Source organism: Nesoenas mayeri, assembly GCF_963082525.1.
Source record: "Nesoenas mayeri genome assembly, chromosome: 2".
Lineage (NCBI taxonomy): Eukaryota > Metazoa > Chordata > Aves > Columbiformes > Columbidae > Nesoenas > Nesoenas mayeri.
Window position 1 is genome coordinate 24,858,127 of NC_137543.1, and position 72,089 is coordinate 24,930,215.

A 72,089-nucleotide genomic window follows, 5' to 3' on the forward strand; every position below is an offset into this window, starting at 1 on the left:
ATCTACCACTTCCCTGGGGAGATTATTCCGACGGTTGATTGTTTTCATTGTGAAAAATTGTCCTGAAATCTCCTCAAGAGTAACTTGTACTCATTACTGCTCGTCTTTTCTGTGTGACTCCATCTTCTTTGTAGCCACCCTTTAAATGGTGATAAGGTCTCCGTAAACCTTCTTTTCTCAAGGCTGAACAAGCCCAGTTCTCTCAGCCGTTCCTCATATGGTGGCTTCCCAGCCCTTTGATCATCTTTGTGGCCCTTCTCTTGACACCCCTTCAGCCTGTCCACATCTTTTTTGTATAACAGGGTCCGAAACCAGACACAGTGTTCCAGGTGTGGCCTGACAAGCTCTGAGCAGAGTGGGATGACTTATGTCTCTGCTGTCCCTTGTCGATGCAGCCCAGCATCCTATTGGCTTTCTTTGCTGCAGCAGCACACTGTTCACTCCTATTGATCTTGTTGTCTACCAGGACGCCCAGATTCTTTTTCCACAGAGCTGCTCCCCAGCCAGGTAGATCCCAGCCTGTGCTGCACTCCTGGATTATGTTATCCCATCTGTAAGACCCTACATCTGTCCTTGTTGAAGTGCGTAAGGTTGTTGCTATCCCAGTCTTACAGCCTATCCAGGTCATCCTGCAGGGTGGCTCTCCCTTCCAAAGTGTCAGCTTCCCCACTCAGTTTGGTATTACCAGCAAACTTCATCAGGGTACGCTTGATCCCATCATCCAGATCACTTATGAAGATGTTAAACAGCATTGGGCGCAACATCAATCCCTGGGGGACTCCACTCATGACAGCTTGCCATTTTGAAAAGGAGGCACTTACCACCACCCTCTGGGTGTGGCCTGTCAGCCAGTTCCACAGCCACTGCAGAGACCACTTATCTAGACCATAATGCATCTTTAGGAGGAACACGTGGAAAACCATATCTAAAGCACTGGAGAAAGAGGTGAACAAGGTCCACTGCTCACCCCACATCAACTGAGCATGTTCCTTCACCACAGAAGGTGATCAGGTTTGTCAAGCACAACTTGACCCTGGTGGCTCCATGCTGGCTTTTCCTAATCATGCGCTTCATTTGACCTGTGATAGCCCCCAGGAGGATTTTTTCTGTAAGTTTCCCAGGGACTGAAGTAAGACTCATGGGCCTACAATTTCCTGGATTCTCTATTAAGCCCTTCTTCTACTCTTCTGGGACATGCCCAGATTTCCATGACTTCTCAAAGACTATGGAGAGCAGCCTCACAACATCAGCCACCTTTCCTAATGCCATGGAGGGGACAGTGTCGGAGCCCACCCATTTGTAGCAGTCGAGTTCCTGTCATAGTTCCTTTACCAACTCTTCCTTCACTGATGGCGGGTCTGTGCTTGTGTCAGCCTGGATTTCTGTCCCCACAGCCTGGGGCCCAACTGTGCTGGTAGGCAACAGTGACAGAAGACTTAAGAACCTCTGCCTTTTTAGGGTTGTTGGTGACTAATTCACTCGTGCTGTTTAGCAGCAGGCCAGCTTCTGTTTCTGCTTGTTGTCTGTGTACCCGGAAAACCCTTTCTTGTAGTCTTGACATCTATGGCCCATTTCAATTGAAGCTGAGCTTTAGCTTCTCTATCTCTGCAGTCCCTGGCACTGCCCTTGCAGTTCTCAACAGGTATTTGTCTGGTTTTTAATCTGTGGTACACTTCTGTTTTGGTTTTGCAGAGACTCAGAAGCTTGCAGTTAAGCCAAGGGAAGGTCTCTTGCTCTGCCTACTTCCCTTACCTTTAAAGGGGATGAACTGTTTTTGTGCTTCCAGAAGGTTTTTGAAAAGCTCCCAGGACTCAATAGCTCCTTTATCCCCCCTGGAAGCTTCTCACAGAATCCCCCTCCTCTCAAGAAAACTCATTCTGTAGTGATTTCAGACATGGCTGCAGGTATTTTCCACACACAATAGCTACCTCTGTGTATGGGTGTAAAAGCAAGGTTACCAGTCTTTCATAACGCCTTTGTAGACTTCTGAGAGCAGAAGCAAAGCTTGTACATCTCCTTGGATGTACACTCAGCCCTCACAAGCAGAGGGAACATCAGCTGATACAGCTCCTATTCTTTTGGCTAACTGGCTAAGGCCTGGCCCAGTCCAGGGTGCCTCTTCAAAAAACACATGCAGGCCTGGCTGCCCAAGAGTGAATCCAAGCTACAGTGGCACATCAGATAGAAGTTACTTCCAAGCCAGAGCTTCACTTACATGACTTTATTCGTTAGCTCTGTAGGTATGGATTGTCAAGGACATAGCATACCCACGAAGAACAAGCTGTGGAAGCCTTAGAATGACCTCTGAGAACAAAGATCTCAGTAACAAAGTATTTGGTCTATACTTCATCAGATACTTGAAATAAAGAACCACTTAACTCCAGGTCAGAGCAGCTAAGTGGAAACACTCTGCGTGTGAAAGACACAGGGAACCCTCTCAAACTAGTTAGTGTTAGGAGCTCATTGTGGTGATCCAGTTCTGAGTGGTCCATGACATACCCTCTGCCATGGCCTGAACTAAAAATACTGACCCAAGTTAAGAGGTTGCTTGATGCTACAATCATGATAGCAAATGTACTTCCTTCCAGCTGCAGATGTTCCTAAGCATTTTTTTTTTTTAAGAGCACTGTATGAAACCAAGAGTTTCATGTTAAGAATTTCTGGAAAAGAAAATTGCATTTAAATACACCAAAATTAAAGACATCATAATCTCAGAAAAGCAACTGATTTTCAGTGAACCAGAAACCTTCAGCTTAGTACAACCAACCAGACATTTAAAAGAAGTTTGATGGTTTCTCAAACTGAAGGGACCCACTATAGAGACCATTTTAGCAATTCAACTAAGTTTCAATAGGAACAGTGATACAGGAAACAAGAATCCTCTCCTCCCTGACAAAACACAAGTTCTCCCATGTAATTCCCAACTAACAGTAGCTCTGTCAGTCCTGCAGGGAATAAAACCCATGGTGATACTGTACCACTTTAGGTTAGGAACTATTGGCCATGCAACCCCTTCTTCTCCCACCCAAATTCACTCAACTGATGCTCTTAGTTCTTAAAGCAACTCACCCAGCATTTTATCAGTAAAATGATTTTAGCAATGTTTTTTAAGAAGTGTATTTTTTTCCTTCTTCCATTTACAATAGAACAATGAAGGAATCTTTCAGTGCTCACCCACAAGAGCACTCTGTCCTTCATGGGTAGTTGGTGGTTGCCAGAAGAAGACTTGCAGGTACAAGTGGCTGCAAGAGACCTGCAGTTTTTTAACAACCGAAATCTTGGCTGGCAACCAACCCGAGTCACTTAAAGGCAAAGGAACTGTGATTAATAACAGCTGAAAGTCTACTTACACCAGGGACTCTGGTGGCTGCACCTCTCAAAAGCCTTACTCACAGGACAATCCCATGGCTAGGAACTATTAATAAGGCTGTTTCCAATGAGATACAATCCAGTTACAACACAACAGTACTAGAAGTATTTCTATAAAGTTTGAAATGTTTTTAATATGTACATTCTTAGTAAATATTAGAGTAGTGCTTTTCTCTTGCACTTCTTTAGGCTTCTAAAAGGGCATCAGAAATACAGTTTTTACCCCCCAAACCAACGCACAGTTGTTACCTTTGTAACAAGCACATATGAACTCTGTACACCTTCCCCTCCCCACAAAAGAAAAAAATATGCCATGAATATCCAATTATACATCATCACATGTTTAAATTACGCATACAAATAATTCCAGAGTATTTAGAAAAAACCAATATATTTGATTTATGAAACCATTCCATGCATTCAACAACAAAAACAAAACAAAAAAACAAAAAGAAGAAAAAATGATTAACCTTCTTTAAATGGTGTTTTCTCTTTCTATCCAAGTACCAAAGTCTGGATTCAGTGTATCATTAAGACTAACAACTGCTTGAGTCATAGAAACATGATACATAGATAACCAAGTTTCTATTTATAGACAATATGCTATACAGTTACTGCCTCTTCAATGAGTGTCAAATAAAGCAAGTTTTGCTTTCTAGGACATTGAAACTGTACATTAAGAAAACACTAATGGTGCTGCTAAATAAGTTACAACACTTGGAAAGGAAGGCTATGTATTTAGATGGTTCTGCTTAGCAGTAGCAGTTAATTAGGAGGGTTCCTATGTTGTTTAATAGTTTGTTTCCTTTTTTTAATTTTTTTTTTTTCCAGGATGACAAGCCATTTAAAAGCTACAGCTCACTAACCCAGCAATATCACCAATTTTATCTTCAAGAGGAAAAAAAAACAATTATGCAGCAGCAAAAGCTCTTGGGGTCAGGCTCTCATTACCAAAAAATCTTAATATTTTCTACACAAGAGGCTCATAGCACAACATACAGATTGGAAACAGACATTTCAGACACACATTACAAACCTGAATTCAAAGGGTATTCTTTTAAATCTTTACTATGAAGATGACAAATGATAGTATTATTTACATGCAAAGGACTCTGCATGGTTTGGTAATATCTTATTTTTTGTTTGCCTTAAGATACTCCTTGAAAAACTACACTTCAGTTCTAAATTTATTTTACATAAATCTTGGCAGGTATCAGTCTCAGGCATTACTCCCCTCCCAGTAAATAAATCAGTACTGTCAATATGCTCAGTTTATTTTAACAAATCAATTTAGAGTGTCACATGTTCCTGATACACAGGGGTTAATACCTGTGTTTAACATCCATTTATTAGGAAAGCTCTCCATTAGCAAGGTGCATTTTCAGTACAATTAAAACCAGCTTGAGGCATTAACTATTGTTGCCTTGCAATACTGTCAAACTGCAGTCCAGTACAGTAAGAGTACAAGGTTGTTGATCAGTACCATGTGTTACAGCTGTTAACAGTTCTGTTTGTGCCACAAAACCAGAAATCAATCCTTTAAAAAAACAAAAAAACAAAAACCAGAAAATTTGGTTCTTCTTTAACTGAATTTACCAGGTGATGTTAATTACCATCCTTATCAAACAAAGCTTTGTAAAGGCTATTTACAGTGTACATGGCTGAGCATGCACCTTACAGACACAAACACATCTGCCAGTTTGATACCATGTAGTTACACAGTGCCTGAAAATGACAACACATCTGAAACACCAATTAACAGTTTCAAGTGGGAAATGGTCTTTATTTTACAACAGCTATACTTGCATGAATTTTTATTTTTTTTATATAAAAACACTAACTCCTGTCCAGAAGTCTAGACACATTCTACATACTACAGGTTAAGGCAGTAAAAAAATGTGTTCCTGATAACTGGTCTTGACAATGTCAATTAAAGCTGTCTGAAGCCACTCCAGTTCTCCAACAGATCTTTGAAACCCCAAATAACTGGTGAGGGAAAAAAAATCACTTTGCTTTCTTCGGAGTTTTAGTAACAGAGAACAGAACAGAATTGGGTATGGTAAGTTTAAAAGCGTAAATGGAAGGGAACATTTGATTTCAATTCATTCTGTAAGTTTAAAAGTTGAAAGAATACAGTTTTAGATGTGAGTCTGAATCAACCAAGAACTGTAGGGAATTAAGGAGAAAACCGATTTTATGCACATTACTGTATTCTTAAAAATATACTGTTATCTTCAATAATTCAAGTAAGGTAATAGACATTATCAAAAATAACTTCATGAACCATACTCAAGTTTCAAACCACATTCTCAAACTTTTAACCCAAAGCAGTTTTGTTAACTTCATATAATAAACCATGAAGGTCTGACTGTACAAATGGTTAATGATTTGCACTTGTGATTCCTGCAACAGCTAGCAGACTTGCTAACCAAGTTACTGTAAAGATATGGCAGATTATGTATTTAATCAAAGCACTTTGATTTAGGCATGAAACAAATTTGAATGATTGACATTCTGTGCTTCTAATGCATCACTCGTAAGAGAGGCAAGAAACACCCACTATTTGTACAGACAACTGTTTTTACAGAAAATCCTTCCTCGAAATCAATCTTATCCGCAGCTGTAGATGAGAGTATAATCTGTTGTAAACAGGGCACTGTGTTGTAAAACCAGTTCGTTTGTTTAATTAAGATCTCTCTCCAAAAGTTGGAAAAACAGACTCTTCAGAGTGTCTTTCAAATGTAGGATGTTCTGTTTGCTATACAATACTTTCCTTTGATTCCTTTTTAAAGATGGTTGTGTTCACAGCAGTTCTGTTTTTAAAAATTGTTTGAAATTTATATAAAATTCTGTACATGTTCACAAATTATTGCATAAACAGCATAATCTTCATGACAATATTCAGTAACACACGTCCATCTCAGGAAGTTCACGTTTCCCTTCTTGCTTTTTTCTTCTTTTTAACTTGTTTGGGTGATTCCCAGCTTTCTTCAGACTTCGCTAAAAACAAAACATAACTACAGTGTTAGGACTGAGAAAGTTTACACAGAATTGACTTAAAAAATACACCTTATATTATTATAAAGTAATTCAGGACAACCCACTAATGGGATTTTTGAAGCAGAGTCATATTTAGCTGCATCTACCACATAGTCTAATTAGAAGCGCATCTAAAACAACACCTGCTAATTTCAACCTACCTTTTTATACCACAAATACACAGAATGATACACACGAAGGTCATTCATTTTGTAAATTGTATTATTTACAATAGAGTCATTATTTTTTGACTAACTGGAAATCATGCACATGTACAAAACTGACACTAAATATTCACTCTAAGATTACACTGTTTCTAACCACTGAATAAGTTATGATTTATTATTTAAAAAAAACCAAACAAACAACCATGTAAATATGTGGTGACATGGAATTCATAAATAAAGAAGTACTATGTTATTAAAACAGATTGCCTTAAAACATGCTGGCTGCAAAAAGTGGTAAATCGAGTAAAATATTTGATATGCTGAATATAAGAGATGTTCTTTCAATTGCTGAGGCAAGGCATCAATCAGTTACAAAAGTCTTCATATTTTAGAGGCAGAACAAAAAGTTGTAAGTTGATACATAGACTTGAAAGATTCTGCTGTTTATATTCAAAACTAGTTAAGTTAATTAACACAGTTCAGTGAGACTAATACTATGAAATCATATAGTTTCCAGTGCAGTCATTAAAAACTGCTTCAGTACTTCAACACTTAGTCAGGAACTTTTTACATAATGTCAGTATTTATTAAGCTCATTAAAGAGTGTAATTCAGACAACTCTTTTGCCTTCCACATCCCAACTTCCCTTCTAATTTTTCTGTTTTACTGTGTGAATACTTCAATATAAGCACTTTTGATGAGTACAAGAGAAGGTATGTCTGACATCTCTGGGCACAGCATATTTTTAAAAAGCAGCATACCTGGAGCAGTTCAGCCTGAGGTACGTGCTGTCAGGCTACAACAAAAGCACATCACTCAATAGCTTTCTGCTCCTATATTAGCGACTGTTTTCGTCCATGATTACTACAGTTCATGGAAACATATGGGAAAAATATGCTAATGAGCTAAGCTGAAAAGTCAAAAAACCCCAGTAGGTTGAAAACTGTGTTGCTTGGATTTTTTTCCAAATTTCTGGTAGCTAAACATCCTGTCAACTGCTATGTTGGTACCCATCCACTGAAGAATGGCAAGCCAGCCTTTGAAACACTGTTGGCAGAACTACTTAGTCACAGCATAGAGCTCCAGTCCTGATGGTGAAGAGTACATCCAGATGACTGTCAAGGACTGGACAAGGCCAACAGACATTTTCAGTCATTCAAGCATTATAAAGCCAGTTTTTCCTCACAATGAAAACACATTTGCCCTAGTATTTCAATGAAAGCAAAAATATGGCAAGATATATAAATGAAATACATATGTCCGTGATTATGGCACTCTAAGCCTAACCTCAGGGCAAAGCATTCTGACTATATATGCTCTATGGGAAGAAAAAAAGTACACCCTGAATTCAGATGGATGAATTGTACTGAGAGGTACTTACTCTGTGGAGGAGGCACACTGTTTTGCTTAATATTGGAGCTAGATACATCTGTCTCTTGCAGCATCTGTGGCACTTGGGAAGCGATCTTGTCAGACTCGCTCTCTGATACAATTACAGATGGCTCAGTAGAAACAGCAAGCGAAGGAGCCTCCTCAGGCTATTTGAAAAACAGAAAAGAAGTTTCCAAAAGTCAGTAAGTCATACAACAGTAAAACACTCTTACTCAGTGTTATTTTGGGAGTATACTTAGCAGATGCTGGAAAGAGAGCATTGAAAAATTCAGCCAATATTAAAATCCTTCAAAATTTAAAATCAAGGCTACAAGACTATGACTGCCATCTAGTGCCAAAACTGCTAGTTGTGTACAAGCAAATATAAACCACACAAATTAATTATTCTTAAAATACATGCATGGCATGCAAAGAAAGTGATAAGCTAAAAATCACTAAGATCCTAAGAAGATTATAGGATACATATTCAGAAGAGATGCAAGATAGTGACATGTTTGCATTTGGTTGCAAAGCAAATAGATCCAAATATGCAACTCAAACAATAAATTTAACTTTTATAATATTTAGAAAGCACTTGTAGTCATTTGTATCAAGTGCTTAAAACACTCTGTATGCTCATATGAGAATAACAGATACTTGTGAGAGCAGTCAAAGTATTTCAGTGGAAACTACTGTAGGAACAACTGCCAAGTGAAAGATACTGCTAGTATTTTCCAATTATCCAGTCTGTTTTGAATGTTCCCACTACAGAGACAAGAGGTAACTGTAGCTTACTGTGTAGCACTTACTGGAATTAATGTACAGAAGTCAAAATGCAAAAAACATTTTGGCATTCCAATAGGAGAGCCAGAACATAAAAAAACCCCATATGATGCCACAGCAGGTAAACTACTGAAAAAGGCTTCGAATTAGAAAATAGGAAGCTTGGTATGGTTTTAAAAACTAAACAGTTGAGCAAAGTCCACTGAAACTGGGCTGATATTTTGGCAGTGCTGACAAATTGTGAGAAAAAAATAAAATATCTAACTGCAGATCAAAAGAATCATTATATGTAGCTGAAAAGTGTTTCTCAAATAGATTTAGATTTCTAAGCAGCAAAAGGGATGCACCAGTACACCTCTTTCTGGATGTCAAATAAACCACCTTGATGTTACAATCCAAATGTGAGTTTTCTGTCTACACATTTTCAACTATGGCCTCCAACACAAAATAATGTATTTGCTTTAAAGCTTTTTTTTTTTTTTTTTTAAAGTACACACTTCCTGGAATAAAGCCACTCGCATACATGGCTAGATACCTCTTTTTTCAGATACAGCTTAAACAAACCATCCAACCAACCAGCCCACAAACAGACAAAAAAACCTTTGCACTAGTCAGAATAGGTGGCTGTTGCTAACCTTGAATAAAGGTTGAACTGAACCTAAACTGAATAATTATAGTAAAAGCTTTACTTCAATGTAGGATATCCAGAATAAGCTGGAAGTATGTCTTAATGTGCTTTTCAAAGCACATGTTCTCAGTAAACACTTTCTGTACTTTTCCTTTGGTGACCTGCAGCCTCTCATAAAAGATACCACTCTAATATTTTCATTTGAATCTTAAGGCATCATTATCTTTATAAAAAAATGCTTAGCAATTAAAAAGTTCAACTCAATATCCTGACAGATACTCTGTGCTACCAAACTGCTGTCTCACTGGTATTGTTCACTCTTCATGGAACACAAAACCAACAGCACTAGAAACATTAAATACTTCTTCCTACAATGTGACTCTTGTAGGATAACAGTATCTAAAAAGGTTGCTAGTCGGAGAAAGATTTAAGAGAGTTCGTATTCTCTACAATATTTGTTTCAACTGTGAGCTGAAGCAAATGCTCAATTAGTGAATTGGTTGGAATAAAAACTGTACTTATTCAGTCATTAAGCTCAGCACAGCCATTAAAAATCAAATTTTAGACATTTAAGTCAGAATATAATTAGTTAGTAAAACTTTATTCTGTTGCAATGAAACATTAAAAAGTGCTATTAGTTCTCACCAGGGCCTATTAGTTCTTACTTCCAAATTTCAATGTTGTAAACTACTACTTGAGTATTCAAACAATAAAATAACTTGACAGTCATGGAAGTGATTACTGATTTCAAAATACTGCTTTTCAGAGAACACATCCTTTTTAAAACTCCTAAGTGACCCACACCTAAAATTCAGCCTCTCAATCACCTTTTTATTCATAAATGTATAACCTGAAGTAGTATTCTTACTATAAACTTACCTACACAAATTAAAGTTTTAATGGGCTTTAAGCAGTTCTAAATCAAAAATTTGTTAATATAAACCCAACTTTATATCCCTACCTTGGCCGGTTCACTAGTACTCTTGGTCTTCAGAGAAAAAGCTATTTCCTGCTGTGGTTGAACTTTTGAGGTATCCTCCTGAAATTCCTCTCCAGCTTCTCTATCCATTTCTTCAGTGTCCTACAAAAGGCAGTGGGGGAGGGAAAAGGAGGGCGGGGGGGCAGGGGGAGGAAAGAAAAAGCCCATGTTTACAGCAAAGTTCTGACTCTTCTTCCCAGCACATCAGTTTTGCTGCCACAATCAGCTTCCATTACTAATAAAATCTACCAAAAATATTAAAGCAGTGGGCTAATACTATTCTACGCAAACAATCAAATTTATTAACACAAAAATACCCACAGAACCCAATAAAGCCCAAGAAGCAGCACTCTTCATGTATTACTAACAAAAATCCCCATCTCCGAATGAACAGCACTTCACACTCCTGTGAAATTACAAGGCTGTGAAATTAAACTGACATTACTCTGAAATCTTTGCAAAAGTATCATTATGAGACTCGTCTATTCTCAATTCTACACTTTGTTACAAGTAAAATGCTTTTAAATCTAAGCTCTGCATATTAACCTGCACAGTTTTCTATCATATATTAAGCTTTAATAATATTTTTTAAACCCAATTTAGTCTGCCGGGATGCCTGTAAAACAAACCTCTTGGTACAGAAACTGAAAATATATTCAAAGTAACCAATAGTCTTAAGCTTTATTCCTTAAACACTCTAAAGGCAGAAAATTTTCATTTTACAGGAGGAATTAGAGTAGCAACATTTGTTTATAGCAGCAGAAGAATCTCATGGTACTGAACAGTAAATAGAACACAGGCCTCCAGTTTTAAGCTTAAAGTGCCTTCTTGAAACACTGTTTCTTCACTTATTTCCCCTGGAACCTTATGAAAACACAGTCACAGTCTAAGTCTGTTGTTTCTTGACAGGAAAGAATATATAGTGCCTTATATCTATCTCTGAAGGTAGCTTCCATTGCCTTAGCAAACACTGAAGTCAACAAATATGAGTGTGAACACAATGTGAACAATCAATGAGAAAGAGGATGTTGTTTAAATGAACATGTTCAGTTTTCAAGTAGAATTGACAAGTTAAGTTACTAAACTGCTGTAACGAGGATAACTTATCTGTGATGTATCAGCAGCTCTGTCTGCTCCTATCAAGCAACAACCCCCTGAATTTTCCAGAAAAAATAAATACAGAGAAATTCTCATCTTTAAACTGATGATGTCATAGACTGATAGATTGAAAGAAAAAGCAACAAAATCAGAATGGCTGGAGACTGATGCGTAGAATAAATGCATCCGATTATATTAATACAGACAGCAGGATTCCCTTTGATGTATACAGCTTAAAAGGCAGCCCACAGGTAACGGAAAAAAAAAAAATACAGAATGCACTCACTAACCTGAAGATCCATATAAGACATCCATGAACACCTGCTAACCACAACCTACTATTCTTCACTTATACCTAGAGCCATTGCAGACAGCAGAACATAACAGATTTAAGTTACAAAAAACTGCAGTTCTATTACCCTCAATTTGAATTTGTGTTGAAAGAAACACTGCAAATTGACACAAGCACCCATCTCCACAGAGATAAGGTTAAAAGAAATCTATGTGATATCAATTTAATACTTCAAAATTGTTTTAATAAAATCTCAGACTGAAGACATGGTAATCATAAAAGGCAAATCCAAAGCAAGAATGACTGAAGTAATGCTTTCTCTCTCTCCAATTCACCTAGTCAGATTCAAGGGAGCATTTAAGACTTTGTGAAGAACATAAACTAGGAATGGCTGTCACTACATGAGCTAGCATGAGCTATTAAAAGCTGTTTCCTATCAGTAAAGTACTTGTTTTCATCTGTCCAAACATGATTCAATTGCCAAATGAAGTGCAGTCTGCTTTTGCTATTTTTACAACAAATCTGTTTCAATGTAATTCTTCAAAAGCTGTTTAAGTAACACAGAAAACTCCAATCATCCTCGGTTTGCTGGAAGCACCTCTACTGTACAGAATGCTAATTTGATAGAAAATAAATAATTAACGATAAATACTTTCCACATATTTCATGCTTTCCATACATCCCGCAAAACTACATGGTATTCACAAGTCAAACATTCAAATCAAAGGGAATACTAATAAAAGAAGGATTGCTTTAATTCTTGAGAAACAATAGTATACAATCCAATACCATAAGGAAATAAATTTCCCCAAAATAATTTTTGCTTAAGTCACTAATATAGAAAAATAACGTGATTGTGTGAATTCCTCAGACTATCCAGATGTTGTTCCATCTACCTGTGCAGGAGAGTTAGCTTCTTCACCCTGCTTCTTCTTTTTCTTCTTCTTTTTCTTGGATTTTCCACTTGTAGAACTCTGAAGAACTGGCTCTGCTTTTTCTCTTTCATTATCTGAAGCCTTCGTATGGGAATATAAGGTATTTAACGTGAAAAAAGTACAATGAAACATGATTTCTATAGACTAAATAAACAATACAAATTAATAGCTATAAGGAATTTAACTGCATATAAAAGTATCAATGAACACAATCTTATTTATTCAGTACATTTTAGGAAGACCACGTTCTTTAGATGCTATCTGGAAATATATGTACAGGAGTTCGGAATGAAAAAGGCAATGGAGCACCCTGTCCTGTTGGCATGGAAATGTTTTTTATACAGAGAATTAAGTATTTATGAAAAAAGGATCAAAATCCTCTCTTAATCTACAATGATAAGTTAATCCTTGTATTACGGTGAGACAGTAAGATCTGACATGGAGCTAAGTAGCTTCTATTTTCTCAATAACAACATTCAGCATTTTCCTTCTCTGTGTACACATTAAACACAATTGTGCTACTCCTACCAGTGTAGAAGAGATGAGAGATTACGTTTATCATCACCCTTAAGTTACTTTAAGAAGTAGTAGTGGTAAGGGCAAAGTCTTGGAGCTAAAGAGAAAAGATCACCTTCTGAACATCAGGTATGCCTTCAGGTTGAGGAACAGAAGCAACTTTTTCATCTACCCAGTTTCCCCACTCCTCTGCTGGTGCATTCCAATCAGAGCTGGGATCAGCTGATGAAAGTCCATCTACAAAAATTAAAAAGAACTTCAGGAACGTCTCCTCACTTCACAGGTGCTCTTAGTTTAAAAATGAAAAAACAACCAACTTATAAAACCACTTATTGATATGAAGATATAAATACCCATTTCCTGTATTTCTGAAAAAAAAAAATTCATGACAAGGTAGAAGACTTTTGTAAGTAATGTGTAAGACTCAGTTATTTTACAGAGCAGTGAGATTACAAACTAGTCACAGTATCAGCTAGCTAGATGCCACCACTTTGATATACTTTTCTAGACTATGTGAAGAGGAACAAAATGAAGAGTTATTCTCCATCTTAAAACTTCTTCCTAGTTTGTGAAAAAATTAAGATGAACTTAACAGTGATCAATCTTTACTAAGAATCCTTTAAAAGTGATATATCTGAAAGGGCACATCTGAGCCAAAAGTCATCTTGTAACACCGAGATTTTTTTAATAATCTCCTTTCTTCTAAGTCTCTAAGTCCCCACTCCATTTTTCTGTCTTTCATTTACAATGGCACATATTTATGTTGTCACATGGGAATGACAGATTTAAAGGGTAAGTTATAAAAAGAATAAAAATATCTGAATGGAATAACTAAGCCTTAGGCTGTCTGTTTAACAGAAAGTCACAGCAAGTCGATTTTAAAACAGAAGACCTTGTACAATATATTTTATTTTATATTTATATTAACATCACAAGTATATCTCACCCTGAGTCTATGTCAAATTGAAGGAGAGGAGACAAACCTGGTCTGGCAACTACAGCAGAATTTGGTTTAAACATTTGAAAATTAAGTTAGAATGAAAAGCAGTAATAAATTAAATTTACTGATAAACATTATGAAACTGAAATATAATAAAGATCTTAAGATTACTTACTGTACTCTTCTACCTTTCATATAAAAATATTACCTCGATTACATTTACTTTTGACACTGAAGTTTACTGATTTGAAAAAACAATTCCTGCCTAACACAACACAACACTACACTACACTTTATGGTTTATCTATTGCCCTCTCACTAGTTGCTTAAAGTCCATTACTTTTATTAATAATAAAAATTAGTAGTATTTGTACCTATTGTTAATTTCCTTGTCTTGAGCCTGATTAAAGCAGTAAACTGTATCTGTGTATCACACTGGCCTCAACTTCCATTATTTCCACACTTCTATTAGTGTACACTTCAATTTGTTGATAGACGTCTGTGACCAAATTACTCTATTACCAGAAGCTATAGCCATAAACATTCTATGCTCAGAAATGTGACTAAATTATGCTTTTGATGATATATTGAACTGATCACTTTCAAATGATTAACTGAAATGTGGTTTCCCTATCCTTAAATCAGATAAAAGACAGAAGTTTCAAAATGATCCAGTGTCAAAGCAGTCTTGCCAAAACTGGCAGAATCAAGAATTGCATCCATCCACCCTACTCTTGCAGTCATTAAACAAGAGATTGTTTTCACACAGATGGTAACAAGCAACACAGCTTTTCTGGTCAACTTCTTGACCAATTTTTCACTTCAATGACCTAATGAGAGGCACCACACTGTTTTTCTTAAAACATCCTTAGACCTAACTGAATAAATATATTGATTAGAAGGCAATGCCAAAAGTGAATTGAAGGCTAAAAGTTTTCTTCACAGGTACACAGTTTCACTAGGAAATATTTAGGAATGGCTGTAACTTTATTATTTACAGCCCTCTTCAGGGAGAGACTGTGGTAAGAACTACAAATGTATTTTAAAATTGGCAGGTATGGGAAAGAGGCAAGTAAACACCAGTTTCACTATAATTTCCAAGTAATTTCAGGTTTTTCTCCAGACGCTCACAACTGGCTCACAAAAGTCGCTAAACACAAGTAACTACACTTTAACAGTAATTACAAAATTGGTTGATGAACATTTTAGAGGAACATACTTAACCCAGACCATTCGTCATCAACAGGAGGTTGAGCATGACTTAAATCCCACTGAAAATCAGAAGTACCAGCCTGAGAAACTGACTCACTGTTGGATCCTGAAAGGGAATAAATAAAATTGTACTTGTAAGTTAACAAGCTTCCTGAGTTTTCTTAGGTAAATAAATTCCAGTCGAAGTAGGAAAGGGAGACTGTTAGGTCAAGGAAGAATGTCTGATTCTAAGGACTGTCCAGGACAGGAAAACTACAAGGCTCTTGAAAATGAGATATATTCAGAGAACAAGAGAACTGAAGAAGGAAAACAAAACTAAGTCAGGAGGAGAATATGCAATGTATGAAAATAGTCATACCAATCTCCTTCAATAATGGGAGTAAACAAGCAAGAGCAGAAAACCTGACATATGATCCCTTTATTGTATAGTAAATCACGGCAACACTTATAGCCAGTAGCTTAATACAAGACTTGTTATGAGGCCAGAGTTTATATTCCATAGCAATTTCACCCTTCAAAACAAGAAAACTCCAGAGCTCAGCTTCCCCCCTCCATCATACAGATAAAATATTTAAGACTTCAAATTCTTCCTATGGAACATATTTTGTAAGTAGAGCTTCAGTTTTTTGAAGGGAAAAAACCCTACCATCAAATAACAATACTCCCAGAAGATCAGGGTAAACAGACTTTCCTAGAAAGTAATCTTCACATCTCCAACTTGAGACACAACAACAGGGAGCTATCCCTTTTGCCCACTATTTAGACTTAACACACAAACAGGAAGGCTAAATAAGAAATATCACCTTATTGATCTAGCTTTTGATTATCAATTTAAAACTGTTAACAAAAAGAGCATTCTATGCTTTTATAAAACATGTCTTCCACCTGCTTACAGCTACCAGTACTACTTTCAAAGAAGGATGCATATTAGTAACACTTGGCAAATTCTATTTCCACCTGCTGCGGCAGAAAAGAGTTGAAAAACCTTTGGAAGGGCATACATACCAGAAACTCCAGGAGTTAATCCAAATGAAGAGAAAGTAGTAGAATTCTGTTCAGAGGTATTAATCCTTCCATCCACGTTCCAAGCAGCTGTGGGGGGAAGGAAAAAAAAATAAAAAGACAAACAGGACTTCACACTGCTGGCAATGTTGAAAAAGTTACCTATTTAACTATGAACAGCGTCAGAAAAAACAACAGAAGATCCAGACATCTTAATGTTTCACACAGCTGACAGCATTATTTTTCTTATTACATGAGACGATGAGTTCTGATAGAGGTGCAACTGTATGAACATTCAGCTTGACACAACTTTCAAGCCATGATCTTCCCTCTAAAACATTTTCTATACATAAACTTCTTATAAAGGAAAAGTAAATTGTGTTTTGAGACACATACTATTATTCTTCTTCTTACTATTCCAACCATCTAAGTTATTGAAAAGTGTATTTATGGACTCTGTAGATGAAACCTAGCTTGGAAGAAGTTGTATATATGTTAAGGAACAGAATTGACTTCAGAACAATTTGACAAATAGGAGAAACCATTTAAAATTAATGTATGTTTGACTCTGTTAAGTGTGAGGTAGAAAATAAGCAGAAATAATCAGTGGCACTAATGTGATAAAAGAAACATCTGGTTAGAAGTATACTTAATTGGGGGGTGGGGACTCAAAACTGGACAGAGTATTCCAGATGTGGTCCAAGAAGTGGATAATCATTGTCTCCAATCTACTAACTCCTGTTCACACAGCCCAGAATACTCTTGCTGTCCTTTGCTGCTGGGGCCTATGGCTGGTTCATGTTCAGCTTGGTGCTCACCAAGACCCCATATCCACAGAGCTGCTCTCCAGACAGTCAGTCCCCAGCCAAGGATGCATGCTAGCCAGGTACAGCACTTCACATTTGTCCTCAAACTTCCTTGAGTTCCCACAAAACTAGGTGTCTTACCAGAAGCACATCAGCCTGGTCAGGCACAATGTATTCCTCAGAAAAATAACACCAACAAGCTGGTCACAGTAACTAAAGAATACCTTATTAGAATATAAAGCAGAATACAGCTAATGGGAATATGAAAAAGCCCCTTGCCTCTACTTGGCAACAGTAAAGCCTCCAACAGTGTAGCAGTTCTAACCTCAGGCATTGCATTTCAAGATATGTGAGACAAAAGAGGTCTAGACTAAAGCAAGGCTGCTGACTGCAATGGAACACTGCTTTGCAGAAAGAGACTAGGATCACAGACCGAAGGACCATATAGCAGCATCTACTAGTAAGTAAAAAGTTGATGCACAGAGAGAAATGAAGAATTCTTTCCTCTATTATTAGAATGGGCAGTACAAGTGTCAAAGGCTAAAAAAAACGTAGCAGAGAAGACTAAAACAATTTTCTAATGAGAAAACAGTGTAGTGTCACAAGAGTTGAACAATCTTCATGCCTGAAGCCTAAACAAATATCTGCCAACACCAAACACAGTTGATTTGATCATGTTGGATCAATAGAACAGACTTATTACCTAGGTTCTAAGATATTCTTTATAAAGAGAAGTTATATTTCAAAGTTACTTAGTAATCACTTTAAGAACTTTAGAAGAGTGATATAAAAAAGTTGATTCCTTCACAATGATAATTTTGTTTCAGATAAACTCCAAAACCTCAGCTAAACTGTAAACAGAGACATAGATGTTAAGCCAGTAAACAGAAACTGCTTAGTTCACATTTCACTGGACAGTTCCCTGATGTTTTTTTAACATATAAAGCTACTTAAGAGATTCACTACTAAAAATATGTAAAACTGTTTAAGTGAAGAAAGTTTTTCTTGGAATAGCTCACCAATAGGAGTGAACAAAGAACGCTCTTTCCAGGGCCTGCCTACCAGGGATACGCCCCAGTCCTTTCCATTTCCATTAGCATCTCCAGTGTCCTGGCCCCAAGCCGATGTCTCAGGCTTCCTCTTCCCAGCTGCAGCTGAGTGAACAGATGTCCATTTCTCCTCCCCTACACCAATCTGTGAGGAGATTTTTACAGACTTCTCATTCCAGCTTCCTCCATTTACAGTATGGCTTTCACTCAATCCTGGAGAAACTTAAACACAAGGACAATAAAAGCTTTATATAAAATAAGAACTGGATGAAGAATTCAAATATTACTTATGCACACATATACTTAACAACAAAAAAAGAAGTACAAATAAACAGCAGCTTTGCTACACCAGTGTGATACAGAAGAGCGGCTGCTCTGTCTCAGCTCATTTTCCAGTTCAGATGATACTAACCATCTGTCTACTAACTTGAAGAGTGAGGAAAAAACCAGCAAACTGCACTCTCCTTCCTGTGTCCCTTTCTTTATAGGGCTGGTATCTTGGTGAAACAGTGCCTCCAGATTAAAAAAAAAAAAGTGGGCATGCTTCCAACACTGCCAGGTAATTTCTCTTACAGGGTTATGGTGGTGATTTGTGAAAAGCCCAATGCACTAAACGGAGGATAATATATAATATATTTTATGTTACATTGAGGTAAAAGACCACAAGTATATCTGCAACAGTCTACCCTGCTGAGGAATTACTATTCATAGCAAATTTAATTTATACTTTTGAAAGGAGTCAGTAGTATGCTGAAAGACAATTATAGTTTTAATTATTTTTAATTTATGTCTTGATAAAACATAATGGCTAATGGCTACCTGGTGCACCCAGCCTGACTTTCTATATATCACAAATATTTTTCCAAGGGCTCTATATCAAATCCTCTCTCTCTTTATATATGCAATGTGAACAACAGAAAAAAATCTGATTTACAAGTGATTAAGAAATGTCTGCATATTGCAAGTGTAACACTTAAACAGTCAGCCCAAACCTGATGCACAATTAAATCAATATTATCTGCCAACAAAAACTATAGACCAGATATTTCATTCCTCAAATGAACTCACAGCTCAGGCAGCATGAACTTGCCACACTCAAGGCGACCTTGCTGGCAAGGAATCGATTAGGTGAGCTATGCCTACATTTTCTTAGAGAAATCACTTCCAAACACAAATATCTGTAAGGTCATCATTGCGGTGCCTAAAAGCCACCTCTAATACTGTGTTCAGTTTTGGGCCCCTCACTACAAGACACTGAGGTGCTGGAACGAGTTCAGAGAAGGGCAACAAAGCTGGTGAAGGGTCTGGAGCACAGGTCTGATGAGGAGCAGCTGAGGGAACTGGGGCTGTTCAGCCTGGAGAAAAGGAGGGTGAGAGGAGACCTTATTACTGTCTACAACTACCTGAAAGGAGGTTGTAGAATGGAAGGTGTTGGTCTCTTCTCCCAAGTAACAAGTGATAGGGCAAGAGGGAGTGGCCTCAAGTTGCAACAGGTAAGGTTCAGATTGTGTTAGGCTAATGGTTGGACTCAATGATCTTGAGGGTCTTTTCCACCCAAAAGTATTCTGTGATACTACTTGTTGCCTTGCTTAATTGCACCAACTACCTTTCATTAAAGTAACACCACTAATGTCTGCTATGGGTAGGAAAAAGCATCTCGACTTTATAATGCCAGACTAATTCACTTCAAATATTACTACAGCAGTATCTCTTAATTAGAAAACTGCTAAGGTTCACTTGTCAATCACAGTCTAAAAATGGTCAAATATGTTAACAATTATGTGTATGACATATACAGTGTCATACCTATTTATTTAGAAATATACATTTATGTTTACGTATTTTTAAAATGAATGTATTTAAAGTATGTCTTTCAAAGAACCAATTAACTCATGTATACAATCTGAATCAAGTGCAAACTTTACAATTATCGAGACTGGTATCTTTGAGCTCTTTGCCATTATCTATAGTAAGTTTTTCTTTGAGCAAATAATCAATTCCTTAACACAAAATGTTTGAAAAGCTAGCACAAAGAACTTTGAAGTGGAGTGCAAGAATAAGCTTCACTGCTCTGTAAGTAACAAGTTGTATAATAGGTAAACTGGATGAAAATTCTAGATGCCAAATCCTTTTTCTACATATATCAGTGCAGCAGTGTGCTTCCCCTGACCCCTGCTCTGACCTTTTTCTGTAATCTTGCTCAAGTGATAACCACCAATGGTGGTTGCGATGGATGTATCCGCCTCAAAGTGGATTCAGGGGAGACCGATAACACCACAATAGTCAAGGGCTATTTCATGGTAACACACCCACCCAACCACAGCACTGGTCAATGTCCAACTCAAGGCACATTTGGAAGAAGGTAACATCTGCAGTCAGTACCCAAATATGACTGAGTCAATCATCTTACTCCATAAATAGTGGACATCCCAGAGCTCTTTGGACTCTCCTGCACAGCAGTGGCCTGTACGCCATGACTTCCCCTTGAGTAGGGACGCCTCTCAAGGTTACTCAAGGCTGAGAGATTCCTTGCTGCATCAGATCCTTGGTGACCAATGGCACGCTAAACTTTGAAACTGCAGATAAGCAATATAAAGGATTGAGTGCCTATATGTATCCTTTAGATGTAAACTGTTGACTGAATCTAAGTCTGGATCCAGCTGCACCTATACTCCTCTCTGAGGAGTTCAGAAAGCAAGAGGTTACATTCTGAACCCCATGACTCAACAGGAAGGTGTCCTTGACAGTTTTGTTCAGTAAATAACAAGGTATACTTTGCCGTCAAATCTATTAAACCACTGTCGCATTTATCATTGACCTTCATTACCTCACTGTTTTATATCAATAAAGTTTATTGTTGCTTCTCTTTTACGAGTGAAGTGCATCCCTCTCACACCACCCATGACAATCAGACTGTTTACAACCTCTAAGAAGTAACTGCAACTTAGAAATATAACATTTGCATAGCCAAAAAAGCCAGCTGCATAATAAAGTTTCAGATCAGTGATTGCGCAAAATCCTGCAGCAACCATTTCTGTTCTCAGTTCTGTAAAACACTTTTCCAGTTAATTACGATGCCTAATAATTAAAGCGTTTTACCTTGTGAAATTGATGACTCCCCTTTTGCAGGTTTAGAGCTGCTAACTTGAGCATTCAGAAGTGCATCTCCTGATTAAAAAGAAACAGGGAATAGAGCTAGAATAAGTTTTTTTTCAAATAGCAACACCTGTAAAAATCTTGGTATTTAAAAATATCTAATAGTTAAATTAATATTTAAAAATAGAGTATCCATTACTGACATTTTAAGAAAAAAACACCATCAGTACCTCAAAGTAAATTAAGACATTTCCAGAAAACTTAAGAATTTACATGCTCTAGTTTTTATTGCTTGTGTTTGTTTGGTAAACAGTATGAACTCCAAATTTATTTAGGGCCTATAAACCAAGTAACTGCAGATTTCAAAGAACTCTAGCTAGTTTGCCCCCAAATGGCAAGCAGAAATCTAAAGCAGAGGCAGCCCTAAGTATTTCAGAAATGCATAGCTATTTATAATCTCCACCTTACCATGAAAACACTAGATATGGCTGAATTATTTTCAGGTTAGTGTGATACAAGATGATATGCTAGCCACAGAATATACAGACATTTGGGATTACCACTGTTTGAAGCTGTTTGTGTGTAAACAGACAGAAAAAATAAAACAGGAACCAACTGATCTAGTCCTCATGGATAAGAACCATGCACTCAGTCAATATGCAAACAAGTGTCAATAAAGCAAGTGTCAATGTATTGTTACAAGGTACCAGGTAGTTGCTAGGCTCGGTCTTTTTGCCATTTCAGTAGAACATCAAGTGTATCAGTAGGTTAAAAATCTGTCAGAAAGCTAAACTGTTTGTGTCTTCAGATTCTTTGAGCTTCTTAAACTCTTTCTCAGTTGCAGCCAAATATGAATTCCTGTGCCTACACACAGTTTGAACCAGCCCATGCAACCTTTTTCTTAAACAGTAGCAGCCATAGAAGCTGAAGCCTACATTTCCTTATTGAATATTTAGCTATAATAATTGATTACTAAATCTCAGCCAGTTGTGCCCCACCATTATGAAGAGCTTTAGTACAGATACTACTAAATCAATGTTGAAAAAAAAGTCTATGTGTTAAGCAGTGAATGATCTGTAAAGAGAACTCATGGGCATAACCTTCCCATCAAGGAAGTCTTCAAAAAGTTAAGGAGTTGGTGTTGCCTGCAGCAGTACTGAGGGTGCCTTGGAAGTTTCCAGAAACAAAGGGCAGAGTCAGCAGAGCACAAGTTGGAATGGGGACATATACCTATGCAGCTGTGCAGCTATTAACAGAGCACCAGCATGGAGGCCAGCATCTCAGCCATTTACTCCAGAAAATTCTCTGTTGAACTCCTTTGAAAGCATGGCTCAAAAAGAGGGGAGTTTTGCACAATCAAAAGTACCTTTACACAGCTTGAAATATTCTCCTGAAGAATTAAACCTCCAAAGATACCTAGCATACATCCAAAACAGTAACCATTTAAGCACTCAAACAAAGTTATCTTTCTAGAACATGTTCATAGACCCATCTACCATCATACCTTTATTTTTCCTGAGAACAACCGGAAGCGATGGTGTAGGTATCAGTTGTTCAATGGATGCAGTAACTGTATTTTCCACTCCTTGGAGATTTGATTCTCCTGAGCCACTGTCGGTCAGCACCTTGTCTCGCTTACGCTGCTGTCGCTTCTCTCTGTTACTAATTTTCGTTTCCCAGGTTCCTAAAACATCCCCCAAATGAAAACATGACTAAGTAAGTCAGAGAGCTGAAAAGAGTTTTAGCTTGTTTCATATTGAGGTTAAGTCTGACTACAGGTTCAGCTTAAATCACAGACATGGAAGTCAACTTCGACATTAGTTTGAAAACATGAATAACTGGCCAAAGGTAACTTTTTCTGGATTCAATGCGGTAATACTTTCCTTCATAGAACAAAACATGTACAACATGAGAACCTTACTATTCCTGACTTTTCTCGGTTTTTCTAGGTTCAACTTAAAAAAAAAAAAAAATTAATCAGTTGATTTTATTAAAGATCAGACTGTTGTTTCAAAGATCAGATTTCCAGATACAATATGTGACTGTGAAATTATAATAAAATGAGTTTGGTTTTCTCTATGAAGCACAACAAAGTAAATCTTAAACAGCATTTAAGCCAAAATATGTCTATTTGCATCTTTTTTGTGTTTGTTCAGTACCTTCATCAACTTCCTTTCCATCTAGACGTGATGTATCCTGAATCGTTTTAGCATCTCCCTTTGATTTCTTTTTTTTCTTTGACTAGAATAAAAAAAAAAACCACAACAAACTCTTAATAATTAATTAGTGATCACATGCCATAGTGATTTAGAATACCCTCCCATTGAAATACAAGAATAAATTTAAGACAGATTTTCCTGAACAACCTTGTGCATGGGCAGTTCCTTGAAAGGAATACTAAACAATACTAATTCCTAATCATAAGCTCAGACTATTGAGGTAGCATGAAAGACTTATGTAGTACACAAATGGCAGGTGAAGGGAATGATTACTCATGCCACAGAACACAAAGCCTGGTGGAAGCAGCTATGCTGATGGCATCACAGTCACAGAGGAGTATGAACTGTTTGGCAGGCAGACCCCACTCTGGCATAATTTGTTTTGCATAGAAGTATGCATAAAATTATACACGGAGAAATAAAGAATGCCGGTGACTTTAAAAAAAGGTAGGTAAGAAAATTCTACCATTGAAAATGACTTCAAAACAAAGTGTGATTAGAGTCTATACAATAGATACACAGGGAGTTTTTGTTGTTGTCATTTTAGTTTTGTGGGTTTTGGTTGGTTGGTTGGTTGGTTTTGTGTGTGTTTGTTTTTTGTTGATGTTGTTGTTTTTTCTGCCACTCCCGCCCCCCCCCGCCCGCCCAGGTTTCACCAGTTGTGGCTTCTTGACTATACAAGCAGAGATAAATCAAGAGAAACACAGACAACCCCATCTGCAAGCAGTTTTGGTGCACCAGGTAGCAATACAAAGTGCTAAAAATATAGAGAAAAAGATGAAAAATGACCTAAGATACTGGGCAAGTATACTGCAGAAAGCTTTGGAGTGTAATCTTTTGATAAGCTAAAGAGATGGCAAATTGACTCTTTCTTAGAAAGCAAATACAGTACTGAAAAACTTTTTAATCTAGTGAAGAACAGTGTAAGAACTACCAGACAAATCTGAATAAAAAAACCCACAGACTCTTCAAAGAAAGATTGTTATCCACTCAAATGTTATAAGGGGAAACTATTCACTGATTCACTGTCTCTGGAATATTCGAATAAGGATATTCTAATCATGCAGGATGTCTTTCTGGAATACATGCCTCCGCCAGAGTAAGACGAGTAATTGCCAGCTTGATACTTGAGTTCAAACCACATGATTTTCTAGTTTCAGATGTCCAAGAAGAACAACCTCTCTAGAATTCAGAACCGATAACAGCTAAATTATCACCACAGCTGTAGCAGATATCCTATGGAACCACAGTAGCATGCAGTTTGAGTTAGCAAGCCCAAGAATTATCATGTAGCTTCAACAGAGGTACTGAAAGCAGTATAGCCTGTTAGTGTAGCAGCAGAAATAATAAAAATTTCACTTCGCTGTTTATATGTAATGCTGTGTCAATACACCTATTGACACTTAGGGAGCTGACTTCAGTAGTTAACTCATGATTTACTGCATCAGGGGACTCACAATCTGGATGTACCCAAAGTGAATTATCTCACATATTTGCTCAGTAGACTACCTTTACACACACACAGCTATTCAACTTCTGAAAATTATCCAAAAGAGACGGGCCAGTTTCAAAAGCAACCTGAGAAGAATTGGTTCTGAGAATATGAACAAGTCAAATTATTTGCCAAAGCACCTTCTAATGAAAGAATTAAAAAGGAAAGTGGACAGCACGAAAAACAGTTAATGAGTTGCTTCTTGGAATTCAAGCAGAGGAAAATCTGGTATGTTTGTATCTGTATCTCCCATTTTCAGCTAAGTTGAGAATGGAAGTTGAGGTCTTAGCATCTCCCACACACAAAGCCATCACTACCCAACTGTCCTCTGGCACGAGAAGAACACCTGAAATGAGTTCAGAAGTCTCCTAGACAGCAGTTTAAGATGACTGCTCTTCCTTTCTTAAATAACTAGCTCCTACAGAGATATTGACATAAAATTTTACATTTCTCATGAAAACATCAAAGTTTAACAGTTTTAAAATAAGTTTGTGTCTAACAAACACTGTTTCTAAAAAAAAAATCAAGAATTCTTATCTTGAAAATACATTTACTTTCCTAATCTGAGTTACTAGAACCTGATCTGAGAAACCAGAACTATAATTAGTTACACAATTTACTCATCACCTACTACACTTAGTGCTCTAACAGTCACAATCGTGGTAGCAAACTGACTGAAACAGCAAGAGACATCAAAGGTTACTGAACAAGCTAGCCATCATTTTTCAGAAACCTATTCATTCAAAGTATCACCTTCCGCAACACAGAAAGCCTCCAGCTTCCAGTGTTGGCTTTGCCACCAACCAGCGAGCACATGAGGAACTTAGCAGGCCCACCAAAATGTTTGAGTCTTTAAGATGCATTGGTCCCCATGCAAGAACAACAGAAAAACATTTCTTCCTCATCCCTAATATTCTGTTTGTATCTAATATTCAAGACAAGCCAGTAATGTGTTTACAAACAGAATGAGCAATGAAGTTTCAACAATCTGCAATCTCATCCATGGAGTCACTTCCTAGATGCAGTCTTTTACACTAAAAACAAAACCCCTGTACTCTGCAAGTCACTAAAATTGAAAAAAAAAGGGAAGAAACTATGCAAAGCGTCAACAGACTCAAGCCCTACAAACAGCCACAAATCCAGACATTAAGTTGTATCCTCTTGTTCTGCTTTGCGTAAATATCTACCCTGAAAAAACATGCAGGAAATTCACAACCCTGACACAGCTAAGAAACACAAAAATACTCTTCAGGTCATGAATTATATATATTTTCATATATCTACACATGTGCACACAGTACTTAAATCCTACTCATTGACTTATACCATCCATTCCAAGTTATATAAAGACGCATACACAGGACCTACAATCTTTTCAGCAGGTTTATAATGTTACAAATGCAACAGATGCCTTGAGAGGCTTAAACAATTAGATGCCTGTAAAGTTACCTGTAGTTTAAAGAAAGTTCTTGGATATGTTTTTAATATAAGTGTAACAATCAACTTCTAAGACAATCATGCTTTGCCCAGGGTTCCCCAAAGTGATACAAAACCATCATTTGAGTAAGCCTGCATATCCAGGTAGTGGTACTGATTTCCTGGAGCTGCAGCTTCAACTTAGCTTTTCAAAATTCAGATCACTACGTTTGCAATTTTAAGGAAAGCTTGACTTCAGCATTTAAGCACCTTACCTACTAGGAAACTTGCTTGAGACAAAGTGAAAGTTGAGAAGAAAAATACAGCTATTCCTTCAGGATCAAATTTGATTATGTTCTTGAAAAAAAATAAAACAAACCAGCAAGCTAATCTGATAGGCGACACATGGAGATGAGAAAGAAATGCATGGCACAAAATGTTAAGGCAAACCCATTTCGCAAAAAGAGTCTTTCTATTTGCCAATGCTAAAAACATTTAGAGCCCTATAGCCAACTAACAGGACACAGTCCTTTAGCCAACATACCAACTGCAAAAGAAGTTATTATAGAATAGTCAAGTAAGTTAGTTAAAGCTTGAACGAGCTACACAAATTACAACAATCAACTACTGGTTTCTGCCTGTTTATGCATAAGCATTTATTTTTCTTACACTCCTCAGTATAATTAGAACAAATGCATTTAGTTAAAGAAAATAAATCAGAAATCCATGAGAGTAGGAAAATTTCATGCACAATGCTAGCAAAAGAACCAAGCCAAAATTATTGTCAAAGGCCTATCATAAATAATCCATGTTGCCTAGAAGTGATAGCATCTGTGAAAAGGCTAGACGATATTAGTCTTCATAGTGCAAAAACCAGCATTGTCATTAGAATGGTTACCTTTTAGATGAAGCTACAGACTAAGTTTTAAAAATATGTTTTTAATGTAGCCATTCAATTTGCATAACAAAAAACTCACACCAGAATTCAAAGCCCATATTTGTCACCAGAAATTAAGAACTCTAATCACTAATGGATACATCTGACAACAGAAATAAGCAGGCACATGGTCTTAATCCTTTGAATAGCAGTCTCCCAATTGTTAGATCATTTACAAGCCACTTAACAATACTATCATTATGTTGCATCTCCATGGAAGCCAGCAAAGATGAAACACAAACTCAGTTTCTGGAGGCTTAACATTTTTTTTCAGCTGGTGAAGAGAGATATCAGTGTTTAGTGGGGAGGAGGGTTTGCTGGATGTAAACATTCCATGATAAGACATGATCTCAGAAGTTAAGAAAATACTACTTTAGCTCTTTCCAACACCAAATCAGATTAGTACTCTTCATAGTGAGAAATACACCTCTTTACTCATGTAATAGGATTTCAAATCACAAATAGACTTCTTAGATACTGAAATAACATGCACTAAACTTTGACTTTGTCATTTCATATCCGTAACTGACCTTTTCATTCTTCTTTTCTGTGTCCACAGGTGGCTTTATATTTTCTTTCCGGACAGTTTGTATTACTTCATCCTCAGATACATCAAGAAAAGACCGTCCATTAGGCTGTGTAAACAATAAGTGTGAATAACAAAACAATTTGAGAAAGCAGAAGCAGCAAAGCTCAAATTACACTTATATTGAAATGAAACTATTTGTTGACTGATAAATGCTAAGAAAATTATTAAATACAGCAGACAGAATCATGGATTGGTGTTCAAAATATCTACTGCAATTCTACATTTACCAAACATAGAAATAAGAAAGAAAACAGATCTCCTCATTTCATCTCAATTCTACTCAACACAGGAATTGCTTCTCAAAAGGTAAATTTCTGAAAGTCACCAGCTTTCAAAACAGCCACAGTTCTCTGTAGCTGTCCTGAAAACTGGCTTAGAACAGCTACCAGTTGCATGTGCCATAACTTATCTAATTAAATGAACACCTTTACCATTTTGTAGCAGTTACGCAACAGGCCAAAGTTTAAAATAATTTCTACCTTGACCAAATTTCTACCTATGCATAACCCTCACAGCTCATTTCCTTCACAAGTTAAACTTCCTAGTAGAGCAGAAATCAGAAGTCAAACACGAAGCATGACTAAGCATGACATCCCATTGTTCTTTTCAGACAGACTTGATTACAGTTGTTACCTTAGTCTACCATTTTCTGCTCACATAATAAAGGAAATAAAATTAGCATGTATTATTTAACATATAAAGTTAAAACTCCGGACACAGTAATTTAAGTAGTCTTATGATCGCCTTTGGCAGCAAAGGCACACACCTTAGCCTATATATTCCCTATGCAAAAATGTAATTTTAAAAGTCATGTTTATCGTTAACAAAAAGCTATGACTGAAGTTACTGTGCTTAGCTCCAGATGAAAATAAGCAAAGCATTATACTATCATTGCCATTAATTTCACTGAGTGAAAAACAATTATCAATAGTAGTAATTGATACTGAGCCTGCACAAGTTTCATATTGATTCACATTCATAACAATTCAGATAAAGACTGAAAATTAAATTATATTAAGCATAAGTAACTACTTCATACTTGTTTTAATTTCTGCAATTGCTTTTTAAATAAACACTAGATTTATTTTTGTTATTACAAAAGGCTATTTTAACTCTGCATCACATGCACCTGATTGCTTTAAACAAAGGCCATGTTACAACTTAGTGTGACCTGTTCCTTCAGATATCAAATCTGATCCTCAGTTTAACTGGTACAGGTATTTAAGTCTTGCCATGTCATATTATGCTTACAAATCACCCTTGGCATGCTTTCACCAGTGCATAACATAATATTGCTTACTGTAGTTAACCAGCATGCCAACTTATTTTGTAACTATTAATAGAAATTGAAAGATCAGGTCACCTAACCCCTCTTCTCTTGCAACAATCAGCTTCACATCCAAAATGCCGTACAATTCCCTCAGCATTCTGAAAATGAAATATATCTTAAATATCTGTGTCTCAAAACTCCCTAAAGTCCCTCTCAAACCTCATAGTACTCAATTCCACAGACATACCCAAGACCTAATATACAATCTTCAAAATAACCCATTGGCAAAAATCAGTTCCTGAACCTCCCTCTTTTCTCCAGATTTCACACAGCCATGTTATTAGTGGTGTTATGTCTTTGAATTCATGTCAGTACCTATGATGTCCAAGGTCTTAACCTGGAAAAAGAATGACTATTTCTAAGTTATGTAGCAGAAGAGTTAGGCAAAGGATTTGCTACGTGTAGTATTGAACTTGTGTCAAAAATGTTTACTACCAACTAACTTCTTTAATTCTATAACTTGCTTTGCTTCTTTGCTATTACATACATACCTTAAATTGAAAAGCACTTTCTTTACCCCTCTCAAAAATCCAATAGATAAAAGTTTAAATTTTTAATTAAAAAAACCAAATCAGCTATTTCTCTGAAGTAATAAACTAAATCATATCCATTAAGAACCCTCTGGAAAAATTCACCCACATGACTGTTTAAAATGCTGTCTGATCATCTGATCATGTAAAGAACAACCATTAGAAATACATTTCAAAAACTGTTACTTTGATGTATTTCTCCCTCAATGTATCCCTGAATTGTAACAGTCTCCTTTTTACTGGAAGCTTTCCACATTTATTTTCTGCCCACAGATGAATCATAAAATTTTAACCAAAATTCATGTGATCATTTTTGGACATACCAAAGATAGTAACAGAAGCGAGAAAGAAAAAAAGCTTTTCTATAGTATTCAGAAATGTTTATTTTAAAAGACTACAGCGAAAAACATTAAGTTAAATGTTTATGGTAATATATTAAGCATCCACAATATTAATTCACTTGAATTGTGCAATTATATGCCATCTTTTTTTTCCTTACCCTAAAAGCTATAGGGAAGACGTAACAAGGCAGAAATACTCCTGTCAATAACACTACTAACTCCTGAACACATCTTGCTTGCTGACCTTAAAATCTCCATATTTAAATAAACCTTTTTTTCGCGTACATTTAAGAGCATTAAGATAATCCAAAATTAGAATAAAGGTTTTGCTAAGACTGCTAAAATGAAAAATATTGCACTGCATTTAAAAACCAATGGATAACTCAGTTTCACACTTCAAACGGCAGTAATGAAATAGCTACATTATTTGAGTCTTACAAGGCCATATTTGCCAAAGTCCTTAGTTTCATATTATAAAGATATGTCTACTTAGAATATCTTTGGCCAATGAAAGAATCTGTTTACCCACATTATTTTCTGTAAGCTTCTCTTAAGGAAGAAACTAAGTAATTTTCTCTCTGAGCACTGGAGAATCCTACAGCCCTACTTCTGCAATTTAACAATTAACACATACACAAAGCACGTGAGTATCAGTTGAAAGTATGAAGAAGTCTTTATGGAGTCTATTTCTAAGTGTAATAAGCATAAACCAGTCATAGCCTGAAAAGTTATTTCAAACAGATCAAGTAGGAAACTCTCTCAAATGAATGCAAATGCTTTTAATAAATGTGTAGCTTTTACTGTCCAGGTGTACTTCAAATAATAGGAAGTGCACAGTCAATTCGTTATTTTCTGCATCTACAAACAGATGGTATGAACGGCTTTCTACAGCTGTAGCAGAGTACAGTTGATGGTTACTCTCAAGTTTCTAGGGTATTTTGCAGATTGTACAGAAATCATGTGTGAACAGTTTCACCTTCTTCTGCTGAAAGTTTAAAAAGTACAAGAGAAGCACAGCAGTTATTAGAAATGGAAAGGAATTAAAATTAGAGATCAAGGGATTTTTTGAAAGAAAAAAAAAATTTAACAGGGGCCAAAAAATTCTCTGACAGGAGACAAAGAGCTCTGCCCCTGCCAGGAGCTAAAAACCAAACCAATCAAGTAAAAACAGAGAAAGAGGCTTCAGGTTTACTGCAGAGAATCTAAAGTAGGATACCATGATACCACCTTGCTCCAAGCAGCTGGAAAAAGCCAGAATTGGCTCTGTAAACTAGTGTTAATGAATGCAAAACTATTTCAGCTTAATTTTTTCCCCTCAGTCTGCCCACAGCAAGTAAATAAACAGAATCTCATAGTTGCTACTGTATCCAGTCAACACAGTGCTATTCAACAAAAATTATTTTACTGAAAGTTTCAGTTAAGTTGTACCCTACCTATACAAAACCAAATAAAACCACATGCAAGAAAAAAGCAATAATACTATTCTTCAGAAAGGGTAGAGCAAAGAACTTTTCTGATCCTGACTGATGAAGAGTTACTCATCACTGCTATACAATGAGCTTGGTAATTCCATATTAAAGTGATCCTACAGCTTTTAATTAGACATCTGTAGTGTGCTCTTTAATGCTACAGACCAGTTGCTCTAAGCTTTCTGAAATGCCCACAGTGGAAATTTAGACCCTGGCATAGCAAACCCTGTAGTAAATCTACCGATAATAGGCTTACTCTTTTTTCCTTCACAGACCTTAGTATTAACATCACAGCATACAAAAACAGAAGATGGAAATGACTAGGCAGCAGTCAGGAAGATTTTTTTTGTTGCATCTTTACATTATTTTCAGAATTTTTCATGTGAAAGTCAGAAAATATTGTGACATGCTAATACAGGTCTTTATGAACTGATCTTGGAAAGTGAGCACGAGACAGGGCTATTAAACTCTGACATTGGTATAAACATATTTGAACTACAGCTAATGATTCAGTTTGTGCATTTTGTTTTTTTGGAGAAGGTGGGTTTTTGTTTTGTTTTGTTTTTCACCTCTGCATGTAAATAATGAATACCAAGTACTATAAAAATAACTTTAAAAATCTTAAGAATACGGAATGACAACTTGACATACGAAAAACTATTTTATGCTTTTGATTATGAAAATACTTGCTCTTACACAGCCTCAACTTGCATTATTTTGTGTGTGAATAAATGAAACTTGAAACAATACAAGTATTTATATTCACCAATAAATCAGTTAGTTAAGTTTTATATAAAATTAATACAAAGTTTGCTTTTATGGAGCCCTACACTACAGATCACTGACAAGTTAACAGTGTCTCTACTTCTTCACTTTATCTTCTGTTGAGGCATTCATTATTGTCTTCAATGATGACTTGCAAGAGTTTACGCTTTGTTTTTATACTGGAGGTTAAGGAAAATAAAACAAGCAAAACCTAAATTATTTCTAGGTTAGTATTTCTTTTCAAGAAGGCATAACAGATCTACTAACTCTCTAAGTATTTGCTGCTCTAGATGACAAAAAAAAAAAAAAATCATCTTTAACATGCTTTCTCCAAAATGGAGACCTAGCCATACTGGAAAGATTCTAAATCACAATGCTTCCTCTTCTCAGTGCTCAGCCTCTTGCAACTTCCAGAATCAACTTCAGTAGCTCACTGCTCAAAGGCAGGCTGGTGGCGTATGCAGACTTTTTTTTTCTTTTAAGATAGTCTAGCCTTAACTTCTCATTAAAGAAAAAAACCCAAACTTCTCGAGTCTTAATACTGCCACAGACTCAAAGGTACAATCCCATTTTCTTTCCTTTTTCTGGTCATTAGGTAAACATTTCAGATTTTACAGAGCAAGACATAATTAAAAGACACAGTTTTAAGAGGCAGGGGACATCTGCTGCACTTTCATTCCTATAAGCCATTTGGACATAAATAGGATTACAAACATACTAACAATATAAAAACTATAGAAGCAATTCCTTCAAGCCCAAAATTATGATAACTGGAAGCTTAAAAGGGACAGTTGATAATTTCTGCATTCTACTGATTTTCTCATGAAGTGAACACATACTGACAAAGATGGAAGGTTCCCACAGCACATACTGAGGATTAAAAAAACAAACAAAAAAAAGAACAGGAACGAACTCTTTTTAAGGGGCTGCTAAGACAGATTTCCTTATTAAAGGAGATGATCCTTACTGTAACAACTAAGTCATATTCCTACTGAGGCAAGCTCACCACAAGACTGATGTTAACATCTTCTGTCGAAACGACACTGCAAAAAGCCTTACTCAAGTTTGAATCATCACAGCATTTATGGGCCTTACAATGCCGTTTCAAATAGCCCGTACCTGCCTGACTGCAACTCCTGGCTTGAAAACCCAAGCCATACTAAGCTCTCCACTACTGGTTCCTAACCTTGTGAGCATTCGATTAATAATAATTTTAAAAAATAGTGCTTTCATATAGCTGTTTACACTTAAAAGCTTATAAAAAGAAACAAGCGTTTTCATCACCCAGGATTATTAACGTATAACGTCCGCGTGTGCACACTGCTCCTCCAGGTTTTCAAAGCAGCCGAGTAGCCCAGATGCCACGAGAGAGCTCCAGACAGCCAGGACCCCCATCCCTTCCACAGACACACACCGCCCAGGTGAATCGCACGGCGCAGCTCTATGGCCTCCCGACCCTGCGGACGGTCCTCCCCCCTCTCACCGGTGCCTAATCAACCTCCCCGGGCCTTGTCCCCGGTGCCTCCTGCTCGGTAAAAAGCTTGCAACGCTTGCCCCCCGAGCAGCGGTCACCGGGGACAAGGCCCGGAGAGAGACGGCCGCGCTGCGGGCCGCTCGCCACACGCGACCTCCCCCCCCCGGCTCGCCCCTTTCCGCAGGGGACTCGCCGCGCCCGCCCGGGCGCCGCGGCAAACCCGGCCGCCGCCGTCCCCATCCCGCCGCTGTCAATGAGCCTTTCCTCCCCCTCCCCCGCCCCGCCGCGTCCTCACTCCTTTCCCCCTCAGCGGCGCGGCCCTCGCAGCCCCCTCACCCGCGCCGTTTTCTCCGGAAGCTTCTTCTTGTTTCGCTTCTTCTGCTCGTCTCCTTTCAGGTGTAGTTGCCCGGGGCCCGTGCCCGCCGCCTTACCCTGGCCCCCACCGGCTGTCAGGCCCGCGCTGACCGTCTCATCGCCCTTCCGCTCCGCTGCGCTCCGCGTTGGCTTCTTACGGAGGCCGCCTCCGCAGGCCACGGCCAGCAGCAGCCCCAGCAGCGCCAGCCCCAGCGCGGCCGGTACTACCAGGGCGAGCCAGGTGGGCAGGCCCTGCGGGTCGAGGCCCAGCTCGAGGCCCAGCTCGGCACGCAGCAGGCCCAGGCCGCCCGACAGGACGTCCCGCACCCGGGCCGCCGCCTCCTCGGCCTGCTGGGCCGCTGTCTCCTGCCAGCTCCCCGCAGCCATCGCGGCCCCCTGCCCCGCAAAGGCCCAAACCGGGCGGGGCGGCGAGAGAGCGCTCAAGCGGAGCGCATCGCGGCCTCCGGAGAACCGCGCTCGCCTGCCCGAGCGGAGCCGCCGCGGGTGTGTGGGTGAGGACGGGGCACGAGCGAAGCCTCGGCGGGACGCGGCTGCCTCAATCCCGGAGGCGCCCGGGTCTCCTCCTCTTCCTCCTCCCCGCCCTCCGCCTCGCGCGCAACGTCACCGCCCCGCCGAGCGCCCGGCGCTGCCGCAGCGCGCTGCCATCAGCGCCGCGCGCGGGGCGGAGGGTGACGCCTGACAGGCGGGAGCGGAGCTCCCCGCCCCCTCAGCGGCCGCCGGGCTCCCTCCTCCTGCTCCGCCCCGCCCTACCCAGGGTGGTGCCGGCGGCGGGGCGGTGCGGAGAGCAACCTCGACGTGGCAGCCAGCGAGCGCCGTGGGGGCGGGCGGAGGCCGAGGGGCCGCTTGGCACCGCCCGGTGGTGCGGCCGCGTTGCCCCTGCGGCCGGGGCGGGAGTCCCCGCGGCGCTTCACACGGAGCCAGGGCGAGCGGCTTTGCTGGGGGCTAGCGCCTTGAGGTGGCCGCTTGTTGGCTTCTGCAGCCGCTCTGGCCGGCCTGGGTCCTTCCCCTGTGGGCACCCCCCCAGACACACGTCCCTGCTGCGGTGCGGGCCGCTACCACCCGCCCGGCGCGGTGCTGAGGCGGCGAGTGAGGAACGGCCTCGGTGTGTGCCTGTGCCACAGCAGGGCCCGCCCACACCCGCGGTAACGTGGGTCCATTTCCACGGCAACGGTCACTCGTCAGCTTTATTTTAGTTCGCGGTTGCCACAGAGGGGCGGTGCAGATCTGGTGCGGGCACGTTAACTGTCGGTTTGTGGGTGCTGGTGCCACCGGTCCGACTCCAGAAGCAGCCCCGGAGCCACGTCACGGCTGTCTGGGACTTGCAGGTCGATGCTGTTGGCTGTCGGGCTTCAGAGGCCATGGTGGCGGCCCCTCAGAGGTCGTCTCTTCAGCAGAGAAGGCATTTGAAAAGGTTGCCAAAAGAAGAATCAGCGTACTTTTAGTTACTTTTGAATACACTAGACAAGGTCATATAACAACAGAGATATTTTCTAAAAGCCGTATTTTCTAACAACATCCACAAACTGGCACTGCTTTGTGAAAAATACAGCTGTGTATATCACAGTGAGAGTTGTTTTGTCAGTAGGAACTCCAAACCCATGTTCCTTCATGAATGTTAAAAATGAACCCTTAAAAATTTGACCCCAAATGCATGTCTTGATCTTTAAAATATCTGGTCTTAGAGCATCCAGCATTCATGCAGAATTTAGGCTGTCAGAACCTCAGAGCTGGCATTGGTGAGTGGCTTTACAGAGACTATAGTCTTATGCAGTGGTGCGTTGCTGGAAAGTAATGCTGTGTCCCACTCGTTCCATTTGCAATTCTGCTTACAAAAATGTTCCTCTCTCATAGCCTGCTAGAAAAACATCTGGGTTTAGTGCATTGAAATTTGCACAGGATACTGTCAATTCAAAATGTAAAATAAAATTTGTTTAAACAGCACAGTGATAGTTTATGCTGGTTTCATATACTCATAACTTTATTTTGTTAATGTGTTTTTCATATATAAGTATTTATATGTTTTTAATGTTCTCATTTTTGTTTAGTAAACTACTCCTAAGTTGCTTTAAAGTCCTAGTTTTTTTGGGATTTGCTTTTTGTTGGTTTTGTTTTTGTTTTAATACCACCAGGCTGTCAATTCCTGCTTTTCTAATTGACTTCAGTTGGAACAAAGGATATTGCTGGAAGTAGGGGTAACAACAATCTTAGGTAGAGCATTTTACTGGTAGACATTTATATACTTTCAGAAGGTTAGCTTTCTTTTCATTCAAAGTCATAATACTTTGTTTTTTTCCATAAGGCTTTTATGCTTTGGTGTAGACCATACACATTTATTGGAAAATATTAGCTATCATGGTACTGTTTTTTGCACAACTCAGCCACTTTAACATGTTAGATAACCTATTTTATAAGTAATTGCTTTGTTTAAGATGTTGCCCTACATAGATAGAGGTGATGGAACAGTGATCACATAGTTTTAGTTCAAAATACATTATCTGAAAAAAATATGCCTAACAAATTTGAAAGCATCATTCAGCTAAAATGGATTATTTTATTTTATTTTTTAAACAGAGGCCACAGAACAGTCGATATTGTTCATTTTAAAGAAAACAGTGCAAGAGGATGGTGGGGCTGAATTTCACAATGCAAGTGATTAAAGACCTGCGGAAGGTTTTTAAATGCAGCAGCATGGCACCACCGAGTGGCAGCATCGTGAATAACCGAGCAGTCGTAGGAAACAGATTGACGTAAAGAAAAAAGAGGTAGCAGATCCTCGCTTGAAAATAGTCCCTTTCGATTTGATTCGATTGGTAAAGCAAGTTAGTCTGAAACTAATAAATATCTTTATATTCTGAATTAACGAGATACAGCCATAAATAAGCATACAATTTGTAGCAAGTTGAAATATTTTGAAGGGAGTTTGTGTGAGTCATTAAAATGGCAGGAACATACATTCTATTCTGACAGTACTCATAAAATAAAGCAAATGTTCTATTTCTTGCTAATTTTAATACTAATATTAGTTTGATATTAATCTTCAAATGTCTTAATAGGTTTGACCCAAACTACCCCAAGGACTCTTTCTGCTGCTGAATATAGCCATCATTCTCAACCGTCTTTCTGATATTATTCTCCAAAGGGACACAACAGAAGGTTGAATGACATGTTACAAAAGAGAAAATAATGACAAAACCAGAACAAATGAAGAGAAAGCTTAATATTTTTAATGTAATCTCATCCCTGCAAACATTCCTTGTTTTACCACACCTGCTATTAGACAGACCCTATATAATACCTTTCCACAACCATATTTAAAACTCAGCACCTGCCATTTGGCGTGGCATGAGGGAAAAGGAGCTATTACTTCACCGATGTCAAAATACCTATTCCATACAGCTTTTCTGATTATCTCAAATAATATTGAAGCCATGTGGCTTGCAGCTCTAGATATTCTTTAGACTAGAAGTCGGATACAGCAGAAGCGAATTAAGCCTCTCAGGACTTAAATAAAGTAAGCAGAATTCCAATGAAACACATTCAAGGTTTCTCTTGTGTGAGGAAGTGGAAAAAATCTTAAACAGCAGGCAATCTATCTCACCTAGATCTTGACTCCAAATTGAATTAGGGAGAACTCAGTACATGACTTGTTGAAAATACAAAGGCAGATACTAATTTTTTATCCTGAAGGAAGGAACAACAATAAAAAATCCCCAATCCAATAATCGCCACCCTTGGCAATGTTAACAAATAGCCAGAAAGGGTTTGAGCAGTCTGCAGACAGAGTTTTTCTTGATAAATGACTCATCCAGGTCATGGTTTGGTGCCTTGGGCTCATCCCAGGCTGTGGATTTGGGTTAGAGTTAAGGACTGGATTAGGAGCAGGAGAGTAATCACACCTGGAGATGCACTTGGAATGGAGCAAAGAAGAGTGGCCGAAGAGGAGTAGAAGATGAAAATAATTCTTCCCTGAGACATTTTTCATCCAGGCTGTGGCTGGGCATGTTGGCTTAGCTGATGGCTGGGGCTAGGGTTAGCATTAACATTTCATGCGTGGTTGGGAGAGAGATAAAGCCTAGGCCTACAGTTGGTGCAGGACAGAAAAGGAGCATCCAGAGTAAGAGGAAGGCTGCAAAAATAGTTCTTACCTGAGGTCTTTTAATCTGGCTGCTAGCTCAGGGTCTGGAGCTGAGGCTCAGCCCATCCTTTGCATTCAGACTATGGGGCAGAGCCTAGAGCTCCACTTGGAGTCAACCTGAGATAGGGTGTTGAAGGAATTATCTTCTGAGAACTTGATCATCTTGGCTACAGCTTGGGGTTTGGGGCAGTCTCTGTTGATGTTAGGTCTGAGAGTTGGGGCTACAGTTAGGCTTAGGGGCAGGGAACAAACAAAATTTGGATCTCCATTTGGAGTGGTGCAAGAAAGGAGCTGCAAGAAATATGCTCTGAGAAATTTCTCTGGTTTCATCTGATTGATGATTAGGGGCATTGAGCTAAGTCCCAGCCCACACCTATGGATATGCTTTTGTTTAGACTTGGGAGAAGAGAGAAAATCTAGAGCTGTACTTGGACTGGTGTTGGAAAGAGACTGCCAAAGGAAGGGGCAAGGGACAAAAAGAATTGTCCCCTGAGGACGTAGTCACATGGGTTGTGGCTGAGGATGTTGGGCTAGGGCTCAGCTGACACTTAGGTTTGGGGTAAGGGTTAGAGGAGACACAAGGAATCAGAACTCCAATTTAGTGGTCTGTAAAGCGGCTTCCAAATGGAAGCATAGCGTGTCCAAAGGATTCTCTCCTGAGATGTTTCCCACCTGGGCTGTGGCTGCAATCTTGTGCTGAGCTTCATCTGACATGAGGACGTATTCATCTGAGTCATGACTAGGATATTTTGGTCTTAAGTCTCATCCAACACAATGTCTGGGGCGTTTGAGGCCATGTCTCCACCAACACACAGGTTTAGGGTTGGGAGAGAGACAAAGCACAGAGCTCCATTTGGAGAGTGTCTTGAAAGGGGCCACTGAAGGAATGTGTCAGTTGCAAAAACATTTTGTCTCCTGAGAACTTGTTTACCTGGGCTATGGCTGGTGTACCTGGGTTAACTCTTAATGACCTTCTGTTCTCAGAGTAGGTGAATGATTTCAGCAAGTCTTTGAACAATTTCATTTTTTCTGACACAATGCTTCAGGAAGGATTTCTTTCCCACCTAAGGGGAGAGAGAGAGGACAGTTCAGTTAGAAGATGAGTAATCCATGTCCCACTTTGACTTGAAAGTTCACCTTTTTCCTGTTGACACAAACAGCTTTTTGAGCTGACATAGAATCTTAGGTCAAAATTCACTGTTAAGGAGTACTGTGTTCTTCAAAGTCTTTATTAATTTTACATTGTTTGTTTGTTTTTTATTATAGTTCACATTCTTGTGAATAAACATATCATTCAAATATAGAAACATTCTGACAAAAATAATAAACTTTATTCCCTGTATGAAGGATAAGTCTGTTCTCATTAAACCTTTGACATAAATAGTGTTTAGTCATCAAAGCTAAAGTATCGTTATGACTGATAGAGCTCAGGAGTGTCTTGGGAGGTGAAGAACGCTTTGGCAGACTGTTTGCATTCGAATTTCTATCAGCCCTAAGCGCTGAGAAAAATAATTATGCAAAGACTTGCTATCCAGCTGGGAAAAAAACCCTTTGAATTAACAGAAAGCAAACACCGAATTATAGGCCTATTAGCTCATGTAACTGATTATACAAAATTGTTTTCTGTATTTTGTCAAGTGTACGTTAAATATCTCCTGTAATAGGTCTTCTAACATTTATCTTTGGAGAGTTTTCACAGCTTTATTTTATAGGCAAGACAGTTTTCCTAATGCAGCATTTTAATCAAGAGGTGGTTGCTGTTCATACAGATGGCACCAAGTTATCTTGAAACCCCATGGTTAATTTATTAACAATATAATTACAGAATCCAAGCATGCGGGCTCTTTTATGCATTTAGCCTTTTGCACTGTAGTCTATGTTGCTGAGTCTCCTGTGCTCTCAGTACCCGAGCCAGCTAGAGGCAGAAGCGGCAGGGACATCAGCATAGACGTGTTCAAGCGCCTTTGGTTATTCCTCTATGTTCTACTCTAAATGATTTTGTCATAGGCTTGAGCTGGTTTCTGTTATTCTCACCTAGAGGTAGGTGGAAATATTCCAAAATACCAAAAGTTATCAGAAAACTCCAGTTCAGGGAAACATCTCTGTTTCAGTGAGCTTTTGATGCAGCACACCTGGGGCTCCCACAGGAAGCCTACTCTGGTCCTGTTCTACTCACGGCTCATATAGCAGGGTGCTGTGAAGCCTAGGCACCCTTGGCTGTGAAGTCTACTGCAGAGAAGACATGTTCTGGGCAACTGTACTCTTGGAAACCCAGAAAACGCAAACTCTTGCCTAAGTTAGATGGTATCATTTTTTTTCAGTTCCTTTTTTAGTAGATGAAAGGCTGTGTAGTCCCATCGGAGGAGAAAAACCCACAACAGTCAGTCATTAAACTATGAATAATACATAGTGCATACATGTGAATTCAATCCACACCATCAGTGCTAGATCTGGCATTTTCATAACTTTTGGGCACTTGATTTAGCATTCATAGTTATGCTTAATGTGAGAATTTACATAACAGTTAGACTTTTTTTTCCTATTTGATTTTCTAAAAGGTTGTCTTCCTGATTTTACAATCTACTTCAGATTGAAATTATTCCTGTGCAGAGTAAAAACTTCAGTCTTGTGTAAAACTAATTGAAACTTGACTTCCTGAAAGATTGCACTGCCTGTAGTATGTGTGTCTATAGTACTCAGTAAAATAATTGCAGGGATCATTTCGGTTCCTGGCCCTGGGCTGGCACATGCTGGCTCACATCCACACTGCATGAGACTCTACTATAGCTGACAGGCTGTGTCCATACTCAATAGGTTGAGCCTCTGGGGTTCATTTAGGTACCATGTGATATTCCTATGATGCTAAGAGATAACTGCTATTTTCTAAAGGGTTTTTGTAGGTCAAACTGTCTGAAACAATGTGAGGGCTGTGCTGCAGCTCACCAGTGTGAGGCTTTTATAGACTGCAATTGAAGATTATATGCCTTTCTGTCTGCCACAAGAATCTGTGAAGATGTTTCAACAAATGAAGACTGTGTAGGTCAGACAAAGCCAAACCTTGTCAACAGTGCTCACAGCAAACTATCCTGAGCACGCTGCCTGAATTTTGGTTGGAAAGTTAGCTGGAGTGGTCCAAAACAAATCCAGGATGCAAACTGATGGTTAAAGACTGTGAATACTCAGAGTAAATGATTCAGATTTACTCTTTGTCCTCTTTTATTTATATAAATAGACCTTGCTAAAATGTCTAAAATAGTTACTGAAAAGAAGTGTTCACTTTAAAAAAATTCCTTCTAGACATTAGGCAAGTTTAGCCTGAAAGTGTAAAGTAGAACATGAAAGACCACCTAGATTTCTACGAAGTTTTGTGCATTAGCTGCCAGACCAATGCTTTTTGATAATCATGTAATTGTTACTTAATCATTCCATGTATGGTATTGATCTAAACCAGCGCACTACTGTGCAACATAGTCACATCTGGAATTAAAGCATAAATTAGGTTGGAGGGACCCATCTGTTTCCATCACCTGCACAAATCAGGGCTAACTATGAAGTTTGATCAGGATGCCTTGTACCATTAGGTTTTGAAAGTCTCCAAGAAAGGAGATTTTTCAGGTTCTATAGTTTCAAGTTTCAGTGCTTGGCCACACTCTTGTTGTGAAAAATATTATCTTTACATCCAACTGGAATTTCCTGTGATGCAGCTTGCAGCTATTGTGTCTTGTCTTCTTACTGTGCACATCTGAAAAGGGTCTGGCCCTGTTTTCTCTATAACTCTTCTTGAGTTAGCCAAAGGCAGTAATTAATTTTCTCCTAGCCTTGTCTTCTGCAGGCTAACCAAAACCAACTCTTTTATGTCATATGCTCCATCCTTCTAAGTGTTGAAAAAATACTTAGAAAACTGTGAATTTTACACTGAGAAAGTACACTTGTAGAGCCTGAAAGTCAGTATGTAAATAAAAAGAAAGCTGGGAAGTGAACAAATATTTTGGGCTGAAAGCTAAACCAGAACAATGAGGACAATGGCAAAAATTCCTTTCTGAAAAGACAGAAACAATTTTGGCCCATCTAAATGTGAAACATGCCTTCTCCCACTTTCATTCAGGGTTTTGTCTTTTTCTTAGTATTTTTCTTGTTTTAACTTAGACTATTTTTAAAAAGAGAAAATATTATTTTGAAACAAAAAATTGTATTTTAAAGCTTTTGGCATTTCTGAACAAAAATATTTTACTGCAAAGAAGTTGAACTGTTTCAACCTGTATGCATTTTTCACCCTGTCTTCTAGCTAAAACTGCTAGTCAGCAGTTTGACTCAAATTCATGAACACTTCCCTTTCGTTCCATTTCACTGTATTCTCTATTCATTGATTCTTCTGTTTGTTGAACTTTAAGAAGCATTTCTTAGCTTCCAAAAGGTGAATAGGCTCAAGTGTTTCATTAAAAAAAATGAAGATCTAAAAAGTCCTGGGTGTTGAATTCCACATATTTTTCAAAGCATGTTCATGGTCCTGAACCAACACGATGCAAACACTGGAGACTGTACACTGAATTTCTCAGCAGGATCCCAGCTTTCTACTTGCAGCTGTATTCTCTCTGGGCTATCAGCACGTCTTACTGGCCTATGGCCTGTGACTTTAAGAAAATTCTGCATGTCCCCTTGTCGTCTTTTTTTTCCATTTCATTTGTAAATCCCTTTTGAAGAAAAAAACAAAACAACAAACAAACAAACAAACAAACCCACAAAAACCCAAACAGTTCTCTAACCTAAAAACTAACTTTAATGATACTTAGGTTTATTACATGTCATTTATGGAGACTATTCAAACTATTCAACAATTGCTGCTCCATTTTTATTATGTCTAAAATAGACATTCTATTTCCTGTATTATAATCGTACTCTCAAATCCTCGCATGAATTGTGGGATATTCTTTGGGGAATTATAGTGAACAATAATAAGAAAATACTCTCAGGATATGAGCAGTCTGTGTGTATTAGGGAAGAAATAACAGATGCTTAAAAATCCTTACAAGACAATGGACTCCTATTAAAATCCAAGGTGATACGATCATGCAGATACCGAAGTGCTTCCAACAGTTACATGCAATTCCTAATGATGGTGTCTGGATAATCTTTTCAAGTATTTCTATTTATGGTGACCATTTCTCCCAAAGTTCTCTGGAATAACTCTGAAATACTGGATTTCTTGCAGTAGCATTCAAACAGTAATGAAGAGAGGAGATTTTAGAAAATGATTCATTTATTCAACAGGGCACATAAGACATACTGTGTGGTCCAGAGTGGCTCCTAGGTGCTTTACCATTCTTGTTGGTCCTGTTTCTTTTACTGTCATTTCTGCAGCCTCATTTATTTGTCTTCTGACTTACCTTCCTATTGGCCCTTCCTGTTCCCTTGGATAATGATTTTTTTTTCTTTGTTAAACATATGCAAATGTAATATATAACGTAACTGAACAAGAGACAGGAACTGAAATATATTGTAGTTTAAAAGTTTTCCAGCCTTTACTCCAGTTGCTCCATGTGTATGTTACATTTTGCTTTCATCCTGTGTTATAGTGCAAACTGTTCAGGGCAAGACAATACCTTTTTTGATACATCATTATCATTTTTTGTATGCTGGTGTCCCCTTCATGATGTGCCTTGGAGCACCTCTGCAATGTTGCTTTTAGTTACTGCTGTAAGGACCTAAATAATTGAATGGATCAGTCTGGCTGGGAAAAGTAAAAAAGAAGCTCTATCTGGTACACATGCTAGAGAAGAATAACATCCTGAAATAAAGAGAATTTGACTTATTGTGCTCAATTTTTGTCTCTTCCTTAGAGATCTCATATCTGCCTTAGCTGCTAGGGAGCACCTGGCACATTTCCAGCCTGGTTAAATTGTCTGACCAGGCTAGATAACTATCCAAGCTTCAAAAAATTGCAGCAGAAATCAAATCAGCTTTTGGAACTGTCTGCTCCTAAAGAAGGGGAGAACTAGAGTAGTTTAATTCTCAGGAAAGAGGAGGAGATACTGTGGTTCTGGAGAAGGGCAGATCAGGAGTATTAAGGGTAGTCAGAGAATGTAGTGTCAGGAAAATGGGATGGCTTAAAAGAAACCTTTCACCTGGTCCCCTGTGCTACCTTCAGTTTCATCAGCCATAGCAGCAACTACTTGCAGTCTATTAGAGTACAAATGGAAAGAGAGAGCTGTGTTAATAGTAATTATGACACTAAAAATGTCTTATTTCCTTGTATTATCAGTATTCCTAATCAGTATGTAACAGAAGTCAATGACTAGGAACACTAGGTGTGGTTGTTAAGATGCTGCAGTAATACATTAGAAAACAGGATTTCCAAACTTGCACTCATTTAATGAATTTTGTCTGCTGTAAGACTGTCAACAGCTGTATCCAGTGCTGAAAAATGACGCAGATCACCTAGAGAGCTCTGCGCTGTCATGTCAAGTAGAATAACCAGGCGAGAAGCATCTGGAGAAAAATGCCAAGATCAAAGTGATGGACAAGCATAGTCCTCCATGCCTGGCATTTATTGCCTCAGCCAGAAGCCACCAAAAAGAATGGCAGGACTTCATACTACATTCTGCTTTCTGAGGAGCATGCTGATCGCGCTTGTGCTTTTACTCAGTATGAACAATTCTGACAGTGTTGAAAACATGATGTCTTTTCCATTCAGCTTGTCTTTAGATAAAATTAATGCTAGACTTGCACATCTTGAACATTAGGTGTTATTGAACACTCCTTGCAGGTGCAGAAGTAAAAAAGGAACAAAAAGTGGGCTAGGATTTAATTGCTTAAGTGATCCTTGTATCATCCTAGTTCTTTAACTGCTTATTATTTGTATTGTTCAGTGAGTTCTCTTGAGGAACTCACCAAGGTGTGCAGTGCAGGAAGAGAACAAAAAGACAGTTCCTGTCCCTGAGATCTTACTTTATGATACATCTTGGTAGCTATGTCCTATCCCCTTGTGCTGTTTTGGCTGAATCAAGGTAGTCAATTTTCTTCTTAGTAGCTAGCACAGTATTTTGTTTTGGATTTAGTTTGAGAATAGTAAGATGGGATAAAGTTAATGTTTTCTTCCAGTAGCTTTCCAGTGTTTGGAATTTGGTATAAAAACAATGTGAGAACTCACTGATATCTTGGATGTTACCAAGGGCACGAAGGACTTTTCAACTGTCTTGCTGCAGGAGGGAACATAAAGCAGCAGCACTTCAGACTGTCATCCAGGTTATTCAAGAAAGTATTCCATACCATGAATGTCACACTCCATATATAAGTGTGAGGTTGCTGGGGTTGGCCCTTCTTTGATGACCGCTGTCCATGAAGGGTCCCTCTCCTGTGGCTTCCCTACACCTGCTGTTGATCTCTGCATTTTTTTGGACTCACTGTGCTCTCAGTGTCCACCTTCTGGTGTTCATTGCTGGGAGCACGCATTCCAGGGTGTAAGTATTGCTCTGTATTATTATTTTATTAAATCTGTTTCTATTTCAACACATGAGTCTTTCCTCCTTTTCCTTTCCTTCCCCCGGGGAAGGAAAGGTGAGAGAAAGTGTGACTGTTTACTGTTTCAGCCACTGCTCAGAGTTAAACAGTAACACCCCTCTACTTGGTTCAAAAGTATTTATTAATACTGGCCATATAATCCTTGGTCATGTTATCCTTGGTCACAGGCACAGCATGCAGAAAGCTTGGATCCTGTGCACATGCAGTCAGTCCTTCACAGAGGTACTTCTGTGCCTCTCTCCCAGCTTTAGTACTTCTGCAGCTTTGGAAATTTGGCCTTATGATAACAAGGGGGAAGAGTTTAAAACAAAAATAAACCACCCAGAGACCAAGGAATCGAAATACTTAGTGGAGAGTTGTAAAGACATGCCAAAACCATGAAATCATGTCAAGAAGAAAAGTGTCACAAATGACCCCACCGAGCTCAGTAGGGGGCTTTATATTGGCATGTGCCTGTGAATTGAAACTCAAGCATCCAGAAGCTGGGCTACAGAGAGGCAGCAGCAAGTTCCAAGTGAGTCTCAAAAGAGGGGTGTTTTTTTAGCTCTGCCTCAATGTTGCCAACTAAGAGGGGGAGGGAGAAATTCTGTGCATGGGGAATAAAAACACATCACCCCACATTTCGAGTGTATTTACATGATTTGGATTCTGTCATCCTGACACCAGCTCATGGGAGTGAAATAATTTTTTGATCTTAAAAAATAAAAAAGAATATTTTCAAGATGTCATTTTTTTTTCCTTTCTAATTTTGTTCGTCCTGACACTAATTAGCTGCAGCACATAAGACAGAGCAGCTATTGCGCAGCACAGCTTTTTCTGGGCACTGGGCAGCAATACCACAGGACTCTCTTTGCACTCGCATGAACCCAAGACAGGAACAGGCAAGGGCTGACGGAGAAAGATGAAAGAAAATAGCTTAGAGTTTAGAGGAGGTTGAAAGAGTGTGGTTTTGACCACTCAGGAAAGGTTTGGTGCCTGGGAACCTTTGCCACCAGAGAGCAATGGAAGCCTTTAAGTACACACATAACCCACTTAGTTTAAAAGACTTCCTTGTCTGTCACTGAATAACATGGAACGTTCTTTCATATTTGTTCTAAATCCAGTCTAAAGAGACTAAAGATCAGTTGTGGAAGCTTTAGTAAGGCTCTTTTAAAGTTATATTCCAGGTACATGTGAAATATTTTAAGTATTTGAATCCTTTTTTTTTTTTTCTAGTTAGGCAAACACACTTTTTTTACAGGATGTTAGAGACTTTATATACAGTTTTTCAGGGAGCAATGAGTCAGTAAGTATTCTAAATCCACTCATCCATTACATTATACACATGGCTAAGTTTCTTCTAGTGTCATATGTATATTTCCTTTTGCTCTCCTAAAAATGAGCATTTTTACTACAGTCTTCCGTGGATGGGGGCAAAGCTTCTGTTTGTCTCTGCATTACTTCCTCCCCCTGATCCTTAGTCACATGAGAAGATGGCATCCTGTTTACTGCTGAAGTCACAAATAACTTCTGTTCTAACCATGGTTATGAAAATCCCAAAATAATTGATTACTAACTGTCTATTAGTAGAATGCCCCCGAGACCAATGTGGTCTTCAAAAATTATGAGTAAACTGGCAGGGAATTCTTGAGATTAGGTTTCTCAACAAAATTAGTGTATGGCTGGGGACACAGTGGGATCTTTGCATGACTCAGTGTGAGAAATGCAGCAACTTCCAGTCAGCTGTTGGTGCTCACTGCCAGCTGCACACAGCTCTGCCTGCACATCTTCACCTCTCCAGCCTGTGGTTCTCGATGTGCTGACTCTCTGAACATGAACTTACGGTTTTCAGTTCTCTTCATACCAGAAGAAGTATGAAAATACTTAAGGTTCATTTTTAAAGCAGCATGCAAGAATGAGGGAGGCATCTCTACAATAAGCTGAGGTGATAGATCAGCGTCTTCTCCTTCATACCTCCCTCCCCACTGTGAAGAAACAGTGACCTAAGAAAAATGGATGCATACACACGTGCACAACCATCTCTGAGGGAGATGATGAAACCAAGTTAAAACATGTTGTCTTTAACAAGTGGTATGTTTACTGAAACAAAAGACTTCATCCACCTTTGTTCACAGTGCATCCTGGCCAGTGAAGAACACAGTTTTATTTACTACACTAGTAGCAAACACATCATCAGAGCAGATCAAGGAATGAAAAAGGAGGAAAAGATAGTGTGGATTGATTGACATCATTTGGGGATGCCCACCCTAGAGCCCATGCCTTGGACATAGTCCACTGAGACATATGTCCCATATTGCTCAAGGAGTCTCAAAGTAAATGACAGCTGGGAATACTCAGTCTGACACACTTCTCAAGCCAGTACTAATCTCTCATCCAACTAAATCCCAGCTTTACCCCCACCTGATCTCCTTGACTGGCCACTTTGCATTCCTTGGCTCACGTTTCCACGCTTGCCTTACCCATACTGTATCCTCTCTCGTAACTCCTTATCTTTCTTCCTCAGCTTCCCCATTTACAATTATTTCAAATCTACTCCTTTAGATTTGTCATCTTATCTCAGCTTCTTGTTCTAATGTATTTTCCTAGACATTCCCCACCATTTCCACTATGTCTAATCACCAATGAAACTCATCTCCCTTTCATAGCTCCTTCCTACCAACCTATTTGTTCACTCCCAGACTCCTCTAGATCTTCATCTCAAACTAGATTCTAACCTACCCACCTCAGCCTTTTCTTTCCTCTCAATTGTTCCCATTCCACTGTTCCCAACACCTTGGCAGCCCATTCCAGATTTCCTCTCTCATGCTGCGGCTTCCACACCATACCATACCGTACCGTACCATACCGTACTGTACCATACCATACAATACCACAGTATTCCTGTCCTGATTAGCTCTCCTTCTCCATTCTGTATCACCAAGACCCAGTGTTGTGACTGTTGGAAGTGCATTCTTGCTCTCAGGTGACATGCCCAAACTCCGTCCAGTAGTGGCAACAGCTCAGAGCAAGAAATGTGGGAAAAGTCATGCAGAGCTTGGGGCCGACGCCTGCTCAGGTGGATGGACTCTGGGTGAGCTTAATTAAAAACTGATGCCTCTACTGAAAACATCTGTTATGTAAAGGCCTCCAAGGTCTGTAGCATGGCCAAACTTTGGTAAAATTTCATGGGGATAGCAAGAAGTTGATCTTTGATAAATAGGCCACCCAGCTTGCAAATAGCGAGTCCCTATACCAAAGGATTAATGTACTAAAGCTATTCAAAGAAAAGCCTGCCAGAAATTTTTAGCATGCTCAAAACAATGTATTATTTTTCTTACTTGTGTTTTCAGAAGCAGCTGAAAGCTTTTGACTGAAGTTTTCTAGAAAATTGTCCGGAGGCAAACATCCAGCATGGAAAATTCCAGACTGAGCAATTAACGTGTGGCAAAATTATATGCAGCTGATAACAGGGCTGTGGTTTTGGAAGTGATGGATAATTGTCGTAATAGCACTGCCAGTCTGACTACAACACACTAATGTATTTACCAAATCAGGTAGCTTACTACTGCTCACTGAAGAGTAGCAAAGGCAGTGTGCAATTTCTTTTCGCTCAAAAGTGATTATAACATTTTACCCCATTCATTCACATAATGGAAATACAAATTTGAAGCCTAATGGAATACTTTTAAAGGCATTATGAACCACAGCCAAATAATAGTGTTCTGTCAAAGTCCCAAAGATATTTAATGTCAAAGCCTATCTGTATGCAACATATGTGTGTGTAACAGTGGCCATCTATATCAATAATACCTTTAGAAGAACACTAGATTTGATTCCTTTTTTGAAAATGTTTTAAAATATTAACTTAAATGATTCTCATGTGAAGTAAGAATAGAAGACCAAGGCTCTTTCCTGTTTGAATGTGCAGTGTTGCTGTATTTGATGTTTCTGGCAAACAATTGTGGAGTGGATAAAGGAAGATTGTTCTGTTGAAATGCTGTGAATATAGAAATGTTTTTAGTGGGGTTTATGAGCAAAAAATGGGAGCAGTGTGGGATACCATACAGAAAGTGGATTATGACTTAGATCAAGTCTCTAGTCCTCTTCCATTAGGTTGCTCTGTATATAATTTTTCTCCTGTGACTGATTTCTCCACTGGTAAAGAGCCTGTGAATGTCTTTAAGTTTCAATTTCTCACCTTCTTCTAGAATGCTATTAGCTCACTTTTCCTATATTTGGCCACCTAACCAAATAATGCCAGCCTCATCAGTGCTAGAAAATCTCCTTCCAGCAGATGGCAGATATTGCTTATCCAATGTAATCCTGTCATTCACATCAGTACCGCCGCTCTGGGACCAGGAACATCAAAAAAAGCAGGAGCCAAAATCTGAAACTCATCCTCAAGATACACAAGTTTCAAAAAGATCTTGTATAGTATGATTAAAGTTTGCCTTAATTCTTATGTATTTAGTTAATACAGAATTCCTAGATGTGTGCTTTTCTATCATTATTCTTTTTTTACTAAAGCATTTTGGGAAAAAAAAAGATATTTAACTGAAGTAATGCTAAGCGCTCTAGCTGTTCAAAAATAAGGGAAACTGTTCTCATCTGGGCATGTGTTTACGGTGTTTTAGTAATAATATTTGCTGTTACTGAATTACACGAATTTCCACCAATAATGTAAATTATGAAAGAATTCTTTCAGATTTGAAGTCAATTCAGCATTTAGGAGCAGGAGCAACTCATACAAGTCAGGCCAATGTATAGCAGATTTAAAACCCTGATATACTTCGCAGTAAATCTTTAAATCAGCTCTGTATTTGCTGCCATTCATCCTACTGTACTCATTAGTTCCCTCTATCCTTTATATAAGTTGACTGAGTCAGAGAAGTTACAGTAAAGTTCACCTCACAATTTAAGAAGCATAAAATACAGCAACTAATGGAGAACTCTAGTTTCCCATCTCTGGGAAAGTAATGGAACGACTTATCCTTGATGCCATCTCAAGGCATATCAAGGATAAGAGGGTCATTAGGGGCAGTCAATATGGCTTCACCAAGGAGAAGTCGTGCTTGACCAACCTCATAGCCTTTTATGAAGATATAACGAGGTGGATAGATGATGGCAGGGTGGTGGATGTGGTCTACCTTGACTTCAAGAAAGCATTTGACACAGTCTCCCACAGCATTCTGATAGCTAAATTGAGGGAGTGTGGTCTGGACAATCGTGTAGTGAGGTGGACTGCAAACTGGCTGAAGGAAAGAAGCCAGAGAGTCGTGGTCAATGGGACAGAGTCCAGTTGGAGGCCAGTATCTAGTGGAGTGCCTCAAGGGTCAGTGCTGGGGCCAGTACTGTTCAATATATTCATCAATGACTTGGATGAGGGACTAGAGTGTACTATCAGCAAGTTTGCTGATGACCCCAATCTGGGAGGAGCGGCTGACATGCCAGAAGGCTGTACTGCCATCCAGTGTGACCTGGACAGGCTAGAGAGCTGGGCGGGGAGAAATTTAATGAAATATAACAAGGGCAAATGTAGAGTATTGCATCTGGGCAGGAACAACCCCAGGTTCCAGTCTAAGTTGGGGAATGATCCATTAGAGAGCAGTGTAGAGGAAAGGGACCTGGGGGTCCTGGTGGACAGAAGGATGACCATGAGCCAGCACTGTGCCCTTGTGGCGAAGAGGGCCAATGACATCCTGGGGTGTATTAGAAGGGGGATGGTTAGTAGGTCAGAGAGGTTCTTCTTCCCCTCTACTCTGCCCTGGTGAGACCACATATGGAATATTGTGTCCAGTTCTGGGCTCCTCAGTTCAAGAAGGACAGGGAACTGCTGGAGAGAGTCCAGCGTAGGGCATCCAAGATGCTGAAGGGAGTGGAGCATCTCCCTTATGAGGAAAGACTGAGGGAGCTGGGTCTTTTTAGTTTGGAGAAGAGGAGACTGGGGGGTGACCTTATTAATGTTTATAAGTATGTAAAGCGTGAGTGTCACGAGGATGGAGCCAGGCTCTTCTTGGTGACAAACAATGGTAGGACAAGGGGTAATGGGTTTAAACTGGAACATTAGAGGTTTCACTTAAACTTGAGAAGAAACTTCTTCTCAGTGAGGGTAACAGAGCACTGGAACAGGCTGCCCAGGGGGGCTGTGGAGTCTCCTTCTCTGGAGACATTCAAAATCCGCCTGGACACGTTCCTGTGTAGTCTCATCCAGGTGTTCCTGCTGCGGCAGGGGGATTAGACTAGATGATCATTTGAGGTCCCTTCCAATCCCTAGCATTCTATGATTCTATGATTCTATGATGTTCTTCATTCTATTATTATTTGTCTACTGCTTAAGAAAAATGTTCCAACCAGGGAAATAGTAAGAAATAGCTTGATATTTGCAAACAGTCACAATTTAGTGACCTGTCTTGCAGACCCTGAATTATTTTTCATATCCGAACTGCAGTATGGAACACCATCTTCTATATGAATTATAGAAAATTTGCTTTCCATACTATTTTTTCTTTGGTACTTTCTGAATCAATGCTTCCATGTGGGAGATGTTATAGCATCTGGGCTTTTATTCATTAGCCATTCAGCTGAGAAGACAAAAACTATTCTTCCTTGGTACTCTTTAAATGTTATGCAAAGGAAAGTAATGAGTTTTGCAACATTTTTTTGCTTGGGATTTGGGTTTCTTTTTTTTACTAGATGGCTGGTTTATTTTGGTTATATGGTACTCTAGGAGGCCATTTCTTTCCAGTATTTTATTTTAAGTTTTCTTCAGTCTTGTTTCTGATCTTCAGTCAGCAAAACACTCTTTAGTGAATGGTGCTGGGACAAGGATCATTCTCAGGCAGCATCTTCTCTCTTGATGGGAAATGTTATATAGCTGCTTAATATGGTTCTGTCAATATAAATTTAAATTCTCCATAAACACATAGAAATAAACAGGTCTTTAATTTCTTTATTATTATAGCAAGTCTCTTGGCAAAACTAGATAATACCAGATGATGCTTTATTGATATTCTTGCTATGTGGGTAGGAGTTTTACACACACTTAATGTTGAAGCCATTCCATACAGCAGAAGGCATTACAAAGAGATTATAAGGCCATTTTTCCATTGCTTATCCAGCATAAACCTGAGTGACACACCAACTATTTGTGTTGAAGCCAGTTTAATCTGTATAAGAGGTTTTTTTATGAATTAAGGGAATTTTCTATGAGGTGTATGGCAAAGGCTAAGTAGTGAAATTGTCCACTAATAAGTCTTCTTGTCTCCTGCTTCATAACTAACAGGGATCAGTATGTCTAGGAGAAAATGTAACACGTTGCAAAGTCTAGCTTTCATGGCAGTGTGAAATACAGCATGAAGTGTTTAGTAGCACCTACATCAGTATGTAACTGTTAGACTTCAAATATGAATAAGAAGAACTTAGTATGTAGAATTTAGTATTTCTAAATTATCTGTGCAGTCAGATGGGGGACATAAGTGGCATTGAATGCATTGTAGGTCTTCTTGCATGATATGATTTTTTGTATGATACAATTTCTATGAAGAATAGGAAGCAAATGACACTCGGTCATAAATAGATATCTCAGGAGCATGTATACTTATTTGCAAAATATTATCATTCATTCTTTTAAACATACTATGCTCCTGTGCTGTTGCCCTGATAAGGATCAGGAGATTTGCCTGGGTTTTATTCTGGTTTGTTAAGAGCTAACCATTGTGTGCTCTTTCGCTTTCACTTATCTGAAAGGAGAGGAAGATGAAAATAGGGAAAAAGATAAAGGCTGACTGACTAAACACTTCTGCTTATCTTTCCTTCTGCCCTGTTCATTGCTGGAGGTGCTGGGAGACTGAAACATAAATGTGTTTATGTTTTAAGTGAAACAACAGTCCTCTCAATCTTAGGAAACATAATTTATCTTTCTTCTTGAATCAAAACATATAAGTTAGATGTGATATAAATAGTGTATCTAGCACGTGTCATTTCACCTCTATGCATCTATACAGACCAAAGCGTGAAGGAACATAGCGGGAAAACAGCAGTAAGTAAGAGGAACTGTTGAAGTTTAAATCTGATCTAGCACTGCTGGCAGTTTTACTGTGGGATTTTTATCAGCAATACTTTACATAAAGTTGTTTATACTATCTGATATATAAAATTAAGTTGGAATTTGGTCAACAGTTTATTTAACCATGGGATCTCTAAAGCATGAAGTTCCTATATCCCCACATTGCTGGAACTTAATGCACAATATTTCTTAGGTGGGGTGTACAAGGAAGCAAGGAAGGATGGCAAAAGGACAGTCTGAACCCTCTTAGGACTCAACACATAGTATGAACAACGCAATTTGAATCTAGTTGAGTGCTTGCAGGAGGAATGCCACTCTTGTTGGAATACCTGGGGTTGCAAAGAGGCTAACTCAGTCTTCTCCACCACAAAGCAAGGCACTTTGGTCATCAGACATCCAAGTTCCCTTTCACTGGGAACTCCCATGGGAGATTGGTACCTCAAAACTTTAAAGGTCTATCTATCAGTAACACAGTTTTTCATGATACTGAAGATAACAGCGTTTTCTTAATTAACAGGGCTGTGAGTATAACTGTGAAACACTCAGAGTTCACAGTACAGAAGGTTATTTAAAGAACAGAGATGGATACTTGTAATTCATTGTGGTCGTTCTTTTAATAAATCAAAATAGAACAGTTGGAACCAAACTGTGAATGAATTTGTACTACAACTGCTATAATTGAAATAAATGCTTAAATCAGCCCTAAATATAAATGCAGAGCATGAAAACAGATTTGAAAAACTTGTTATGTTTCAGTGCCTGTAAATATTCTGTAACAGCACTTTATAACTGAGTTTCTTGTAACACTACTCTTCCTTCAGCCATCTACTCTGCTGTGGCTGCCTGTTTGCTGTGTGGCCTTAAAGGTGCCTCTTTATCTTTTCTGTATTGATTTGCAAGAAACTACTCTTCTCTTTTACACTCTCTGTGAAGGAGAATCTCAGATATGAAATCTGTGGAACGGCTGGGAATGATACGAATCTGCAGAATCATGGAACTGCATGAAACACTATTCCTCTCCAATCTCCAGATTGTCCATACCTTTGTAAAGTGTTTTTAATGTTTAATCTTGTTTGAATCTTTAAGACTTTAACTGCTTGTATTAACTATATAAGTACTTGCTTTTATTGTTTAATGTTTTCCTTTCTCTCTTCCCATTTGGTCTTCTCCCAAATTGGATAGTAAGTCTCTTAGGGCAGGGGCAGCATCTAGTTGTGTTCCTGCAGGGCCTGCTACAACCAGATTCATAAGTTTCTATAGCTGTGTATACATGACTTAAGACTTAAATGTTTGGCCCCACAACATTCACCCTGGTGAGCAGTTGGTGCCCTCACACTTTTTCTCTGCAAAAACTTGTAACTAAGAGTCATCTCAGCAACCTGTGCAGTGAGGAGAGAGATCCTTCAGAAGGATCCTGGGTCACAAGCACAAAAGCACCTTCACTCAGTTTATGGTACAACTCAGGTTATTATAGAGTGAAAATGCTTGTGTAGTGAGGTCAAATGTCTGTGTTTTGTCCTGAACCTTCATAAAGGTGGCTTTCATCTTAACTTGACCCACCAAAGATCCACATTTCTGTCACAGCAGAAAAGCCTGACACTGCTGTTGGGAAATCCTTCCTGATCCTGCCAGATTAGCTGGAAGAGAGCTAGGGCCTCTTCCTATTTCCATAACCCTCTGCATCTTAGAAACAGAGGTGTTTCATTTTACTGCCTGAGAAGGACAAATAGAGGAAGGAGAAAGACTGGACACAAGAACTAAGAAAACCTGTGGAAGGCCTGAGCAACTGCATAGCCCCCCAAAATCTGTGACTTCATAGCACACTGATGAGGGTTTCTGGTGTGGACTGAGGACACTTCAGGGATTCTGGTGTAGGAGGACTTGCTGGTGGAAATGAGCTACTCTCCATCATAGAATCAGAATCATTTTGGTTGGAAGAGACCCTTAAGATCATCGAGTCCAACCATAACCTAAATCTAGCACTTAAACCATGTCCCTAAAAGCCTTAACTGCATGTCTTTTAAACACCTCCAGGGATGGTGATTCAACTGCCTCTCTGGGCAGCCAGTTCCAGTGCTTTACAAACCTTTCTGTGAAGAAGTTTTTCCTAATATCCAATGTGAACTTTCCCTGGCACAACTTGAGGCCATTGCCTCTCATCCTATCACTTGTTACGTGGGAGAAGAGACCAACACCCTCCATGCTACAACCTTCCCATCAGGTAGTTGTAGACAGCGATAAGGTCTACCCTCAGCTTCCTTTTCTCAAGGCTAAACAGCCCCAGTTCCCACAGCTGCTCCTCATTAGACTCGTGCTCCAGACCCTTCACCAGCTTTGTTGCCCTTCTCTGAACTCACTACAGCACCTCAGTGTCTTTCTTATGATAAGGGGTCCAAAACCGAACACAGGATTTGAGGTAGGGCCTCACCAGCGCCAAGTACAGGGGGACGATCACTTCCCTGGTCCTGCTGGCCACACAAGTCAGGATACAAGTCTGATACAAGTCAGGATGCTGTTGGCCTTTTTGGCCACCTGGGCACACTGCTGGCTCATGTTCAGCTGCTGTCAATCAACACCACCAGATCCTTTTCCACTGGGTGGCTTTCCAGCCACTCTTCCCTGAGCCTATAGTGCTGCCTGGGGTTGTTGTGACCCAAGTGCAGGACGCTGCACTTGGCCTTGTTGAACTTCATACAATTGGCCTCAACCCATTGATCCAGCTGGTCCAGATCCCTCTGTAGAGCCTTCCTGCCCTTGAGCAGATTAACACTCCCACCTAACTTGATGTCATCTGCATACTTACTGGGAGTGTACTCAATCCCCTTGTCCAGATGATTGATAAAGATATTAAACAGAACTGGCTCCAATACTGAAGAATCATAACACAAAGAAACCTGAATAAACCTCGAATCTGCCGGAAACACATTTGCTGCTCCCCAACTTGGACTTTTTCCAATGCATACAGAACCACTTAGAGACTCAAGATCTCTCCCCTTCTGTGCCACCAGCATCTAGAGGAGCTTTCTAATGTCCCAGCTCTCTGGAGCTAGTGCTGGAGCTGATGCTTTCTCATGGTCTCCAACAGCAGCCTGCCTGGACCTTTGGAGCCAGATGCCACTCTCCTGATGCCTGCAACTCTGATTACATTACTGAGGAAATATATGGAACTGTGTTTGGTATTCAGTATTTCTGTATTAAGTTGCCCAAATGGCCACAAATCTGTACACCTGTACTATTACTGCTTCACCTTCTTAACCTACTGATATTACTCATTCTCTCATTCGTTTCCAAGATCCTACGGCTACAATTCCTGTGTCATTTATCATCTTCTTGTCCCTTTCTACCTTTCATTTTCTTGGTCTCAATACTCCAGCTTCTCTTTATGTAATTGACAACAAAGTAATAAAATTAAGACATTTGGTTTTATGTAAACTCAAATCTAATGATAATATTAATTGCACTAGTGCAAGAAAATCTTTAATACTGTAAACTGTTAAGCCTTTTCAAATACTCCAATGCTAACAGTGAATTCACCTTCATCTAAACTTGGGATGTATGTAGGGGGGAAGAAGTGTGTTCTGGTACACAGTATTTGTAATGTAAACAGAGAAACCAACACCAGCAGGACAAACACAAACCATGTTACAGTCCAAAGTAACTCCACTTTGTACTCCATTTTGTACTCTAACTTTGTTATCTTTCATCTTGTTTCTAAATTCCCTTATTTGATCTGCAAGCACTTACACTTTTCATAGCTTTCCACATGGACGATAGGATCCTGTGATCTTAAATACAGTACGATTGCTCTGTGTTTGAGAGGCCCTGGTCCTTTGAGATGTTACACATGCATACTTAGCATTGGGTATTGCAAGAGGTCCCCATAATCTTGAAAAGTGCAAACTGTTACAGGATCATGACCCTAAAATGTAAGAGCTTTATAACAGGGCACATGTGCTCCATTTGTTTTGAAAATGCTATGGTGTTGTGCAGCTAAATAGACGTGATCTGTGATAGTGGTCATAGCATTGCTATTCGTGAAGTAATCACGATCATGTTTTCCTTATAAAGCTATATTTAACAAAAATCCCTCATTAAGTTATGCCATAATTTCTGGTTATGTTTTGAAAATCTTATTCCACATCAGAAGCGTTCAGTGCCTCTTTCTCATTCCTCACAAAGTGGCAGTGAACTTGGGTGACAGGGTGAAGGGTAGAACCGATATCTAGAAAGTGTCAGAAAGCTCAGTGCTACCTACATAAATATGCTGCTACATGAAGGCCTGGGTTGTCTTTGTTCTGCAAGTTATGAGCTCATACGTCAACATGGGAAAACAGATGTTTAGATGAAAAAAATAACGAAAAGGCAGAATGAGGAACATGTCCAAGTTCCTTTGGCTTTTATTCAGGTGTTCCATGGACTGAGCTAATGGAGATCATGTGGAGCGGCTAATTGTCATTGGAGTCAGATGGTCTTTTTGTAACTGTACAAAGGAAAGAAACAATTTTACTCTGTATACACACATCTTTGATTTAATGCTGGGCTTAGTTAAAATAGTCTTTCACTGCTTATTATGAAAAGGGTAGAAGTTAATTGACAATGCACTTAATCTTCTTCTGTGGAAGAAAAAATCTGTATCATGACACTAGTAGGAGATCGTCACATCTTTCTGTTCCTGTCTATAACTATCAGGATGAAATACCTGACTGTCTCAGGCTTTGCTCCTCAGGTAGTCATCTGTGCAAAAAGACAGGACTTTTTGCACATTTTAGTACAGACATAAGATTCTGCTCAATGTGCGAAACTCTGGAAATAATTTCCTATATTGTCCATTCACTAATCCCTTCCACGCTCAGTTCTTATTTAGCCTTGATTGAAGTGCTGCCATGCTCTTTTGCTTCAAGAGATGTGTCCTATCTTTTTTTGCCTTCATTTCCTCCTTATGATGCTGTGGGCTGGCTAGTTACTTCACGGCCTGTGATGTGATTTGTCTTGCCGTGTCTCTGGCTAGGAAACCCACACACTCCTAAGGAATATTGTTTTTATAAGGATGCTGTTTTCTTCTTCCTGTGAAATATTTTTCTTTTTTCTTTTTTTTATTAGTTGCCTCATGCTGCTCTCTTGCAGGATGATTCACATACTTGCTTTCTCTGATCGAAGTGTAAAATGCTGCACCTGTTCCAGTTGGTTAGATACCAGATATTATTTTTCTTCTCTTGCTCTCAGCTTCGAAGAGTAAACAGAACTTCCTATCGCAGGGAATCATTTTTATCATGACTTTGGGACCCCATTTTCTTCAGTTGCCATAGAGTCTTGAATCCTGGTCCTCCTACACCTCTCCCAAGCAACCACTTTCAGAGGCTTTCTCAGGGCACAATGTTCCATGGAACATTCTGCTAGGAACTTATATTAAAGCAGTCAGTTATATCACAGTCTTTTGACTGGAGAGTTTCACGCAGCAAACCTTGCCAAGTTTTTTGAAAGATATGAATCCACAGCTTACAAGGGATTGCTGAGTGCCTGTGCTGTCTGAAAGTTTATGCTGGGGAATGGCTTAGATATATTTATAAAAAGAAATTATAGAATAATCTGATCTAAGGCCCTCTCTTGCTGGACTGGTTGCCAAAAGATGTGTTTATAGTATTACTTGAACACTTTTTCATTTTGTTAATTTCATTATTAAGTCATTTTTGCCCAAGACAATTCACACTGACCTTAAAATGAAATGGAAACAAATGGTGCCAGAAGTAAAAGTCAACAAGGGAAGGATGATACATGGCTGTCATCCGTTTATCCAGAGAAACAAGATTAAAGGCTAGATTGCCAGCTGTGCTAAGGCAGAGCTTGGCCCAGCTGTGGGAGGGTGGGGGAGCAGGACTGTGAGCTGCCTTCCCTGTTCTTGTTCCTGGGAAAAAAATGGTTTCCAGATTAGCTGGGAGTTAACATCTACCACCCCTGCACCTCCCCACACCTCCATGCTACTTCCTTGGCCTCTGGGGATCATGTTCTCCTGTTCAAACCAGTTTCAAGAGGAGTGGACGGTCTCTCCATTTCTTGCCTGAAGTTTGCCAGTTCTTCCTTCTCTTGCTCCTCTCTCTGTTGGACTAAACGAATTAACTTGCTAGTCTTCCAAACTTTCCAGTTCCTGTTTTGTGTCCCCAACTCAAAAGCATCCCTTTCCCTTTTGCTACCACCTCCTGACCCCGTCTGGCCCCAGCTCCTGGCAGCTGTCAGTTTGTCTCCACAAGACCTCAGGCAGAAGGCCAGAAGCCAGCAAAGACATACTTAGTCTAAAATGAGTGTAACAGTATCTGATTTCTCACCAACTACACCCAAAATGTCTTCACGCCCATCTCCACATGTTCTCTTTATTTCTCTGGCTACACAAAGCCTCCTAGAGCAGTTGGCTCCAGCCAGTATGCAAGTGTTTGAAAACTCAGTTCTTGTTTCCTGGAGCATTTGATGCTTGTCATCAGTATTCATGACAAACTGCCCAATGGCACCACCCAGAAAGTAGCTAAAGCCACATTTGAAGAGGTGGCAGCATTAGAAACCCAACTGGTGCTTGACAGTCTTGCAAGTTTTGGGATGTGTGCTGGGAGGAAACTTGCTTTTGGTTCAAAACCAGAGTATAGTTGCTTCAGGATATCAGGAATGGCAGAATTATTAAAAGCCAAAGTTGCAAGAAATCTCTGCTTCACCTTTCTACCAGGGAGTAAAGACCATCCAGCAGCGTGAGTCAGCCTGCCAGGAGAGAAGTTCCTCCTTTCCCACTGCCATGGATCATCCAGCGCATAAAACTGTATATTGGGAATGGGGTTAGTTCTCAAGTGCTCTGCAGTGTAAAGCTAAAAAGCTACTCAGATGCTGGTGTAGAAGTATTTATATTCCCTGATGGCAGAGAACAAATCTAAGGATGATCTCAAGAAGAAAGAGGAAGGCACTTTGATGGGGTATACTTCTAAGATTAAACCTTTTCCCTCCTACCCAAAAGGCAACTGTGTGCTGACTTACAGCATAGTCAGAGCACATGCTTATAGAAAATCCTCCATGTGACATGGCTATAGGATTCAAAAGGATGCTGTGGATTTCTCTATGCTACTTTACTGTTCTTCAGCTCCTCTCTCTTCAAAGTGGAATTGTACAATTTCTGCCACTCCTGGAGACTCTCTGGCCACAGGATGAATGTGGGATGTGTTTCAACCTAAATTATCTCATATAATACACTACTAAAAGCTGGTTTTAATAAAAGAATTAGAGAGAATGAGACTACTGACAGACAGCTTGATGAACCTTCTCAGATTCCTTCTACAATATTGATTTGATTCCAGTTTCTCATTTACAACATTTGCTTACTGTATACATAAACTATTTCTGCAACAGCTGAAGTCTTCCAGTGAACCACACACAATCCAAATGTAAATTCCAGAGCTCAGTTTTCAGCAAGACCATTGTCTTGGATAGAAACTCCAGTGATGTCAGAGATTTAATGTGTTGAAGCAGGAACAGCATACAGACATAAAACTGGAGGAAATTTGGAAAGCCTGTTTAGTAATACTACCAAAGCAGTCAGCCCTGCTCAGGAAAGTGAAGCAGTCAATGATTACCTGCTATTGACACTAGATTATTGGCACTAGGATTATGTACCACTGATGAGTATAAAGAACTGGTTAGTCCAAAGCAAGGCATCCTGTCCCAAACAGATGGACAAGTTATTTAAAGAATATATAAAAATCTTAATATATAAGCACAAAATGTTTTGTTTTGTTTTCCCTTGGTAGATGGGTTATTTTCCTTCCAACCTGTAGCAATCAAGATTTGAATCAGCTGCAATCTAAGTGGCAAAGGCACCTGAGGGAGTCTGTCTGTAACAGATGTGGACATCACTAAAGGACCATGTGGCTCTTCTTTCTAGGAAACATTTAATTTTGAATACTGGGATACAGAGAAGAAAAATAAAGAAAATCAGAACTAGTTAAGCTTTCAAGGGTGATTTTTTTTTTTTTTAATAACTAATAGTATTTCTTAAAGCATCTAGTAATAGATTTCTGATTGATAATAAAATTGGAGAAATATTCCAATTTTATATGGACTAGGAAAATGAGAAAGACATCTGAGCATAGATCAGTTTGCAGCTAAAACTTAATTATGACTGGGCTTTGTGTTGGAATTTTCATGTGTTATGCTTTAGTAGTAAAATAGAATATTGTTTCCCAAAGATACATCTTGAGGAATTTTCAAATGGAGTGATAGAGAGCTGCAAATGAACTTAGCAATGTTCCTGTGCAATCACATTGAATGATACCTTAGAGATTTCAGGGAGGACACATGGAGACTCTTTCATTATTTTATAAGTGTTAATTGACCTTTTATTTGCTTAGAAAACTAAATGAAAAACACTGGCTTAGGATAAGAGATCAAGTTAACTACTCCTCTGAGAAAGATTTTTCGTTAAGAAACTTTATTAAGCCTAGAAACAAAGGCATTTTTGACAAATTAGCAACAAAAAAGACACACATAGGCAATTCCTAAGGCACAGGAGCATGGAGAGCTGATATGCTAGAGGACCACTCTGGTATCGTATTGATATCAACAGTATTTTCATCTGAGAGATTCACCAATATTAGAATTTAATAACAGGACTTCTTTTCCTGCAAAGACATTAAGATATTATCTCTCCCTTCAAGAAAATACTGCAATATCTGAGTCACATGATAGAGGTAATTTAAAAGTATTAATATTTGGAAACCAAATACTGAAGTGCTAACTACTGCACATTAAGTAGACTGATCAACAGAAGGTTTTTCAAAAGAAGTTAGGAGCCCCCCATACTGTACAGTCTAAAGAGATTCCAGTGGTTCTGTTTCTTTAGGTGTCAGTAGCAGCAGTAACTAACAAAATATCATCATCACCGAACTATTTCTGCAGAAAAAATAGCCCTTCATTTCATGGATTTTACAACATCCTATGAGCCAACTTCATTTTACATAAATCTACTGGGGTTCCACCAGGAATGGAGCTTGGCCTCGTGTTTTCCACGTTTTTCTGTTGGCTGCAGAGCAGCAGGTAGCAGCCAGTAAACCCTGCAGAACAGACCCTTTCTAATGGAGGGTTGTGGGGCTGGTCCAGCAGCCAGCGCATATGCAGCACTCCCGCGGTTGTTTAACTAGACACCTGACCCGAGTGAGGAACGGAGGGCTGTGTTATTGCACGATGAAACCTCTCCCATCTATGTAAGAGGAATTTTAGCTTTAAATCATATTATAAAGAAAAAAAAAAAGCCCCAACAACATAAGAAGAGTAGAGGAAGAAAATGGGGAGCGGTTGCCTGAAAAAAAGAATGATATGCCCACAAGGCACCAAACAAGCTGTTGTATCTACATAGAGTAAGCCATGAAAAGGTACTTTTTGAAGTGCTGAAAGCAGGAGAGACATGTTGGTGTGGCATTACACTTGTGCCAGTTTGTTGATACAACTGTCATTCTCTGGCTCCAAGCTAGGTCACTGCTGTTGGCCAATGGCATCACACTCCATGGACCAGAGTAGATCTAAACCTGAGAGCACAGAAATACAGCCAGCAGAACTGTTTGCCACATTTTCATGACCACAGGCTGATGCTTAGCGAAGTACCCTAAAGCAAACTTCGGGTTTGGTTTCAGCAAGGCTGGAGGCAAAGATTTTGCCTTGCGCCCAAGAGGTGTCTCAGACACACACTCATAAAGCCTCTGCAGCCCCATGAAGAAAATACGAAACAAAGAGCAGGTCAGTATAGTAAATTAACAAAAACAAAACCAAAACCCCACAAAACCAAAACCAACCAACCAACCAAAACCCAAACAAAGTGCAGCTTCGCATTTTGAGTTTATTTTGGGTCTTCATTTTCTTCATTGGTTTCATACATTGATTAGATGAGGTTTAGGAGGTTCTTACTGGAACTGCTGAATATCTTGTGTTACAGCTCTGGAAAAGTTCCTTGGCTGTTTGCCACTCTTTCCAGTACAATGTTATGATGTGACAGATGGATTCAATAACAGTGGCTAGCAATCAAGAGATGTGAACCACAGGGTGTGGGGAAGTTAACTGTCACCATGGCTTGTGAGAAACTATGCTGTCCTGCATGTCAATACCTGTTTTTGCAGGGAAGGAAGTGGTCACCTGGCTAATTAGTTGCACCACTGTGTTTTTACTGGCCTCAACACTCTTGGGAGTAACTCATCTTTTCAGTTCCCTTAAGCACTGGAGCATGTTAATGGTTCACAGTTACTCTGGAGTAACATCACCTGGTCGCCTTGGTATGTGCATAAAAGGATGGATATGTGGGGTGCAGCTTTCTGCTGCTGGAGGGGTCCCATCCACTCTGCAAGCTGCATGTGCCCAGTGCTCTCTCTAACCATCATTGCTGGTGTCTGTCACCGTGGGTCTGATGTCCTGCATATGCTTTGGCTGCATTTGGGCTCTTGCCTTCCCTGGCTGGAAGCTTCCAGCAATAAGGCAAGAGAGAGGCAAAGGCTCTCCAGCTGGCCTTCATTTCATGCTCTCAAGTCACCACAGACCCACATTCAGAGACTGTTTTAAGACGTTTGCCCCTAAAAATCAGGTTGTTTTTTTAATAAACCAGGGGTGCTGAACTCTCATGTACTTTCTGTGCAGGACATGATCAAGAATTGTGTTTTCATCTATCACCTACATTTTTATGCCAGAGAGGGCATTTTAATTCTTCAGCTTCATTCATTGTCACCTGAGCTGTTGCCACCTCTGCAGTATGCAGCCCCCAGGAGCAGAACTAAAACAACATTTATTTTCTTTAGAAAGAAAGTAGCCACTAAAGCTACTTTAAAGAAAATAGTCTCTGAAGTTGTGGAAGCAAAAGGTCAGCATCTAATTTATAGGGGCTTGAAAGGTATATAGAAGCCTGTGTCTGTTCCATGGTCTTTTATATTAGGCCAAATTTGATGCAGTTACATGGACTCCGCAAAAACACTCTGGTGATTTGTTGTTGTTGAGATGCTGACGATAGAACAGTTCCTTGTGACTTTGACATGAACAAGCAAATATTTCAGCTAGCACAGCAAACCCTCTGTGTAAGACTGATTCGCTCTGTTTTGTGTTGCTGCATGTTATGGGATGTGATTACTATAAAACTGCAGGGCCACTAAGAACCAATTCACTGTAACCTGGGAGTAATAAAAGTGGTCTGAGAGCCTTATAGCAAAGGTATGAAGACATTCCAGGATTTGCTAATTGATTCCTCCTTTTCCACTGCAGAGGCAGATGACTTAAACTAGAGGATAGCATTCCTTAAGCAACCAGTTGTCCCTTTGCAGTGAGTTGTCAAATCTATAGATAACACATGTCAGGGGTACAGATGTACCTTGGCTATCTCTTTGTCATGCAAAGCCATAGGGGTAGTTAGGGTGGCAGCATGTATCTTGTTGTGTTTATTCTTGTAAGTGCTGTTTCAGACATTGAAGCCAGCTCAGGCTGAGCAGCTTGGACTCAAGCATGAGCTGTGCTGGACCCAGTGCTGCCCAGAGCCACCTGGGTGGCTCTGTCCCAGGATTCTCCTCACAGCATGTTCCAGGAGGACTTATCATCTCAGAAACAGTGCTTGACTCTGGCTGGCCCATCGCATTCCCGTGGTATTGCATCCTGCATCCTGGCATGTTCAGGGAAGGAGCCAGCATTGGCTCCAACAGTTCTCATATTTTCTGAGATTTTCTGTTGTAAGGACCATTGAAGTCCCTCATCACATGACATCAACAGGAAATGGATCTGTAAGTTTCTCAGATGTTTCTCTGACTAGCTCTTTCATTTCAGGCTGTTATCATCATCTGTAACACATCTTCAGCTTCTCAAGTACCAAAACAGCCCGATCCTGCAAATTGTTGTGCAGCCTTGCAAGCTATACCTTGGACTGCAATGGAAATGGAGAATGTCATCATGCAAAGGAAACCCTGATGGAGGGTGTTTTCAGTAGCTCAACCAAGCCATTAAACACTGTCTATCAAGAGAACTGTTCTAAAGAGTCTAGAAATTTGGGCAGGGGGGCTGGTGGCACTGCAAATGCAAAGCAGAGTTTCTGTCTTCATGCCACGTTCAGTGTGTTAGGCTTTTATGGACACACACACACATCAAAAGCACAGTGTGCCTGTAGATTTATGGCCTAGGAGGTAGTTTTGTGGGTTCCTGACATGGAACAATAGTAATTACTTCTTTCCCTGTTGTTTGACATTCAGTTTTCACACCAGAAATTAGTATTTCTCTTTCACAGGAAGGTGAGAAAATAATTATGTTATTAATATCAAATAATATATTCCCATATTCTTCAGATGAGATAGAAGAAGAGTTGTATTATTTGGAAGTATATGAAGCTGGGCATCATCGCAGGATACCTGCCCTTGAATAGTCACATACTGAAGGAATCCAAAGGTGCAAAGTTATATGTGTCCACAGAAGGTATATTGAAGGTTTATGTGTCTCCAGAAGCAAGCAAACAGCTTCTAAAGAAACCACGGGAGGCCAAGTCATATAAGGAGGACTCAGGTGTTTTTCCTTAGTTTAACCTTGTCACTTGTGCTTGGAGAAGACATGAAAAGTGAATGGGCTATGGCTCTTTGCTAAATTGGACTTTCCAAAGCTAGAGATGTCTCTTTAAATAAGAAAAACTTTGGGCCATGTTTCTAGATGAACACATTAAAGGTACCATTTCCTCAGCTTTCCTGCCCATGGTTCTTCCCTGCAAGCAGTGCCACCTTTATTCATTAGCTGGCTCCCCAGCGATGGTGTGGCCATAGCTGGCTGGTTGCTTCTTTCCATTGCCACAGCCTCTTTGCCTGGCAGACCTTTTGCTACAGAAGCCTGGATTTACCCTGGCAGAAACTAGCAAAACGCTAGCATGAATTTAAATTTGTATTCCTTCAATTGCAGTGAAACAACTCACAACGAATTAAAAGCACTTTCAAATAAGCTGTAGCAATATCAGCTGCTAGCATTCCAGAACCCTGCACTTCTGGAGTCAAAGGTGTCTGCTTAAATTGCTAATTAGCTTTCTCTTGTTATAATTTTTTTGACTTAAATACTCTACTTGAAAGCATACCTGCTCTAGTTGCCATAGCACCCATCACTGCACAGTTTGGCTGCTTTTCTGCCCCTGTTTCATTATCAATTGTAACTATAATTTCTTGAGAAAAAACAAAACAAAACAAAAAACCCCAAAACATAGAATACAAAATAGGAAGGCCCTAATAAGGGCTCAAATAAATTCCTTATCTGGCAGCATACTGGAAATATCTTGATTCCTGGCACAGCAAATATATTGTGGAGTTCACTCTTCATTAAAAAGCACAGGCAACCACAGTACCAGGATGTGGACAGTCTTAAAGACTAATGCGTACATTTATGCAGATACAGTCTTCTGGGAACCAGCTTGTTTTAATCATAAAAGAACCCTTCAAGTAAATTTAATGAGGAGTTAGTTGAGGAATTTATTCTGAAACTTTAAACTGTGTGTAAATTCCTGAGGATCAAATTAAGTTGAAGGTAAATAATGTTCAGAATGGTGTTTCAGTCAAGGCTGCCTAAAAGCTGGAGACACAAAGATCCTGCTTAGAGAACATTTCTTTTCCAGCTAGAGTCTTCTTTAAGGAATCCAGACAGATGCCATATGCTGATGATAAAACAACATCTTTCACAATGTGACATTTGGAGCCTGCTCAAAAGATCAGTCATTTTTGTCTTTTGTAAGGTTGCCACCTTTAAAATAAATGCCAAGCAGTTCTGAACTGGAAAAAGAATAATTGCCAGTAGTTATAGGTGTCATCAGTGATGAAACATAAGCAGATGTTTTCCTTTACATGCAGGGAAGTTCTGGATAAAAGAAACACTATGACAAGGACAGCTGTGTCAAGGATGCTTAAAAAAACATTTTCTCACAGATTGTCATCATTTGCCCTCTTCAAGATAGGAAAATCTTGCTTTGAGGTCTTCCTCTCTCAGTGAGAGGATGCTTGGTCTATGTTCTTCATACACTCAAAAAAACAGTACACTTGAAGATATTTCGTTTAACGATTTACCTTTTGGGTCATATTATTTATTTGGTATTCTGAGGTCTAGTCAGAGATACAATGGACAAACACACACTCACACACACATGCACACGAACCCAATGCCCTCTGTTTCCCTCTAATTTTTCTGCATGTGGTTGATTATCCACTGGATAGTGTTAGCAATGTATATTTCCTTGTGTCTCCCATCTGGACATTGTCATTTCATGCATAATTCTTAAACAAAGAAGTATTTTCTAATAGTGTCAGATATGCAGATGAAGCAAAGAACCTAAATGCTAAGCAAGTTGGCTTTGTAAAGTGCAGCTTGATCATATAAGTGCTTACTGATGTATCCCTCAGATCTGCCATTTTGTATTAAATTTCTCCAGTATTAATGCGGAATAAATAAGATCTTATTTTACCTTCGTGTTTTACCTACCAATTGGGCAGCATTGTAGGGTGAAAAATCACAGTGAGACAGAGAAAACAAAGAAACAGACACATTCAAATGGTATTGCTTATGCATATCCTTAATGTGTTTCCTCTAGAGCATAGAGAGCTTATGCATGTTTGGTTTGAAAATATGCGCAGCTTGTATGGGCTGTGTCTTGGTCTTGTCTCCTCGTCAGTATTTTTACAGCGTTCAGAAACTTCTCAAGGAAAGGTGCTTCTAAGCTGATGAAGGTGTGTCCCCCTGTCCTGCAGACCCACTGGAATAACTCATATGATAAGTCCCAGTGAATTTGTAAGCCAACCTGCATGGAGAGGGAGCCCTAAGTTCAGAGTAAATGTAATGAGATGGTGGCAGATGGGGAAGGAAGAAATATGGAAGGAGAAAGAGTCAGCTTAAGCAGATGGTCATATTGTGGTTCTGCTGCAAATAATCTGAATATTTATTTCCTTTATTTGGGCCGGAATCTGTCAAACTCTTATGCAAGTGAGCAGCTTTATATACGAGTGGTCTCATTCAGTTTGAGACACAAACTCATTACCAAAGGATAAAACCAGACATGTCCACAAGGTTACAGCCTTAAACTGAGAGTGAGCTTGTTGCTGGTTTGCATGTCACTTCACATGCTAGTAATTGTTAATAAATATCCATGAAGGAAAAATATAAAGGAAATCACACCATTTGGTTTGGGAGGGTGAAGTAATCCAGGAGGCACCATTGTAACAGGAGGTAGAGCCCTGCAGATGTGTATGGCTGAAAAGGACGACAGGGTACCACTGGCTTGCAAAAAGCAGAAAAGTGGAACTCAGAGGATAACAAATGTTTAAGCTACATAAAAGGGTCTTGTTATGGAAGTTTCTGACACAGATCTCAGCACTGGAATGAGAACAACGAGATGAGCATCACGACGCTGAGAACTCCTATAGTAAAACGCAGTCAAAAGGAAGATAATTTAAAGTGCAACAGAAATACTTATGGGATGAAAGGGTTTAAAGAATATTTCCAGAGAAGGCAGGCATCAGATAATCAGATCTGGTTATAAAATGCAGAGAACTTACCCCGCAGAGAGCTTTGTGTGTTTGTGAAAAAATCAAATAGCCTGGATAAAAAGGCTTACAGCTGAATGTTACTGCTTTTCCAACAGAAATATTGTGGTTTGGATTTTTTTTTGTTTTTGTTGTTTAAGTAAAAAAGTTCCATCTCTATAAATTTTAGCTTAGTTGAAACACCACTTTCTTGTAGGAAGAATATTTAATTAGCCTCAAGGATAGCTGGAACCCATGGAAAGTGCAGGTGGCAACCATGTCAGAAAAATCAGATCCTAAATGGCTGCAGCATGCTACATGATTACTAGAAGCTTTAATGTATGAAATAGGACCGTGGAGCTTGGTGTGGTCATGGTGAGGTTCCTGTTTCCAGTTGGCCTCCTACTGCTAGTGCAAGGAAGGCTCAAATCCTGATGGTTAGCTACCAAGACTAACATCCCAAGCAATGACACTTTTCAACACACAAGGAGAACTAAGATGGCAGATGATAACTTTCCCTAGGATTTGTTCCCACCCGAAGAGCAATAATGCCAGTTATGAAAGCCTGGCTTACAAAGTTTGCTTTGCAACAAGCGTGACTGCCTTTGGGACAGCTATGGTGGTGCTGTCCCCAGCTACCTGTCCCACCTCACTCCCTGGATGAATCTCCAGTAGTTTAGTTGCTGGACTGCTACCACGGCTACCCTGAGACATAAAGTAAAATAAAAACTGAATGTCAATTTATGTTAACACATCTTATTGTAAACAACTGGAGTTCTACTGCCGCTTTACCAAGAGCTGACCTTTCCCTGGATCAGATATGAGAGTCCCTAAGAGATGGACGGGTAGGAGAGCTTGTGACTGAACCACCACAGCATCGCTAGGCAAAGCTTCCCCATTCAGTAATCTGAACTCATAGTCTCGATTCTCATAGTGGATAGAAATCTTACAGGATTTCTTTCCATGATCATTTCTCTTTCACAAGCTGGAATTAATTATTCAATGAAAGTGTGATGTTCAGAATGTGTTATTATTTCAGTTTTCATGGTAATTCAGACCTTGTCCATACTGGAATTGTTCAGTGGAATTGTGTTTGTGATGGTGGTTTTGTGGCATGGAAGACTGTTTACTATAGCTTGGATTGGGACCAACAGAAACAGTGAATACTTGAGCAAAAATTCAGTTGAGGAAACTCTCACTCTTCGAAACAAAGCACTAGAATAATGATAGATTTTCTTTTTGGATGTAGGTCATTCTAGTACAGCTTGCTTGCTTACCTTTTTCTTGGCAGACAGAAGTCCTTCTCCCCACACCACCCACCATTAGCCATGCTTGGAGTGTAAGGAGCAGCTGTAGCACTTCCGTGAGGTCCTCAGAACTAGATTGTCCTCTCCTCTTATTGCCATAGCCTGTAGAGAGAGCCCTGACAGCTCAACACAGGGCCATTGTTGAGGGACCTTCCAGACCCACAGGCTGTGATGATCACACCCGTTTGTGCACTGCATCCCTGGCTTTGGGGTAGAATACCTCCATGGACCCACATCTTGAGGGTGAATTTCATCTTTGTGTAGGGAAACTCCACAAAGCTTATACACTACTTGACTTCCACAGTGAGGTCTTCTTACTGTTCAGATCTTTGCTTAATAAATAATTACTGAATGTGAATGAAAGCAATTAACTGTATAGCTACAATGCAGGGGACCTTCTAATGTTGACTTAAGCTATGTTGGAGGCAGAATGAGTACACAGCAGTAACCCTACAAGCTAGGAGATAGAAAACAGTTGAATTGCATGATTTTCTAGATGTTCTGATTCCTCCTAAATGAGCTCCATTAACACTGAGACACAGAGATCAGTTAATTGTGGTTCTCAAGACATTGCAAATGATCCTTCCTATGGCTGCTTTAATTAAAACACCTGCTTTCTAGTTTGTCATGTCAATATTGCACCTGTTTATTCCATCCAAATACAATGTAACGGTTATGAAAGAAAACTTTTTCTTTCTTTGAACCGTTCCAAGCCAACAAGATTAAATTGCAAAACTATATCTGGAGTTTCTGAGTCTGCATGTTTGTTCATTAATGTGTGTGTGCCTTGAAAATCCAAATTATGTTGTAAAATGTGCCTCTTTGCAGCTAGACAAGAAAAGATTTCCTACTGCTAAGCAGTTCTTTGATATCATCAGATTCTATCAAATCTATCTATGATTTTAAAAGCAAACAAATGGGAAGGGTTGTTGCTTCTTTCAGTTCAAACATTTCAAACATCAACTTCACTATTTAGTCTATAATAATGTTGTTCTACTACATAACTTAATATTTACTTGCCTTCTAGTCAGAGTGAATTTCTTTCACAATATGCTTTGGATTATGTTTCTGTGATGTAAAGAAATTATTTTTATTGGCTCAGCACCAGTTTCTTTCAGTTTTTCTCAGCACTGCTTTCCAGAAGCACCTCTAAGAGACTTCTCATGACTACCCTGCAAATTCTGCAATCAATTATACCAGAAGGATTTCCAATTACGTTCATTTGGAGCAATTTTCAGGTTTTGTGCTAGTCTGCGATTAGAGATACCCTTGAGTCATGGAGTATCCACCAGCATCTCTGCCTTATATAATGATCACCAGTTTCTTCCTTCCCACAGCTTGGCACTTG

General features: G+C 39.3%; 1 protein-coding gene across 1 annotated transcript; it reads right to left on the reverse strand.

Annotated features, from left to right (window-relative positions):
* Positions 1-3,574: 3,574 nt before the first annotated feature.
* Positions 3,575-34,911, reverse strand: MTDH (metadherin). Its single transcript, XM_080338587.1, has 13 exons — positions 34,181-34,911; positions 27,877-27,981; positions 23,442-23,523; positions 22,787-22,966; positions 21,286-21,354; positions 18,157-18,408; positions 16,335-16,421; positions 15,337-15,435; positions 13,293-13,414; positions 12,623-12,742; positions 10,319-10,438; positions 7,957-8,113; positions 3,575-6,369 (listed from the first exon to the last, which is right to left on the reverse strand). Exons 1-13 carry the CDS (start codon positions 34,583-34,585, stop codon positions 6,299-6,301), a joined length of 1,869 nt encoding a protein of 622 aa, XP_080194713.1. The 5' UTR covers positions 34,586-34,911; the 3' UTR covers positions 3,575-6,298.
* Positions 34,912-72,089: the final 37,178 nt, after the last annotated feature.

Bases quoted from the DNA above. Each gene is read 5' to 3' on its own strand.
- MTDH (XM_080338587.1), bottom strand. From the start codon at position 34,585: ATGGCTGCGGGGAGCTGGCAGGAGACAGCGGCCCAGCAGGCCGAGGAG. The intron at 13,415-15,336 runs GTATGTTCCTCT...TAATTTTTGTAG, and splicing joins TGACGAATGGTCTGGGTTAA to ATGGACTTTCATCAGCTGAT. The intron at 12,743-13,292 runs GTGATCTTTTCT...TCCCATACGAAG, and splicing joins GCATACCTGATGTTCAGAAG to GCTTCAGATAATGAAAGAGA.